This window comes from Notechis scutatus, chromosome 1, assembly GCF_049901735.1.
Source record: "Notechis scutatus isolate UNSWTSFEM ecotype Mainland chromosome 1, rNotScu1.2, whole genome shotgun sequence".
Lineage (NCBI taxonomy): Eukaryota > Metazoa > Chordata > Lepidosauria > Squamata > Elapidae > Notechis > Notechis scutatus.
In genome coordinates this window covers 253,266,276-253,338,364 of record NC_142009.1, presented here as the reverse complement: position 1 = coordinate 253,338,364, position 72,089 = coordinate 253,266,276, and the positions used below count along the sequence as shown (strand labels likewise).

At 38.2% G+C, this 72,089-nt stretch overlaps 1 protein-coding gene across 2 annotated transcripts; it reads right to left on the bottom strand.

The window, feature by feature from the left end:
* Positions 1 to 11,747: 11,747 nt before the first annotated feature.
* BDNF (brain derived neurotrophic factor) lies at positions 11,748 to 64,323 on the bottom strand. 2 transcript variants are annotated; one of them, XM_087951077.1, is made up of 2 exons: positions 64,186 to 64,323; positions 11,748 to 12,684 (listed from the first exon to the last, which is right to left on the bottom strand). In XM_087951077.1, exon 2 carries the CDS (start codon positions 12,661 to 12,663, stop codon positions 11,923 to 11,925), a length of 741 nt encoding a protein of 246 aa, XP_087807203.1. In that variant the 5' UTR covers positions 12,664 to 12,684; positions 64,186 to 64,323; the 3' UTR covers positions 11,748 to 11,922. The 2 variants fall into 2 exon arrangements, with proteins under 2 accessions (XP_087807203.1, XP_026520411.1); XM_026664626.2 differs by lacking the exon at positions 64,186 to 64,323 and adding an exon at positions 63,840 to 63,980.
* Positions 64,324 to 72,089: the final 7,766 nt, after the last annotated feature.

Here is a 72,089-nt window from a genome sequence, read left to right as displayed (position 1 = left end):
AATGATGCAAGATGAAGCATTGACTAGACATTAATTCATCAAAGCCCAAAACAATTATATTGGAGAGGAAATGTGGAGCAAATAATTGTAAGTTGAAAACAAATGCTGAATTTGAGGAAAGAGACGTATGTGAGATGAAGCAGAAATACCATAGGGCTGTTGACTGCAGTAGGAAGATTAATCAAACGTTCTTAAAATACGTGTCAAAAAAGAAAAAAGAAAAGAAAAAAAAATCAATGAGGTGGTACTTCCCTATTCAAGACTGGGAATCAATTTGAGGGATGTACAGTATTGTATTGCATTGCAAGTGGCAATTGAAGTGAAAAAGGTCTTTTTATTTACTGCACTACTTTTGCCCATTTCTGGAGTCTAGTCATATCATGAGTGAACTACTACAATATGCTCTATATGGAACTGCCCTTGAAGACACTCAAAATCTACAACTGGTCTAGATAGAATATGTGGTTCAGACAGTAATGGGCATGCTTTGGTAAGCTTACATATCACTACTGATACATGTTGTTGGTTATCACCTATAAAGTTCTTCATAGCATCTGCCAATTTTTGATAGTTTCTGCCTATCCTGTAAGAATGGGAGCACTTAAAGTGCCTTTAATTATTAATATAATCTATCAGCATGTGTTTTTTGTGTTTTTATGGGACCCCACATTCCCCTAAAGGTTCGTGTGTCTGCACCCTGGTGGTATTAACACTGAAAACCTGGCTCTTCCCCTAAACTTTGGGTTAAGATGGGTACCAAGCACAGTTGAAATTCTGATCCTTTTTCATGATGCACATGGTCTCTGTTTTTGATGCTCTAAGCTGTCCAGAGTCTTATGTTTGATTGAAGAAATATAGATAGCTCAGGCTGAACTATGGAGTCCTTGATGTCCTATGGTTGTTTGCTTGCATATGTTTCATTGCCCAACTATGTAACATCATCATTGTAAGTATGAGGTTGGCTACTGTATACAGTAGCTTGACTACCAGTGTTGGTGGAGGTGTGGTTTTCCTTGATAGCTCCTTGATTAGGGTATTCTTTTCCTCTTTTGTTTGTCTGGTGTTAAAAACTTCCCTATGTGGTTCAGCATGAATATGGTGTTCATGAATGATGGGAACTGTATACACCATAACAGTTATAATAGAGCTTATTCTATACTTTGTGAGAGCATAATGAGAAACTGGTGGCCTCTATGCACTGAGTACCATCTTGACTTGAAATAAACTTGAGAAAGGAACCTGTAGGTTTACTAGAGAAAAAGATCAACGAGTACAATCCTGCCATCATAAACATATGTAAATATGACTGCTTTTAATTATACACACGTTTCTTTCAAATCAGTGGAGTTTAAATAAACTCATTTCAGACATGTTTCTACCCACAATAAACAGAGCTTATTGTAAAGTCCATTCTCTGTTCTTTCAGAGTTTCTCACCATTGTCAGTGTAGGGTTCTTCCCGTGTTGCAATTGTAATATAAGGCAACTCTTGGAAAACAGACAACTTTTAAATGTATGTTTTTTGGATGTTAAAAAATTAATGCTGTTAATATTATATGTACTTAACATCACTTGGTCATTTCTCTATGTTTTTCAGAGATTGATAACCAGACTCCAATGATGGCACTGAGAATTTGGAAGTAGCTTTAACAAATCAGTTTATAACTTAGAATTTCATCCAAAAGCACGAGGTATTATTAAACATAAAAAACAATTAATAAATTTAGTAGCGATGCTTCCTTAGCAATGGCTTTCTAAAATAATAATTACTAGGAACTTTTGATCCTCCAAGGTAAGTTGAGTCATATAAACAGAAAGGATCTAGCAAGAAATTCTCTTTACATTCCCGCAGAGTTCAAACGCAGTGCATGGATGATAGTGCTGAGAGAGTATTTCTGAACAATGTTAGGACATCTAATCAGATACAAGAAGAATACACCTCTCTCTCTCCCCCTCCCTCCCTCCCTCCCTCTCTTTCTCTCCCCCTTTCCCTCTCCCTCCCTCTCCCTCTCCTTCTCCTTCTCCTTCTCTCTCTCCCTCTCCCAGTCCCAATACTGAATCTCACATAGTGCTGGTACATTTTAATATTCCCATAATTTTTGATATAAGCTATTGCCAGGATGCTTATCTCTTACATAAACAGTGAAAACCCACCATTCCTTGTAAAACAAAATTCATTACTTTGGCTTGTCATGCAATGTATTTATTAGAGTCCTTTTCAAGCTAAGTTATAGGCCAGGTTTTATACCATCTATTTGTTGAGATATTATCTAAATATTTCCATTGTTTAGTAATGACTAACTTGGCTGGCTGAAGTAAAAATTTAATGAGTTTTATTTTTTTCTTTTACTTTCTAATTCCTTTTTCTGGCCATCAAGTATGTGTAGCAAATCTAACTTGGGGAGGGGGGGGGATCAGCCCTTTGTTTAGTTATATAGGACATTTCATAAAACTCATTCTTCCAAAAATCTGATATTTTATTGCATTCCCACCAAAGATGAAAGAATGTTCATTTCAATTTACAGCCTTTCCAGGTTCTGACCGAATACCTAGAAAACACTATACAGGTAGTCCTTGACTTATGATCATAATAGAGCCTTCCAATTAGGGTCACATATTGCCATGGTCCTTAAGTGAAGCATCTCATTTAGCAACCCTCCATCCCTGTTCTCCCCAATGAAATTGTTAAATGTGCCGGTTGTTAAGTGGATCATTTTTAAGTGGTCTTAGGGGTGGGGAAGGCCTAGCATAGACACAGGCCCATCTGTCCCAGGGAGGAAGGAAGGAAGGAAGGATTTCCTATACTCATTACCAGCTTTTTACAGGGAAATTCATTGGGAAAGCTGGAAGGAAGTGGATGTTGCTCTCAGGATTTCCTGCTGCTTCTTTGCCCACCAATGGTCATTCAGTTTCTGTTTTAGGTAATGAAATACCTCTGAAATGATGATCCAGTGGGTCACAGGTTGTCTAGTAGGAATTAATTTTGAGAGGGCCATCCATTATAACTTACTACTGAAAATCTCCCTCATTTTTCTCTTAGGTAGAATTTATATCCTGGCATTAATTTAGGGAAAACTGTAATCTAAGAAGAACTGGCAATTAATTAGATGGCTAAGCTAATTTATAATTGTTAACTTTCATTTGGCAGTACTTAACTGAAAAACTACACTCATTGACTGCTGTAAGAACTGAAATGTTGCTGTGAACTCCACCATAAAATAATGCATGGATCAGGGATTTTTATTTCTAGAGCTGTGAGGGAATATCTGGATTCACTATTTATAGCCCAACAAAGCTAGAAACCCTTGGGTGATTAAATAAAGAGCTGCTTCTAAAAATAACAGCCCTCTCTATTTGGTGCCTGCATAATTTTCCAAAAGCAAGAGAGCAACAGAAGCTACAGATTTCAGCCAAGCTAACTGTCCTTTAGTTTAAGAATTTGAGGGCTTAGAATAGGCCATAAGAAACATTCTTCTGTCTGCTAATAAGACATGCATTCAGACAGCCAATTACTGTTGGGCCAAGTTTTAGTACTGATATCCAGTTATCACTCAGGGTGATATGAAGATCTCAGGAATGACAAACCATCTCTTGGATCACTGAATTGTGATTTCTTCTCTGGAGAACTGAAAGAGGAACCAGATTACTCAGACATACCAATCTCTGGAGAAAATGACTCCACTTTGATGGGAATTGCCCTTTATAAGAAGACAGGAGGAGATAGACTGCTATATTCAATTGCTCCTTTAAAATTGTATAAGGCAATTCACTTTAGTAATATGGGTTGACCAACACTTTGCCATTTTAGCAATTACTGAGGAATTTCTGCCTGTGGGCTAAATATGTGTATGATTCAGTGTTTTTCCATCATGTGACATTTCTGTCTCGGTGAAGTGATGATTATCACATCTATTTTTAATGGATACAAAGACCAATTCTCAATTTAAAAAATATACTGGAAATACCAGAGGTATAAAAGGATAGAAAAACATCCTGGAAGAAGATAATGGCAAAGTATTTCCATATCATTGTCTAGAAAAATAAATATGTGTAAGTGTCATCGTAAGAATCAGTTACTGAATGATGAGACCCATTATTCCATGGAAATGAAATTTTGGAAAGTCATTGACACTTCAGAGCTGCCACACTGCTGCTGCTTGAATGCCACCACACTAATTCTAGGATCCACATCTGAAGAAGGAGTCAGATAAACTAGAACTGAATCAGAGAAGTGTGAGAAGAATAACCAGAGGACTCCCTTTATCCAAAAGGATGACACACTAAAAAAAAAGTCAAAAGTTACTTTTCAATGCTGCATGTGGCAGAACACAGAATAGTTGACTAAAGTTATTGGAAGACAAATTCCATTTGAATGCAATTACAAAATAACCTAATTGTAAGGGTTGATCAACTGTAGAACTCAAATTAGTTGCAGGGCATTCATTTCTTCAGTAATCTACCAGGGTTGAACTGATGCCCATAATGAAAATGTTATTGTCCGATCATTTTTCAAATTTAAATACCTCATCATAAAGTACATTACTTAGTTCTCTTATGTGGTCTGTAAACAGCTCATGAAAGACCCAATGGAAGACAGTGATGTGGGTTTTAGGTTTTGATTTTAAATATGTTGGGCTAGTAAAATCCTTCTTTAAATGTAGTTGGAAGATACAATGGCATAGAAACACACCCTTCACCTTCATCAGGGGTACCATTTTTCTTCTTGAAGTTTCCAAGTACAGGGTGGGAGTAAAACATTTTGTCGCCTGGGAGCAAAATGCATCTCAATTCATGCATAGGATTTCAGTTCTGATGAGAAAACGTATTTCATCCCAACTGAAGGTAACAGTCTAATTTATTGGATGCAGGACAACCTAGGGCACAATCTGCTCTGCCTCCAATTTCTCAACACTGCATCTCCCCTTCGGTGTGTGTAATCTAAAGTGACTGCCCATTCAGCCTAATGGTAAAGCCAGCCTTGTCCAAGCATCTATATAAAGCATTCACATATTAATCATGAGAAAGCAATCATGGTAGCATGATTTCTCACAAAAGTAGGACATATCTAGCCTTATATAATATAGAATGATATGCTTTGCTTCCTCCGAGAATGAAACTGCATGGCTTGTTACAGAGCTGAAGTGGTGACTGCTATTTTTGGTTCTAATTGGTGTTAAGTTTGTGAGTGCTACTTGGAAATGTTTGTTAGTATGTACTAAATGTTTGTTAGTATGTACTTAATCCCCTGCACCCTGGAGTTAATTTCAGTGTTAAAATTGCTTGGAATTGCTGTATAATTTCTCCCAGAGTTTTAAAGTGGTGCTTACAAGCTGGAGAAAATTCTAGGAAATTGAAATGGCTGTTCAACTCCAGCAACCTATTTAAGCATTATTGCTGAAGTAGTATGCATGCCACACTGATGAGGAACTGTTCTGCCATAAAATAGAAGGGGGGGGCACTACAGGGTGACTGAGATGCAAGCTCTCCCCGCCCCCATTCTGAACCAGCCCTTGTAACTTTAGTTGATGTGCTGTTGTACACTCAGTCTCAATTAAATTGACAAAGTACATACAGAATTTATTCTGGACAAAATTAATTGTACACTTTGGAGATGTGTTTTGTTCTACATCTGAAAGGTTTTATTTAATAATGTGGAGTACTTTAAATCAACTAAATTAGAAGGAAAATAAGATGTCTTACATGGGTCTGGATAAAAGTGTTGCGCCTGAGAGTGCCATCTTTTAAAATATTGAGTTGCCTACTGAGACGCACACAACATGTTTTCTTTTTTAAAAACTGAATCCCCTCACCATGTCTTTTAAGATAAATAGTTCACTTTTAATAGAACTACCATTTCTTGGAACTGTTGAAGAATTTACTAGCATTTATGTAGGTGAGTCAAGTTTTATTTTTAATTTCCTAAAATTTAGTTTCGGTATGTTTTCATCAAGATGACTATAAGAAAATGGTATTCATAAGTATACAAAGGCTTGGCAGTTGTAGGAAAGGCAAATTTGTTTAACAATATGTCAGATATAGTGGAATCCACTAAGAGGATGTCCTTATACAGCCATGGATTGTTTTTATTGCAGTAATAGTAATGACTGAATAATAAATTGATTTAATATTTCCATTTTTATCCAGTACTTCTTAGTGAAGCATATGACTATATGACCATTCGAGTACAGCCTAAGTATATCAATTATGTATCTCCCATCCTTAAAAAAAAGAAAAAAGAAAACATAACCAAATTACGCATACTTTAAATCAGGGGTGTCCAACCTTGGCAACTTTAAGACTTGTGGACTTCAACTCCCAGAATTCCTCAGCCAGCAAAGTCTTAAACAACAAGTCTTAAAGTTGCCAAGGTTGGACACCCCTGCTTTAAATCTTTAAGATTGTACCACTTCAGACTGTTGGTTGGCAAATTGCTTGTGTACAAATCAGCAGCCTCACATCTGGCGGAGGGAAATTTGGAACTACTGGGCTTGATCAAGTCCTGTTGGCTGGGGAATTCTGGGAACTGAATTCTTATGGTTGCCAAGGTCAAGAATCACTATCATAAAGTAATCTCTCTAAAATATATGGCACACAGTCACGATTCCCATGGATTCCACAGATCAATTTCAGACCTCTGCACATTTCTCCAAGATTGTCATAGCTTCCTTTTGTAACACTAAGGAGGACAGACTTTATATCATTTTAAGGATGATGAAGTGATACCATGCAAATACAGTAAAATGCTAGTAGGGATATGGCTTAAATCTAGATCCATGTCATTGTTTCTAACATATTACCTTTTTTTATAGAGAGTTTCAGATGTAGGAGAAACTTTCAAAGAGAGGATTCTGCATTCTGAAATGATGAGCTTCAAAAGAAATTTATGTATTTTTCTGTAATGACCCATTCTGATAAAACAAGTTTCTGATCTGTCTGCCAATTATTGTCCCTTTTGCTTAAGTTGTAGGCACTGCTTTGTGCAATAAAGAATGGATTTAGACATACGAGTTAGAATCACCCTTAATTGTACGAAGTAGCATGTGTGCGTTCAGGACATTGCATGTGTGCTGCACACATGAAATTAGGGCATCCACGCAAAATTCATTTGTGCTGTGTTTCAATTATTTTATCTGAAAATTATAAATGTATGTTTAGCCATTATTTTAAAAGTGAATAAAAGCTACTGGGCCCAGTTCAAAGTTGCTTAGTCTTTATTGTTTCAGCTAAATAAAAAGGCCTAATTCTGGGAATTAGTCTTTTCTTTGCTTTCCTTTCCTTTCGACCACTTGAAATACCCTCCCCATTTGCCAATTTGTCCAAATATGAAACAGCTGCCTAACTGCCTTACCAAGAAGATTTTATTGTTAAAATAAAAGTAGATTTTGTTTCGGGAAAAAAGAACACACATATTCTTTGTAAAACTCATGTTTGGTTTACAATTAGAGAAAAGTCACATGGTCCCAAAAAGCCAAGGGTATTTTTGTCTACATATATATCTATGTATATGTGTATATATATGTATGTGTGTATGTACACACACACACACACACACACACATACATATATATATATATATATACATATATATATGTGATATTTAAAAACATAAACATCTATATTTAAACATATATTATATGTTAATCAGTACATTTAAATATAGCTTAATTATATTTACAATGTGATGCAGATCTTGTAAGATTTAATGCCAGATTCATTTTTTCCAAAAAAGTCCCATAAAATTATATAAATATACAATAAATATCTGTTATACATGGAGAATAAGAGAGAACAAGGCCACAAACATTAAGTTACATTTCCAATTTTTTTTTCAAAACAAAACAATAGGGCCAATGACAATGAAATATTTCCGCCACAGACAAAACACAGCAAAACGTCAACTGACTGACATTTTTGAAATCTCAGTTCCACTAAAACTGCCAAGCCTGTTGTAGTGTATTTTGCAATAGTAGGACTGGCCTAGCATAACCATGGGTGTTAAAAAATAGTGATGGGTCTGGGAGGGGAGGAAGAGCTTAAAAATAATTGCAATGTTTTGGAAACTTAATTCATGAAATGCCAGTTTTTTTTGCATAGCAAATTCTTTAATGTTTCTGTACTCTACTAAAAGTCTGTGGCTATTTGCACATTTCCAAATGCAGCTATTAGTCTGTGTTTACTGCTAGTAGTTATATGAACTACACCTTCATATTAAATTCCCATTTTGTGGTCTTCAAGCCTCATCCTCATCCTCCTTGTTGGATAAAATGGTAACCCTGCGGCAATGTGAGGAAGTTAGAGTTAAATTTGAAAGATTTGTAAGTCTATATAATTATGGGTCTCATTGTCTATTCTCTAATGTCTTGGGAGGCATCTTATACTAAGAAAAAGTTGCTGCTATTGTTTTTATTATTATTTTATAACTATTAGGGAGGTAATAGTTCATTATTATAAACAAGGATAGAATCATCCTCTTCTTATTAAATAGATATTTCTTTAATGCAAACTAATTCTAGATATTACTAATTCCATCTTAGTCAATTCTTTTCACTGTTAAAAATTAAACACTTTTAATTCAGAGTAAGATTATGCCTATCCAAAATCACCGTGGATAGCAAGATGGGTAGCATATAAATTTAATAAATAAATAGAATAAATATATTCTAGATTTCCCCCTCACAGGTCACACTAGCAGAGCATATTTGATACACAATTTTGATTATGTTTAACTCTTTCAGACTGCAGACTACAATTGTTGCTCATCATTTAAGGGTATTTGGGTGGCTTATTGTAATTCCTAATTATTCATATGTCAGGGTTGGAGGGTAATAATTTTTGTGTGTGAATATGATTATTTGAATCTGTGTACTGTAATACAAGAGGATTATGCAACATTAGCATACAGAAAGAAAATTTAAGCTAATAGACTAAGAAAATCAGGCTATGGAACTATCTCGGACATTACAAGACTTTCTATTTCTGCTCTCAGTTGTGTGAAAAACAACTTCTTACGTGGAATGGTTTTATACAATCTTTTTATTTATGTAATAGGGATTGTTGTAACAGAGATGCTTTTCCATTTCATAATGATATGGTATTATCATAGGTCTAAAGAAAAGTTAAAGAAAGGGATGGTCATAGGCTGGAAAATGTAATCCAGCTCCATCTTCCTTTACAAAGGATGATGTTCTGCCTATTTTGCTTTACAACCATTTGATTGCCTGACTTTAGGCAGAGGTGGTTGAATAATGAAATAGTATCTACTGCTTAGTGTCATTGATCAATAGCATTGGTTTACTTTAATACTAAATTAATGTCTAAGGAGAGCATGTACGGTTTAATCAGAACCAATCTTTCAAATATTAGAAACCAGTAAAAAACTTTGCTATTTTAGTTTCTTTTAAAAAAAAAAAAGATTTTACTTAGATTTTGTCAGTGTCCACATTTTCTTTTTGGTAACTATACTTGCATGTTAATGATATGGGATGACTGGTTTCCATGATTAAAGTAACAATTCCAATAGCTGGAATTTAGCTGCTACCTAAGTTACTGTTGCTTTAAGTAAGACATATTCTAAGATCTTAATTAAAAAAAACTTGCAGAATTTGGTCAAGAAATAAAATGTTATCTTAGTATTGCTAGCCTCATTCATCCAAACACTTAAAAAAAACCAACCCAAATCTATGCCTAAACTGTATTAGAGACTGAATTAGGCTTCTCTATCTCATCCTCACAGGAAAACAACTATTCAAATAGTAGGGCTTTTGCTTAGCCTTCTTGTTGACTTTCTAAGCAGGTTATTCTTCAGGAATGTGTGTGTGGGGGGGGAAGGTATTCAATCATCAGTCTGAAGTGATACAGTCCAAACTTCACCTATTTATATGTTTCTCATATCAAAGATTTATGTGTAGCAAAACAAATTCATCCTGGAAAGCATGCCTTGTTGCTGTGAAATAATGCTAGATACTAAATGACATAGTGTGCATTCTAATATATGGATCATATGAAGACAGGCTGTTAGGGGAAAAAAAATCTTCAAACTTCTTGCAAGAATAAGAATACTTGTATATATTAGATTAATGGACTATTTGTGTTCTGGGTTGTGTTGGATTTGTTTATCATTATCCATGGCCTAAGGCTTTAATTCTGTGGTCAGCTCCTTGCATGTGCATCCCACTGAAATCAGCTATAATTAAAGTGCATACAACCGATGCCAGGTTTATATCCCATCGTTTAGGGATTTTAAATCAAAGCTCCCTGTAGGAGTTAAGGCTATTTTGTGCTACCTTTTAGAAAGACATAGATGCATATAGCCATATTTAAAAGCAACAGGTAGTTAGGTTTTGAGGTAGAAGGCTCTGTCTGATTCCAGAGCCACTCCTTCCAGCCTGAATGGTTTCAGAGTACAGAAAGCCGATACTTGAAAATGAAAATATTCTCGATATTACTTTTATTTTAAGATCAGGCTGTACTATGTGTATATCTCATGGATCTCCTTTATTGTTTCACTGAGTTTCCATGCATGCTATTCAATTGACATTACTACACCTGCCATTGTGTACAGAAGCCAATTAGCTATAAACCCTCAGTAAGTGCTGTATAGTGCTGTAATTACAACAATAATGGCATACTAGCCATTTTTGCACAAATGTGATCAGATGCTCAGTTTATTTTTCCTTGTTGGGATTTACTACGGTCCTTTAACAATACTGGCGTTCCAATCACAATAAATTAGTTGTCCTGATACAACTCTGGCTGCATGGCCAGTGACTCTCCTATGGGGATACGATTCTCCATCCCCATCAATAGATGCATCTGTTAAAGCTTGATACTATCTAGCATCAAGAATAGTGGATGCATATCAATGTATGTGTGGTTCTCGCATGTTTGACTGAAATATGATGTTTGTTCTCAACACCTTGGGAGTGGAAAAAAAAATTACATCTGAAAGAGACTATGATACTTTTGCTTCCTAAGATAAGAAAGCCCTATATGCAATCCGAACATGAAACAGTGTCTTAGAAGCCAGCACGTATCAACCTGGTGACCTCCAGATGTGCTGGCAATGCAGCTTTAAGTGGGGATTCTAGGAGATGCAGTCTCCATATAGCTGAAGGATGGATAAGGCTGTTACAAGCAAAATTCAAGGAATCCCCATGGTCTGTAACCAAAATGGAAGGATAGCTTGTAGTGTAGACTAGAAAAGAGCACTGGGCTGAAGATCAACATTGACTTTTTTTTAGTTGCCTCTTCTTTATTTTTATTTTTCCAGTAGTCTGATTTGATATTGCAAACATCTTCACAACATACAAAAACAAAATCAAAAAAACCCCAAATTTGTTTTTCCAGAACATATATGTCAATGGCAGGGAGAAGGGTCTCTCCTCTTTTAAAAGCATGTGGGAATTTTAAACTTAAAAAAAGGTCAACAGGAAAACTATGACAACAGCACCTTGACATTATTTTAATTCCAACACTACCAGAATTTAAAAGCAGTTAACAGATATAATACTAACAGGAATAAAGATACTTACTGTCTAAAATGTAAACGGAATGTTTTGGTTCAATTTTTTTTTCTCGAAAAGAGGACAGTTTATCATCAATTCACAATTGAAGCAGCATGCAATTTTATTTTTTTAATTTTTTTTAAAGTTTTCAATTCTTGGCAACGGCAACAAATCACAATGTTAGAGGAATGTAATGCAATTTTGTTTGTTGTGCGCAAATGAATTTTTTTTTCCTTTTGTTCCCTTTTAGGTCATGGACATGTTCAATAAATAGATTGTGGAACCACGGTACTGTATAAACTTCCTTTATACATGCAGTCCATAAAATTATTTTCTTTCTTACTGAATAATTTACCCTGTTATGTATATATACAAATAGATAATTTTTGTCTCAATATAATCTATCCAACATGAATCCACTATCTTCCCCTTTTTATGGTCAGTGTACAAACACAGGAAGTGTCTATTCTTATAAAGCGCCATCCAACTCTCTTTTTGTTATCCATGGTGAGAGCGCGGACGTAAGACTGAGTAGTTCGGCACTGGGAATTCCAGTACCTCTTGTCTATGCCCCTACAGCCTTCTTTTGCATAACCCTTCGTGCTGCACTTGGTCTCATAAAAATATTGCTTCAGTTGGCCTTTGGGCACTGGGACTTTTTCCAGGACTGTAACCGTTGCTCCGGACATGTCTACTGCAGTCTTTTTTTCAGCTGCTGTCACCCACTCGCTAGTACTGTCACACACACTCAGCTCCCCACGGCGAGCAGGGTCAGAATGGCGCCGGACCCTCATGGACATGTTTGCAGCATCCAAGTAGTTTTTATACTCCTCGAGCAGGAAAAGCAGAGGAGGCTCCAAAGGCACTTGACTGCTTAGCATCACCCGTGATGAGTACAAGTCTGCATCCTTATTTTCCTTGCTGGATTGAATGACCTGCTGCTCGTCCAGGAGCTCCTCAATGACATGTTCAAAAGTGTCTGCCAAAGATGTTAATCCTCTGGTGGCATCATTGGGCCCACTGAGGGTCTCCAGATTTCCCTTTGTCCGAAGACCAGGATAAGCCAAGCTGCCTTGTCCTCTGATACTAACTTCCTTCATGGGGGCAGCTTTCATGCAACTCAAGTATGAAATAACCATAGTAAGGAAAAGGATGGTCATCACTCTTTTCACTTGGTGGAACTGTTCAAGAGAAGAAAAGAAATGGAAAATAAATTGAAAACAAATACATTTTTTTTTTAAAAAAAGCATAAGCGACAAAAATATACATAAGTTTACTTTTCATAACAGTTGGAAAAAGCTAGACATCATCTTTCTACGATCTGGTCCCTTCAAGATGGATTGGGATTGCACCTCTCAGAATTCCAACTCAGCACAGAATGCTCACAGGCAAAATTTCCATGCGTTGCAATCAAACACAATTAGGAGGGCATCACATTGGGGAGAATACATAATAAATTCATCTACTATCAGAACATGGATAACACAACCTGAAGTTTTATACAGGATCTGGTTCCCATAAGTGGTTTTCGACACCGAGTGCCAAAATGGGACCGTGCATGTGCCGAAAGGGCACTAAGTACTGAAACACGCATCGGAAGCTGGAAGAGCAGCTCCCGGTGCGCACATGTGCACTGGTCACCTGGTCTTCCGGTTTATAACACACATACACACACAAAGACCTGCTGGCCATCGCGCATCTGCACACCAGAACCCAGAAGAGCAACGGGCGATGGCTGGCATGCCTGGAGAGATGGCTCTGTGTGCCACTTTCGGCACGTGTGCCATAGGTTCGCCTTCATGGCCATAGGACTACATGAGCAAGGAGGATCCTCAGGGTCTTTCAATACTAGGAATTCATATTTGGTCACAGAAGTTGGAAACTCTGGATCGACACAGATAATAGAACCACAGCCTGGTTTAGAAACTAGATTGCCCCATGATTTGTTTAACAATGGTGTGTTGAATAAATCAGTTATTTGGATTCAACATACTTAAGACATAAGCCATGCTTCACAAACCACAAAGACAGGGTTCGAAACCAAACAAACTGCATCATGGCTTCTTGCAGTGTTTGAAATCCACCCAAGTACTACTCTCTTCTAATTACAGTACAAGAGTGTTTCCCTGTTTTATTTTTTTATATCACATATCAAATGCTGTCATTTAAAATAGCTGTCTACAGCAGATGCTCTTGATTGGAGTATCCTGCTAGGAACAAGTTAAAAATGTTTGCCTAGAAGTCCCAAGGCCTTTGTGGAGAAAATGTCACACTTTAGGCATGATAATTAATTATTCTCTATTTGTATGACAAGTGTTAACAGTATGTTTGGAAAGGTTACCAAGCATCTGTGATACGCTTGCAGTAATTGGAAAAAAATCAGAAAATTATTGTCTTGCAGGAAAATCTCAGTTCAGAGTTTGAAATTATATGCACTAATTCTGCAGAAATAAAAGCAATATTTAAATGAAAAAATATATTATAAATAGACAACCCAATAATCTATAGTACACCTGACAAAAGCATTGAAGGACATTAGCTGCCTATAGATTCTACCTGTAAGTCAATCAGATTCTAGAAAATTTTCAAGCATTATCTTCAGACCTTTTTTTTTTTTTACAATGACCACTTTTACGCAATTACCCAATAATAAAAGAAAGTAGATCATGTCATTATAAATCAAAGGTTCTGTTAACCAACCCTGCATTTTAGTAATTTCTTGGAATCTCATAAAGTTGCACCTCTTCAAATTGTGAAGGGCAAGAAGTTCCATCATAAAGGTCTCCATCCCCCTTAACCCATGGCATCAAAACTATTAAGAGATTCCCCTTAGGAGTTTTGCATAAACTAAGTTTATATGGGATGAGAAAACTGCCCTGCAGGTACAGTATGCCTAGGTAGAACTCAGTGTAACATGTAAATAAACCATAGCTTGTATAAACCATGATTTGCATTATGTGTGCAGATCGGTCATTGAGACTTGTCCAGCCAACTATGCCTGAAACAGATCAAGATTGAGCATAATGAATCTTATTATTTGTTGTTCATGGAATTACTGTGCAGTGACACAATGTTTTTTGTAATTTTTTTAAAATATAATTCTTTGTTTAAATTTTCCCTTTCTAATTATAGAATACTCAAAGTTGCTAATAATCTCTAGTTATATACCAGAGTTAAGACACCTCTGGTCAGATTGCTTGTTCCAGAATATCTTGGGTGAATGGAAACTGATACTACTTTTAGATTATTCAAATTAACACAACTCCTTTGTACTAATTTGAATGTATGCTTACTACTTCTGAACAGTTGTTTACAGATTCAAAGTAAATGGATATGACAAATGTAGATGTTTGGGTATTCTTTAGGTCAATACTCTGTAACACTTCTTTTGGCAGAGATAATAACTTCCAATATTTTTTTTTTACAGCCATCCCAAGATATTTTTACTTTTAGAAATTTTCCCTACTGTTCCTTGCAGAACAATTCTAGCTCAGAAATATTCTTAGATCTCCTCATATGCATTGAATGCCCCCACATGATTTTCAAGTTTATAAACTATGAAAGCTATTCCAAAACCTTTTTTGTTTTTTCTAGAAGTACTTCAAGATGGATTTTGTTGAAATAGCTAACCACTTACTAGGTTTAATTTTTTCACTGATTATGGAATAGCTTGAAAACCAAGAAAAATCTCTGGTAGAATTACCACAAACTGAAAATACTTGCAAAACAGAACCTACACATTACTATAAGCACTGTCCTGAAAACTTTACCTGACACTGGAGTAGGTATCCCTAGGTCCACACAACAGTGTTGCTTATACAATGATCTTCATGAGAGAGTTGTCAGAAGGAAACCTCACTACAAAAACCATTCTCTAAATTGTGCAAAGAAAAGCACAAGAAACCTGAACTATTTGGGATCAAAATACTTCAGAAAAACGAAACAAAAACTGTTGGGCCACAACTACATAGGATACATCTGATGAAACAAGGTCAAAGTACTAAAGAAAATAACATTTTGCCAACCGTTAAGCATAGGGGATGGCTGTAATATACTTTGGGGTTGTGTGGCAATCAAATCTTCCTCTGATGAGTTTAGCAAAGAAAGGTGGACCAGTATTCAGAATAAATGTAGAAAGACTCTTACCTGATTAAAGAAAACACTTGGAAGCTATTAATTCTCTCAAAAAGATCTTATAAAATTCTAACTGGAAAAAGTTTACAAACTTTGATACCTGCCAAATCCACTGTTTTCTTGTTTTGATAAACAACAGCACATAGGGCTCACGTACACAGCCTAGGAGGGTACATGCAGATAAAAATACCCCATTTAATATTTTCTGAAGATCTGTCTTCTCAACAGAGCTATGTTGAGAAGATAGCCTACTACCAAAGTAAGCAAATAGCCTACTACTAAAGTAAGCAGAAGCCAGTCAAGCATGGTCCAGCATGAAAGCATCTGGAAAAATGGAAGATCTCCCATCTGGATAACCCATGGTGCATTGAAGAGAAGACATGGTGAAAGGTGATGACCTGCTCCAATTGGCCTAGAAGATCAGCAATCTGGTTTATGGGTTCAGTGCCTGCTCTACAATATTGTTTTAGCTGATGAACAGAATGGAGCCCTGGCTCCCCCAGAGTAGTTGGCTTATTGTTAACCCTGTAATTGGCCTGTCCAAGCCAGTTTAATTGTAATTGAAAGGACTCAGCTCTTCTACTACTGTTGCCTATGCAGTGGGGGAATTCTTGTTCCTGGTTATCATTCTTGGGGAAGCCCTACATTTTGCTTTCTCTTTTCACTCCATTTAGAATATCATCTAGTACAGACCTGGCTTCAACATAAAGTCATTTATTTTTCTTCTCCTATCATTTTGGATATGCTTTATGTACACTGAATTGACTCATGAATCAGTAAAGTGATTTCTTAGACATCAGTTTTTATACAATACTTATTCAATGTCTATATTTTGGCTGCAAGGTCTGGATGACCACCATTTGGCAGCCAAGAGGAACAAAAAAAAAAAAAAAAAAAAAAAAAACCCCAGCATTTAACTATCTACTAGTGGTTGATAGGCCAACTAATCAATAATCATTGGAAAAATTATGCAGAAATGTTTTATTTTCTCGAACTCCACCACCAAGAACATTTATGTAGCACCTGCATTAATCCAGGGAATTACTACATAGTAGTTATGACAGATGAATTCTTTGCACTGATCTAGTGGTGGTCTGGCTGATAGGTTGACTGTTATTTGAAAGAAACACAAATATATACTGGGTGTGGTGGCTGAACCCTGGCACATTCTGTGCTGTAATTGGAGGTAGATTTTCTTATGGTTGGTGATTTTCAGATTTTAGTCAAGGACAATTGCCAATTGTTGCCATTACAATGTGTGTGAAAGATCTGTGTGAGCATGGCCCTATTCCTGATACTTACTTACTTACTTACTTACTTATTAAAAGTATGTGATCTCCCATTGTAAGCAAATCATTTGGAGTGGCTTATTAAAGACCTGTTGTCTTGATAGACAGCTTAGTCTATCTCCGTGTGATTTTCAGCTCTGAAATGGGAAGAAACCATGGCACAGGTTCCGTTCACTTTCATGTTCAGTGAAACTCTACTGCCACCCTGCCTAGCATCTCAGAGAACTCTTTCACAAGAAAGTATTGACCTAACCCATGCATAACATTAACATCTTTCTCATCAACCAGATAGACAATGGAGGGCATGGTTGAATGCTGTAATCAATTCAAGTATGGAAGGCACATTCTGTGACTTGCCAGCTTGGTAGTGAGCTTTAACAGAATAATAGAGTTGGAATGGACCTTGGAGGTCTTCTAGTCCAACCTGCTATAAACCCTATTACATTTCAGACAAATGGTTGTGCAATCTCCCCTTAAAAATCTCCAATGTTGGAGCACCCACAACTTATGGAGGCAAGTAGTTCAATTGATTAATTGTTTTGTCAGGAAATTTCTCCTTAGTTCTAGGTTGGTTTTTGCCTTGATTAATTTCAATTCATTGCTTCTTGCTCTGCCTTCAGGTTCTTTAAGAATAGGTTGACCATCCCCACCCCCACCCTACTCGTATTAGAGCACCTTATACTTTTCAGCCACTCTACACCTTTACCTTATTTCCTTGGAAAAATAACTGCAGAGTGTAAGACTACTAATTCAGTAAGAATTGACTTTTTGATTTCATACTAGATTAACATGGCTAGGATAATATGAACTATCAAAATATACAGAATGCAAATGATCTTTCCCTGTCACTGAATTCACTGAATTTCTGGCTTGCTCAGCTAGATGGGCTTAGGAAAAAATGAACTTAAGCAAACTGTAAACATAATCTCTTTGAATCTTATTCACAAGTCTATGTACTTGGACTTCCCTAAACTTGTACTGCATGTTCCTGCCCCTGTTAATTACCTCTTTGCCTTGCCTTCTTCCCCAAGCAAAGAGACAAACAAGTACATATACTGCTGTGTGCCCTCTTTTATAATGTTTTCAAAATGATGCCAGAATTTCTAATGATTCCAAATTTTCAGATGAAGATAAAACATGGGGGATCATCACAATAAACAATATGTTGCCCAATTATTTGGATAATTCCAGTTGCTTATGTCAGTGATTCATCTGAGACTTCTAAAAGATCGTTGAAACTTTTCATAAAATTAATTTGAATTGATCCAATATGGCAGTGTCCAATGCCAGATATTGGCATGTGGATTCAATAAATGTGTGGCAACATAGCAAGTGAGCAAATGGAATATGGTAAAGTACATTTCCCCCCACCTCAATACCTTCTTCACCACCCACCAACCACCTGGATTCCCATCTTTCCCTCTATTTAATGAATTTTCATAGCAGATAATTGGCATTGGAAGACTGCAGAATGAGTTCTGGAGTTAGTTCATTACCAGCAGTGGCCCACATAAGAGGGCAGAGAAATATTCCTTCAGAGAATAGCTGGAAAGCAGAAATGCTGAGCATAATCTAGGGGTCTCGGTTAGAACCTCAGATCTTTGAATTATTCATTTTTATCCCTTGCAGTTATCAACTGCGACCAATTTGAAATTCAAGAAGTATATTGTTTTAAAAATATTATTAATATGTTCTAAGCTTCCAAAGTAGCTTTGAATATAGTTAGTAAAAGAAAAACACTTTAAAGCCACTTCGAATTTTATTAGGAGTCATTAATGGAACTCCAGAGAAAGTGGGTTCCACATTATGTAGGGTGTCTGATTTGGCTGTTTTCTCTGGTAATGAGGGAGCAGATTAAATGCTCTTGGGACCTGTATGAAAACTTTGATAAAAAATGCCATATCTGCTGTTGGACTGCTGACTAATCATCTGGCATTGTGGAAAATGGGAGGGTTCTTCAGACAGCATGGGGAACAGCAAATGCTTCAAGATGGTAACAAAAATATGACCTACATATTTGTGTGGTAGAATGGATGTTGTATTCTGTTGAATGTTCAATTGAGGTATTGTCCTAGGAATAGGCAGTTAAAGATACAGGGAAGTTCTTATCCTGAAACAATTAAACACACTACTGTTTAATTCCATGTAATCAAGAAGTGCATGCAATTATGGACATCCGGTCTGCAGCGCTTCGGGGCAGGCAGGAATCCGCGACTGTGCGCGGTTTCTGCCTGTGCTTGCTGCCCGAGTGCCCTGAGCCACCCGGCTTCAGGGCTAACCACTTCCGTAGAAGGTGGCGAAGACAGGGGGGACCTGGCAGGGTCGAGAGATATCGCACCTCTCTTCCCTAGCCGGCTAAACCCTCTCTTCCGAAGGCAGCTGAGCGGCGGTCAGAAATGGCCGCCACATAGAAGCACTCAGCCGGGAAAAGAAAGTGCAGGAGGAGCTGTGAAGAAGTGAAACTGTTTTTTGCTGACTGGGATAAAGCAACAGTGAAAGTACCCTGGAACTTAAAATTTGCCAAAGATACATCGTTTCCAGAGATTTACAAGCGGCGAATGGAAGTTTAAAAGGGAAAGTTTTTCTTTCGTTTCACTCTCCTTCCTAACGTGACAGCGAATAGAACTGCAAGAGAAATAGGAAAACCCACATTGGAGGTAATTAAATGCTAAAGGGATAAGGATTTCTGAACATTTAAAAAAAACAAAAAACCTTTTTTTGCTGTAAGTGGGAAGGGAGAGGAAAAAAAAATTGGAGCAGAATTTGAAAGTAAGGAGGAGATTGCCTAGAATTTTAAAGAGTCATTAAATATTAACAAGACTTCTAAATGATACATTTGAACTGGAACTTTGTGACTAAACAGTAACCCCAGAAAGAGAAAGAGAAGAAGAAAATACTAAAAGAAACAGCTTATTTGGATTGTTTTTTGATTTTGGAACATTTGGGAACAATCTTTGATTAAAAGCACTTGGGTGGTTGTTTTGGAAAAACTTTTTCTCTCTACAATGGCATCACTTGTGGATGAATTGAAAATTGAATACCAAAAATACAAAAAAGAAGAACAAGAAGGGAAAGATTCTCTTGGCACTCTTTTTCAATTTTTAGAAATGGCAGTTTGCACTTATGAAAAACTGACTGCGCAACAGGATGACTGGGATAAAGAAGAAGCCATCTTTGATGAACAAGTGACTCTATTTGGGGAAGGAAAGGAGAAAGAGGAAAAGAAAAGGGGGACTTTAAGATTTGAAAAAACAACCAAAAAAGAGAAAAATAAGGTGAAAAGCAGATACAGTGTTAAAAAACAACAGAAAGGGGGAAAGCAGAAGAAGAAAAGGGAGGTGGAAAGACAAGGGGGTAAAAAGGGCAAGGAGAAGAATAAGCAAGGGAGAAAGGAAGGGATGAGAAGCCTTAATGGTGGGGAGCAAGATGCAAAGAAACAAAAGTTTTTTAGAGATAATGGGTAAATTTTATTGAAAAAGGGATTCTAGAAAGGTACATAAGATTGTATTTTTATATTTGTATTCAGAAATAATGTTAGAAAATTGGAAACAACATGTAATCAAAAATGGGATAAAATATTTAGTGTAATTTAGTGAAATTTTTGTGAAGAAAAAGAAGGCAATGAAATAAATGAGAGAATTGAAATAGGAGAAATGGGAACATTTTAATGAAATAATGATTTAAAATATGTGATGTGGGGGGGAAATAACTATGGAAAGTATAAGTGTTCCCATAAAAGTATGATATTTAATTGAAAAGTAACGTGTAAAATGTTTAAGATATAAATGAATATTAATATTAATGATTAGATTTGTATTGGTATTGATAGTTGTTTTAATTATATCATATACCTATAAAAAAAATTTCTATAAAATACATTGTGTAATTTTAGAATGTACTAAACAGAATCCCAATGCAAGTTATGTATTATATTAAGTATTATAAATTTAGGGGAAAGAGTTAAAGGCGTCATACTCCAATCAGTGTACAGGAGAAGTTTTGCTTAAAGAGAAAAGATAAATGGATAGCTGGAAACAGAACAGACAAAAAATAATAAGTATTATGATTTGAACTGAGATGAGATAAATAAAATAAAACTAAGAAAGTTAAAAGAGGTGAGAAGTTATATAGAAAATTGAAAATGGTAATAAGATATGGAATGGTATATAAAATGAATATGAATTTGAATTTGTGTCTGTACGAAGAGTTGTAACCCGGGATCAAGCAGCTTTCAGAAAAGACGTTCTATGTTTTTATATTTTATGTTTTTCTTGTTTGTGTATTGTCTTTGAAAATCAGTAAAATTGTGTTTTTTTTAAAAAAGAAAAAAAAAGAAGTGCATGCAATTAGGATTGATTTAGTTCTCATCTAATATACCCATGTGTTTTAACCCCCACTGTAACAGTCCATACTTTGTCTAAAGTGCTTCAGGAACACTTTAAGAACAAGTGTGTTACTATGTGTAACATCACATTATTCATCTGGTGAAGTAGGTTGGGCTGTTGCCAAGGAACATTTCTTCCATAGATACCCAAGACATTATGCCTTTCTATGCTATTGCCAGCACTTAGGTCTGTCATTCCTTACATGCAAGAACATAGTTATCTGCAAGTATCTTCATGTTGCAAAGACAAGCATTAACAACATTTGTAAATACTTAATATTTGTTTTGCTGGAGTGAAAAAAATACTATGTTTCAACAGGCTCTTCCACTATTTTGTCTATGCTATCAATTAAGGACCCCACTTTACCTCCCCTCGTGTTTTTTATCACATATCATACTATTATAAGTCAAGCATTTTTTTTTTTTTTTTTTTTTTTTTTGGGGGGGTGGTGTTTTTTTTTTTTTTTTTTATTTTTTTTTTTTTTTTTTTTTTTTGTTTTGTGTTTGTTTTTGGTTTTTTTTTTTTTTTTTTTTTTTTTTTTTTTTTTTGTTTTTTTTTTTTTTTTTTTTTTTGTTTTTTTTTTTTTTTTTTTTTTGGGGGGTGTGTTTTTTGTGTGTTTTTTTTTTTTTTTTTGGTTTTTTTTTTTTGGGTTTTTTTTTTTTTTTTTTTTTTTTTTTTTTTTTTTTTTTTTGTTTTTTGGGGGGGGGGGGGGGGGGGGGGGGGTGTTTTTTGGGGGGGGGGGGGGGGGGGGGGGGGGGGGTTTTTTTTTTTGTTTTTTTTTTTTTTTTTTTTTTTTTTTTTTTTTTTTTTTTTTTTTTTTGGGGGTGTTTTGTTTGGTTTTTTTTTTTTTTTTTTTTTTTTTGTGACATACATAATGGCTGTCAGATGTTTAATACCCACCCACCTTGTTTTGCAAATATTTATTAGTATTTGCACTTTATTAATTGTGTTGAGAAACATGGCGGGAGGGAGTCAACAGAAGGCGAATACACTTAAACAACCCTCAAATCCTTATACCATATTATACCACAGAAGAATGTGAGGTGTTTTTTTTTAGCAAAAAAGAAGAGGCAGTACAGGATGGCTACACAGAACTAAAAGTCATCTATCAGTTAGCAGTACACATTTTAATACTATCATGTTGGATTAAATAATGTAACAGTATTCGGACAATTTATTTGCTTATTACTTACTTTATCGATCTCATATTTTTTCTCTTAATGAAATGGCCAAGGCAGTTTGCTCTATGTAAGCAATAAATGAAAGCATCCTAAAATTAATAATATCCTGATACATTATCACATGCAAGATTCTTGGGAAGAACTTGATGTGGATGGAGAACTGAAGCTGTGATTTCACATTTTTGTGTATACAATAATACCAGTAATCAAACTAGGGTCCGATGACAGTAAGAAAAATGAAACTAGGGCCAGCTCAGTTGCCTAGCTATCTGTTATCTCTCCCTTTCTTCAAACAGAGGCAAACATTCATCTTAATATTACTTCTGAGTTCTGTAACACAGGAGAACACCTTAAACTATAATGGAAGATGCAGCCATAGCTTCCAACAATTCTGTTCTGAATAAGGTGCCTGCTGTTAATACTTAATAAGCAATGCAGTCAATAGTTTATTATTATGTTAAGTAGTAGCATTTTTCTTCAACATTCAGCCTGTGATCAAGGCACCAGCCTAGAAACTGTGAGAACATGAGTTCTAGTCCCACCTTAGGCATAAGCCAGCAGAATAACCCCCCTCTCTCTTAGCCTTAGGAAGATGGTGTCGATGGCAAACCACTTCCAAAAAACCTGGCCAAGAAAAGTGCAATGATTAGTCCAGACAGTTACCAGGAATCAATGCTAACCCAAAGAAATTGGGTTGGGGGGGGGGGGAGTCTTTGAGATGCATTTATATTTAAGTATAAGTATGATCTGAGTATCCTAATATAGATTGCAATTATGTGCTGGTAAGTATTAAGGGTTGACTCTGCCAGCTTCGTTACTGCCCCCAAACTAGCTATGGAAGAGCTCTCCAGGCCACTAGGAATAGTGGCTTACCCTACTTTCAATAGGCTTTAAAAATTCCAGATAATATACTATTGGCTGTTTCAAGCTAATGGAATCTGGTTCCAGCATACCAATGCAGATTTATCTGTACAGGTTCCTTTGAAATCAACTATAAACATTGACACTGATTGACTGGCCAGCAGTTTGAAAGAAGTCTGGCTTAAGGGGAAAATGTTTGGTGCTTGCTTGTCTGTAGACCTTTATTGAACATCTTGGATGTTGCCACAGAGGAAGACATTCACTAGTACTGCTTCTCTAGCCAGGCTGAAATCCTGACAACTGTATGAAGTATTCCGTGCTCTGATATAGCAATATGGGCTTGTGTTTGTCAAACAGTAGCCCCTCACCCATCAATTTCCCATAGCAAGCTGAAGATACTTTCAAAAACAGATGGCAGTCTGCAGATCTAAGAAAAGGAAATGTTTTAAAAATCTATCAAGCATGTCAAAACCCTTGGGCATATGTAAAGTTTAGTTTGGGAATTCTAGCTCCTGAATGTTAAATGTATAATCCAAATCATGTAGTAGGGTTAGTAGTAGTTTTATTCATTGTGCACCATATTCCAAACATTAATATGCATATTCTATGCACCAAACCAGGAGTATTTCTGTTTAAAATTCACTATATGTATATATATAATGGGTATGCAAATTCCAAATATAACATTCATTGTGGTCTGCATGCCTTCCTTTAAAAACATTCTTGGAGGAAAAGCAAATGATCCACACAAATGCTGGATTATATCCATTTGTGCTGATTGGCATGACTGCAATTTCATTCATTTTTGTGGTTGAGAAGGGTGAGACCAATATCAGACCTCAGACCTGTGCTCCCTTTTTAAAAATCCATTCCTCTCCAGGTCAAATGTATTTTTCAGCCTTTCTGATGTTTTCAAAATATTTAAGTTCAAAGATGAGCAAGGAAGCATTTGTCAATAACAATAATAAAACACTGAAACATCCAAGACTACATTGGCGGAGTCACATAATTGAAATGTTTAGAGCTATCATCTAGATATGTCTTCCCTATTTTTATTAATAAAAATTGACCAAGGAATATAGAAGAAGGACCTGCTGCTTAAGGTACTTCCACAACAGTTTAGATCAAACTGTAGGCTGAGAACCCAAATATATTGAAACAATAATCCCTTACAAAATGTTCCTATAATCCCTTACAAAATGGCTTGGCTCATAAATCAAGTGATCGGGAGCAATTTAATTTGCAAAGGGTACTAGATTTGTGCGGCATAAATCCCAATAAGTTCTAGATGGCATCAAAGTGGTACAAGAAAATACTGCATTGTCCCTGAAACAGTTGTTGGTAACCCTAGGATTACTAGATCTGCAAAAATCAGAATGATTATCATGCCAAATTCGTTTAAAATACATTTGTATATTTCTTTCCTGTTACCTAGTGCTCTAGTTTTGCAGCCTACAGTAGATCTGGTAGGCCTATCTAAATGCGGAGATTGTGTACTCCAGATGGGGAATATATTGGGAAGGAGCTGTATAAAATATAGCTTAAACCATAATTTATTGAAAATTCAGATGACTGCTAGCGGGAAGAAAAGAGATACAGAAAATTAACTCCTGCTGCCATCTAAAGGTCATCTGGAATTTTACAATACATATCCAGCAATTTTAGTTTTAAAAAGATTGTGTAAATAGCTTCTTTATAGCCTGGAATATCTGAAATGTACGCATAAAGGGTTCTTCCTCACCACTATATTATTATATTTTCCTCCAATCCATAATCCAAAGGATACCTTTGCCCAGGGGTGGGATTCAACCAGTGTTACTACCGGTTCAGTGACTACTTTTTGTTTTTGTACCTATGATTATGTACCTATGAAGTAAATATGATTGAGCCAATGAGCTTTATTTCCAAGATTATGTAATAGTTATTTTACATGAAAGCAACCAAATTCAACAGAGCTTACTTTTGAGAAGATATGTATAAGATGATAACATATAACTCTTGTATTTCTAAAGCATAAAAGAAATAAAATTAATAACCCATGCTATATGCTACATGGAGGTAAGCATGCAATGGGGTACTCCCAAGGCTCTGTTTTAGGCCGAGTATTCTTCAAGATCTTCATCAATGATTTGGATGAAGGAATAAATGGGGAACTCATCAAATATGCAGATGACACCAAAGCCAATACAGCATTAGGCTGCATTAACAGAAGGATAGAATCACAATCACGTGAAGAGTTAATACCACTTTATAATGCCTTGGTAAGGCCACACTTGGAATACTGCATTCAGTTTTGGTCGCCACGATGTAAAAAAGATGTTGAGACTCTAGAAAGAGTGCAGAGAAGAGCAACAAAGATGATTAAGGGGCTGGAGGCTAAAACATATAAAGAACTGTTGCTGGAATTGGGTATGTCTACTTTAATGAAAAGAAGGACTAGGAGTGACATGATAGCAGTCTTCCAATATCTCAGGGATTGCCACAAAGAGGGAGTCAAGTTATTCTCCAAATCACCAGAGGGCAGGACAAGAAGCAATGGATAGAAACTAATCAAGGAGACAAGCAACCTAGAACTAAGAAGAAATTTCCTGACAGTTAGAACAATTAATCAGTGGAACAATTTGCCTCAGTGGAAGTTTTTAAGGTGAGATTGGACAACCATTTGTCTGAAATGGTAGAAGGTTTCCTGAATAGGGGGTTGGAGTAGACCTCCAAGGTCCCTTTCAACTCTCATATTTTATTCACTTCTATTCTATATTAAAGTTACTTTTTTAAATTTATCAAAAGGAAATGGCAATCTGATGTACACTGATTATTTCTGAGAAACAAATATACAAATATGTTTATAATAAATAAATCGCTGTATCAGCAGGGGGAATAAGTTTAGAAAACTAGAATTTTATTTTTGTGCCTCTGCATGCATGATTTCATTGCTTCATTTCCTACTTTTAAAAATCTTTTCATAGGTGCGTAAACAGATACTGAAATGGATTGCATGTTAGCACATGATTTGCAAGAACTGAATCTATGAAGAGTAAGAAGGATTAGAGTCAGATGCATGTGCCACTGGCTGTTCAGCACACACAAGTTATCCTTGAGGATACATATTCACCCAACTGTATAATTATTTTTTTAATTACTGAAAACACCCCATACATGCACCCTAACCACATACTAATGACTTCAAGTACTCCTAAAATAGTGATGCTAGAAGTACTCCCCTTGTTTGCCTGTTTAGTGGTTTATAATTTGCCCGAATAACACAGTGAGCCAACTACATTATAGTACAACAGATAATGGCAATCAGTATTAAATACAGTCATTGAGACTTCAAAACAAACAAGAGATTATGTGGAAACCAAGCTATGAAGTTGCAACATGAAAAACTATTTTGTTCTGTTTAAGAATGTAATAGCTTTTGAATCAATCATGAAACTATTTGAACATTAGATAAGACATTGATTTAATAACTCTATTGACCAACAGTTCATGAAGATAAAGATGATCTAATATTCATGTAGAAATGGAATGCCCATTCTTTATCTTTCTCTGCATTTTAGATATTTTCCCCTTTGATATTCTGAGATCATTTTTTTTTAATTACCACCCATCCTTGAGATAGGAAACATTATTTTGCATCAAAGGAAGAACATTTTAATCCTGCATTGTGTTACCATGATGGCAAACTATGTGAAACAACCACAAGAAGTAAAAGTGCATATTCTACCTGTCATATTAGGGCTAATAGAAACCTAGCATTATGATAGTTCGAGAGTTTCTTCATCTTTGGTAGTTTAATCTACATTAAAGTTATCAGATCTGGACTGTAAACATCTGGATGATCAATAGATGTCAGCAAAAAGATTCAGAAAATTGTGTCTTCTGCCATCCAGTGTTCATTCAGATGTTTGCCGCTTAGGGCTAAATCGCCTGCACTATCTGAATCTTTTTTAAAATTTTGCTACCAAATGAGTCCCATAATTTAACAATGGAAAGTGTAAAGTATTTCTGTGTCAAATACATTCTTCTGACAACTTTCTTCATTTTAGGCAGAAATGTATTTTTTCATCACGTCCTCTATTATTCATTTCAAACCACTATGTAACCTTGATTGATAGAGAATTTCCTTCTGTGGCTTCACTATTTGTTGGTCATTGCTCACGTTCAGACCATTGTTTCTATAGCCTACATTAGATCCCAGTGTGTTTCATCCTAGAAATATAGTTAAGGAGGGACTTCAGGTTCCCATGCTCAGGGGCAGGAACTTTCAGACCATTCCAGACAAATGGCTGTCCAATTCCTGTTTGAAATCTCTTTTATTTGTTTTGTTTTATTTTATTACTTTAAATGTCATGGCTTCTGCCTGTGTCAAATTCTATAAACTGCAATTTGAAAAGAATGTTGAGACTTTTTTGTTAGAAATCTTTGAACCTTCTCAGAATTACAGATTTCTGGAGAGGAAAGGGAGATGGTTAAACCAGTGTGCACCTTGAGGTAAATATCTTGAAAGTGATCTACACTTTAATCTGATTCAAACTTTGTGGTAGGTATCTTCCAATACACAGTGCCTCTAATCAGTGTTATTTGAAGTACATCACACACAAGATCTGTTGGCAGAAATACAATATTTTCCTCAGTGTGACAGACTTTTTCTATGCCAATTTCAGTTTAAATTATTGACTGAAATACCTTAATTCAGGGCTGGACCTTTGACCCTCAGGATGAAGTTAGATGAAATATGGGTTGGTTTAACTGATGTCATTTGAAGAGTGCCTAAGCAACCTAGAAGATTTTTGAGAGCTCTCATACCTTCATGGTGATGAAAATGCTGTTTAGTAATTATAAGCGATCATTAAACAGATTACACAAACAATGGGATCTAATTGAGCTTCGTTTTGTTTTTAAACATATACCACCCACTTTGTCATATTTTTTCTGAGTCAAATTCAGTGTGCTTGTTCTAACATATAAATCCCGTCACAGTTCAGGACCTGCCTGTCTAACTCTCCTTTTATATTATTACTTGGCAATTTCACTCATCTATTGACCATCCTTTGAAAGATCTAGTAAGGAGGGAAGCCTAGCTGGAACACATTCAGGCTAGGACTTTCTCTGCTGTGGCTTGAGTGCTGTGAATTTCCCTCCCCATTGTCTTAACTTCTTGGGTTACTTTTTAAGTTATCTGAAAACCTGATTTTAGAAACTGGCATTTCTTTACTGAAACTCATTTATGCTTATACAAATGCTACTTTTAATTGTGATGTAATTGGTTTTTATCATTTATTGATGGGTGTATTTATTTTCATGAGCATATTACTGTTTCATGTAAACTGACTTTGCCAGGAGCATGTGAGTATATATTTAAAACATAAAGAAATAAATAATGCATTTATTATAATATACATAGATGTATATAAAAACTTTTTTCCTCAGAGGCCAAGATTGATTTAGGAGTAAGCAGTCCTGAAAAAATGGTTGCAAAATTCAAATGGCAATCAAAGCTAACCAGTGTTATTCAGTGAAGATGCAATAATCATATTAATTTTACCAAAATCTTATTTTTCCTTTTTCTACAATGTTCTCATTAGTCTTAATTGGTTATCAACAATGAAAGATAGCTATGTAGTCTATGTGTATCACTATTGAATGTTTCTTTAAAAAATACTTCTAGTACAAACAAATTAAACCAGGTGATGTCTTGAGAGCCAATTCAGAGGTTTACAGCTTTTTATGAAAATATTTTGCTTTTGATTATGCTCAGTCTGTGACTAAACTTGGACATCGATAGTGTTTATCAGATACTGAAGAATCAATAAGATGCACTGTGAAAAATATGATACACATTCTCTGAATTTTGAATAATGGTTGATGATCATCTTAAATTGGACAGCTCTTATTATTAGAGCCCGTTTTTAAAAGCTTAATAACATGTGGATTAAAAATACAAATCTATGCTATGAAAACAGGAAAAAGCATTGCGCAACATATGGAAAGTTCCAAATTAAGCAGATGAGATGTAGATAAGTTTTAAATTGCTAGCATTTAAAAAGAAAAGATCCAGTCTTTCTACCATTTTTAAGGATTCCCTTCAATTACTGCTTTAGAGAGCTTCACAGAGATAGTTTAGTCCATTCTCTATTCATGTCCTATTTCATGTCTCCTTTGTTTAGATGCTTCTGTCATGTTGCTATGTAGCATAATGCCTTGCTGAAAAGCACAGCTCCAATTCCAGGTTTGCATCATTTTAAATACCCTGATCAATGCCTCCAGGTCCACCTATATTCAATTTTTTTAACAAGTAGGAAGGGTTGAGTGAACCCTAAATGGATCACTACTGGTTTTAGAATGTTGTGGCCAATTTGGCCACCCCCCCCCCCACACCCACCGCCTCCCTTAAGGAACAGAAATTATTAAGGAACTTCATATGTTTCCCTGCTTCATATTTGAGGAAAGATCCTGGACTAGATCTGGCTTCTCAGATGTAGCCTCATTTCTCAATTGCTACGTCAGATGCCAAAGCATATGATCTGAAGAAATATGAGAATGTGAATAGAAGGCAATCTAACATTCTGCTGAGATGGATATTTCATGACAACAAATTATATTCATTCTCTAGGAACACTGTGGCCAGTGCAAGCAACAAGTCAGGCAACCCTTCCTTTGCCACCATGGCCATTCATTGCCAACCATCCAAAGGGGCATGCAGAATTAATATTTGTAGCATTCTGTTAGTAAATGCCTGAAAAGTCTTATGCAGGAAAGAAATGTTAATAAGAAATGCAAGATTCCAGGATACAGTGGATAGTTCTGATAGGGAACACCTGGCCAAATGTTTGATAGAAGAAGTGTAAATAGGAGCAGGAGGATCAGTGGCTGCTCAGTTTTATTTTCTAAATACACTACCTACCTTTGCTCAACTTCTGATGCTGGGTAGCCTTGGTTAAAGTAGCAAAGAGAAGACAAGTCAATGTGCTGTTAGCCATAGCTGGTGGTTGGAATGGAAAGGTCTGAAAGCATGCACTGCCAAACTGGAAATGCCAGTTAGCATAGCTCCAATGGGCATTAGCAATAGTGAGCTTTGTTATTTTGCTTGTAGCTATTTGTATTTGTTGGTGAAGGTGTCAATCATGTTCGAGCTAGCCATTCCACAATCTCTGTGATTTTTTTTTAACTCTTCCTAGCACATGCCCAGTCTACTTACTCAATCAAGCTTGCATTCTCAGCTGGGTGGCCTAAGGAAGAAAGTTAAAAGCAGAAAGCTAAAATCCCACCACAACATAAAAGGACAATATGTAGGACTTGCCATAATGAGCCATTTAGTTAACAGCTGGGTTTAAGGAGGCCTTCTTCTCAATCATTACACTGAAGCTCAGGCAGCAGGAAAATGTTTGTAACAAGAATAGCAGGCAAAACTTATGCATCTGTCTTAATGCTTTAATGAAAACTGTGCAGGCAGTCATGGTTGATTCTTGCCCTGACTAGTACGTTTTGAACATTCACTGCTATCTCTGTTTAATTACATGGTTTTGTTGCCACAATACCAGAATTGCCCTGAAAATCTTTGGCTGTAGGATACACTTGAAATGAATGGTTTTGTTCCCCAATTATGAATATTTACACAAACACATATACACTGACTGTTATTTAAGTGAGTAACAAGTGTTCAAACATTGTAATTAATAACAGAACACAATGCACCAGTAGTATATAATCACTGGGTAGGAACTCTGCTGAAGGATTTACTACAACCTCTTCATGCCCCCCAAATGTATATAAATACACTCTGACAAAAATAATATAAAGTGATTTATACATTTATCAGATTTGTAACTGTATACACACATATGCATTTATATAAATTATTTATACAAAGCTAAATGGGGCTTTAGACTATATTTCTCTTTCCACAGATAGGAAAGGATGTTGCCCCCTTGCTGGAGAAACTGAACCTTTCACTCCTAATTTATGTATTTTGAACTTTCCATTTTAAACCATCTGACACAAGGAAAAGCCTGGTGTATTTCAGGCTTGTCTTTTGATTTAGAGCTGGTTGTGGTTGTTTCTGACATTCCTTCCATTAAAAGTAATACCTTATTACTGTTACAAATCTTTAAAAAACTACTACTTCATGGCTTTTGAATTGAGAAATCTTACAACTTATTATGGATCATAATCTCGCATCATCATTAAACACATAGTTATATTTTAATCACAACAGCAAGAGGAAAGAGAGTGAGGGGAAGGAAGGAAGGAAGGAAAAATCTATAGAAATTTCCTATGCATAAGTAATCTGGGTTTGTACGAGGGTGATATCACCATATTTTCACTTTCTGCAGTATAAAATGTACATAAAACGTAGAATGTGCGTGAAATGATCTGATGGACTGAATGAAGACTATCAAGAAAAAAGCATGCATGTTATGTTCTTTTGTGCAGGTTTCTCTCTAGCTATGTCGTTTTGCAAAGCTGCTTTGGCAGAAAAAAAATAAGTATTTTCAAAGACCATATATCAGACATCTGTAACAAATATTTAGTGTACGAATTAATGACACTAGCCATAAATATTTATTTTTCCTCAAAATGTAAATATGTAAGTGCCTTTATGCTGAAGTCTTTAAGAAAGTTACATTGGGTGGAACAATCAGTATTTTAAAATACCATAAATCAGTTTTCTAGTCTAAACTTGCACACAATAAATCAATGACACTGGCCATAAATGTTTTTCCACATTGAATGTAAATACAGGAACTCTTTATTATTCACTAAATCACTTCTGCAACAATCCATGCAGGTCAGCAAAGCCCAATTTATTTTAATTTTCTCTAACATAATTGGCATTTCCTGTAGACATTATAGGAGATGTTAAAAACTGATTGTGATCCACCTTAAGTATACCCAATCTAGGCTGCAAAAATCCAAATACAGGAAAGAAAGATACACCAAAGCAACTTTTATCTGGCTAGAATAATACAGTAGTCCTTGACTTACAGCAGTTCATTTAGTGACCATTCAAAGTTACAAGTTACCGAAAAGTGACTTATGACCATTTTTCACATTTATGACCACTGCAGCATCCCCATGGTCACATGATTTATATTCATGTGGCAAATATGGCAAGAAAACTCATAAAAATGGACAAAAACTCAACAAATTTCTTACTTAGCAACATAAATTTTGGGGTCAATTGTGGACCTAAGTTGAGGACTACCTGTATTGAAAGAGTACCACATAGATAGTTCATTTTTCAGCTATATGTGGTGTTCACTGCAAAATTCAAGTCTTTGGATCAGTCAGTCTTCCTGAAGCATTATTTCAGTTAAACCAAATATATTATGCATGGTAACAAAACGTTACCATATATGAACAAGACATTCATATTCTTTCTGGGTTGTCAATCTCATCTGGAAACTTCAAATATGAATTTAAATAATATTCCCAGGACTTCTTCTCTCTTTTCCTTTGATAATGTCCTCTGGAACATGGTTCGCCAACCTTTTGGACCTCAGAGACCACCAAACTCATAGTTTTAAATCCCGGGGACCACTAATATGAATTATGAATTTTGACTGATGGTGGCTTGCTGACGTTGGTGGTGTGGGGTGGGGGGGTGGGGGGAGAGAGAGAGAGAGAGATCTGATCTAACTTCTCTTTTTCTCCCTCTCTCTCTCCCCCCCCTCTCTCTCTCACACACACACAGCGGCAGGGGTGGGATTCAAATTTCTTAACAACCAGTTCTGTGGGCGTGGCTAATTTGTGGGTGTGGCTTGGTGGTCATGTGACTGGCTGGACATGGCTTGTATGTCAATATTATAAATATTTATGTAAATATTACTTTTTTATTAAAAAAAGAGCAACTTTTACCCCAAATGAGGCAAAGCAGGCAGGTAGATTGAGTTGCTTACAGAATCAGATTCATTCAGAGATCTGTGAGATTGGCTACCTGGGCCCGTCACATAAAATTTGCTTGCAAGCAAACTCACAAAATTAACTTACAACATACCATGTATGTAAATATTGAATTTTTTATTTAAAAAAGAGCAACTTTTACCCAATATCAGGTAGAGCAGGCAGGCAGATTGAGTTGCTCACAGAATTACAGATTCATTCAGAGATCTATCTTTCTACCATCAGCTAGCTGAGTCTGCACTACTTCAGTCCTAAGGACGGTTCGGCTCTGCAGAGCTGAAGATCTAAAGATTAGCTAGAAAGCAAGAAATCCAACGATTTCCTGCTTTCTAGCTAATCTAAATCTCCCAGCACAGCAGAACCACTGATGGTCGGAGAAAGGAAAAATAGCAATTTAACAGGTAAGGAGTGAGTGGGCAGGGAAGGTTCCCACAGGCCATGTGGGCGGGGCGGCGCAGCCTTGTGTTCCTGCACAGCCTGGATTAATTGCTTTGGAGGGTGGTATGAGAAGCATGCTATTCTCAACGAGTGATAAACCTGCATTCCATGAATTTATCCAATTTTCTTCTAAAGCCATCCAAGATAGGATCCATTACCATAGTTGAGTATTCATAAAGAATATATGAAATAGGACATTTTATTTCTTTTAAATCTTCTTTCAATTCAATTAGATGGCTTCGGTCCTACTGTACTGAGAGAAGTGAAAATTCCTATTTTATTCATGTCATACATGAATTTATATATCTGAGTTATGATCCTCTTTTCTTATAAGGGTTTTTTTCAACATCCCTGATAATTGTTATTGTAATTTTTTCCAGTTCTATTATATTTTCCCAAGTACACAATATTGTAGGTGGTTATAGCGTGGATTTTTACAACAGCATTTCAGTATTGGCAAGTTTATTTTCAGTCTCTTTCTCAATGGTACCTAGGATGGAATATCTCTTTTTCATAACTATTGTGTCAGCCCTTGCTTATCAAGTGGCCAGTTTTAAGTTTCTGGGTGTTACCATAAAAGAGGACCTGATCTGGGGTGCTCACATTGCAGCACTGGTCACAAGGGCCCAGCAGAGATTATACTACCTGAGACTTCTCAGAAAACGACAACGGAATGAAAAACTGCTGGTGAACTTCTACCGCTGCACCATAGAGAGTATCTTAACTTACTGCACCTGTGTATGGTTTGCCAATTGCACAGTGGCAGATAGGAAAGAACTCCAGAGGGTTAACATCATTGCCCAGAAGATCATTGGTTGCCCTCTCCCCTCTTTGGAAGAGCTTTATAGCTCCCGCTACCTTAAGAAAGTTCAAAACATTCTCAAAGATCCATCTCATCTTGGGCATCTTTTTTTTTGAACTGGCAGATGGTACAGGATAATAAAAACAAGGACAAATAGGCTGAAAAACAGCTTCTATCCCAGGGCAGTAACTCTATTGAATTCTACTGTATAGTGCAATATTAATGCAATATCAAGGGTTTTCAATTCAATGTGTAGAATGTGAAGGATGTGTGTTTGTGTTTATTTTCATAGTCATAATGTACCCTGAAGATAATATACCATAATGAGCCCAATATATTTTTGTCCTGGTTAGTTACAGAAAGTGTTAGTTTTACTCAGTATTGTATATGGCTTTTTGCTCCAATGCGTATCACGTTAGATGTACTTAAACGGAACTTCATTTGCATTCCATTGATCAGTCTTTCAATTTAAGGAATCTTTTTTATGTGCCCCCCCCTTGAAGAGTTTGATATCATCTACAGACTTAGACAGTTGAATGCTTGCTTATTCATAAATCAAGATAATTTATGAACAAATTAAAAAGTACCAGTTTTTAGAAATATCCCTAAAGGAACTGAGTTGTTATTCTTTATTTATTCCAATTCCTCTATATGCTTAGTATTTTTTTTACAATTATATCCACAATTTCCCCCAAACAGATGTGTGCACCCTATACCTTCCGAGATTTCCTGTAGATTCACTTTTTAAAAATGGTATCATGTTGGTTACCTTCCATCCCTTTGGCACTGAACCTGATAGGGAGAGCAAGTTACTAGTTTTACATGTGAAGTGTGTTAAGTTGAGCTGAGTGGATGACATCAGGAACTACTGATATATTCTGTCAAGATGTTCTAGAGTATTGTTGCTCATTATCTGAGTGGCTGAGAAAGTCAGCTTGGCCTCAGCTATATCTTCTCTAAGAAAGAGAGATGTAAATAATTCAGTCAATTCCTGAGCAATCTTCATATCCTCCTTGACAATCACTTTCACTCTTTTTTTCATTCAAGCCAGATACTTCCTGGCTGTTTTCTGCTTCAAATATAAGTATTCAAATAACTTCTTATTGTCTCCCTTTTATCGCCAGAGACTTTTTAACTTGATGATGATGATTTCTTGTTACTTTTTCTGTCAAAAATGTGTGCTGCTTTTTGTTCTCCCTGGAACTTTCTTGTTATGGCCAGCTCCTTTTCCACTGTTGTTGGCTCCAAGATATAACACAACGATTGTTTAATCTCCAGCACAATATTTTATAGCGCCTGGTGTCTGCAACTTTTCCACTATGCAAGCAAGCCATTATGAAGCCTCTATACCAGCCACAAACTCATCTCTTTATGTTTCTAATCTTTCCATTGCTTACAATCAAAAAGCCTTCTTCCTCATCCCTTCTTAACATCTAAGGAATGGATTCTTCCTACATCATAATAATCTTCATCTTTTAAATAATATCCTCTCATCTGAGATCTTCTTATCTGAGAACATCTCTAACTCCATCACCTTGGTTTCAAAGGACCAGACTTTCTCCGTGAGAAAGGAACTTGCTATATCCAGGCGTAAGCTCATGGGTTGTGCCAAGTGGGCAAACAGCACTTTTGCTCTTTCTGGCTTTCTATTTTCATACAAGAGATGCTATTGGTTTTCTTCTTCTTTTGCAATTGTCTGACCTAACATATAACCTTGTCTTCCTCACAAAGTTGCTAAATTTGTTTTATGCTTATTTTGGGGGAAGTAGGAGTATGTGTTGAGGCACATGCAGACCTCTGAAGCAGACTTCTTCACTTGCAGCTTCAAGGCTGACATACTGTCATGTCTGTCCTAAATATATTCGTTATTCAGCAAAACATATCTCCGCATGAAACAAAGATTTTTTTTAAAAAAAAATCATGTTATGTCCAATAAGAAGGAAAGGAAGGACTCGCAGAAAGTTCTTTTTATAGATCATTCAGCTGAGACTTCAGAAGAAAAGTTTTATTACTGCAGCAGTTTCAACGTACTAGTGTTAATTTCAGAAAACATATTAACAAAGAAGGGCACCTGTAAGAAACCTGAACCAAAAGATCAAGCGAGGCATCAAAAACCAGGTGAATGTCACATCTTCAAGGTTAAGACTTACATGTTATCCAGCCATGCAGGGAAAAGCAAAAAGAGCAACATGGAAAGAGACAACTAGAGATCTATAAATAACTTATGCAGCCATCTATTTCATAAATCCAAAGTAAAAAGATGGTCACACCGTAGTGGCCAAATAAAGATGTAGCGGCATAATCTCCTTTTATAAACTTTCAGACCTATAGAGCTAATTGGGGGCAATGGCTGGTTTCTTTAGGCAACCCATTTTTCCCTCTAGCCAAATAGGTGGATTTTTGTGACTTACCTATATCTGTGCAGCAACACACCAGCCATACTCCTGAAAAAGAGCCCTGTGCTTTAACAATTACAAGGCAATGATTTCCCACAGGTATCTTACTGATAGTTTCACATTGGCTTTTTTTAATGGTTATACTTGGGCTTCTAACCTAGAAGTAGGCAAGGCTGCTAAAATTTTAGAGGTTTTTTTTCCCTTTATACATATGTTAGCTCATTCCCATCTGTGCTGTTAATTAGTTCCTGACTGTAGGTTAAATGTAGGACATGTTGTCAGGAGCCTAAGGTGGAATGGCCAGACCTCCTGCTATTGCAATATGGCCCATTTTTAACTCTTCCCTTCCAATTCAAGTTCATAATTTATAGGCACGCAAGCAAAACCACTATATTAGCTTTGGAACAAGAGGAGGGCTGTTTATTCAGTTTCATTTCTACTGCCAAAGGGATACATAGTCTTTCTAAATGCAGGTTTCCTGCTCCATACACACACACACACACACACACACACACACACACAGAGAGAGAGAGAGAGAGAGAGAGAGAGAGAGAGAGAGAGAGATTTAAAATGCAGGTTCACTCACTCACTCCTTGCTTCCCTCCTAGTTACATCATATACTGCAAAATTATTAAGGACAGGAAATTACTGTGTGCATGAGGACAAACTATTGTATGCATAAATGTTTCTGGAGGACATAAAACATGCTTTCCCATAATTGTGCCAGCAGCTTGACAAGAGTTTGAGGGTCACCTTCAGCTTAAAATGAAGAGGTGACAGTGCTTGTAATAATGCCCAAATAAGAATTGTGCGCTTAATAAAAAAAAGCCATTGTATTATGGATAAATATATAGAGTATATTGGTCATTCTCAAAAATTTCAAATTCTTATACAAGAAATGGCAAGTTTGTCTTCTACCAATACTATAACTTTGAATGTGTTTTACATACAAGGCAGATGACTGAGTATTTATGGACATAATACGGTGGGCTGGGAAACAATTTAACAAACCCCCTGAAATTTTTCATTCCCCATAGAAGTCCATTTACAGGAAAGAAGCAAGTGGTTGGATTTGCTTAAATATTTTTGGATATAATATGAAACATTATATAAAATAAGTTCTATATTGTAAAAAATGTTACATTACAAGCCTAAGTTAACTCATGGGGGGAGGGGAACTAAGCAATTCAATAGTAATAGCAATAGCACTTAGACTTATATATTGCTTCACAATGCTTTACGGCCCTCTCTAAGAGGTTTACAGAGTCAGCATTTGCCCCCAACAATCTGGCTCCTCATTTTACCCATCTTGGAAGGATGGAAGGCTGAGTCAACCTTGAGCCTAGTGAGATTCAAACTGCCAAATTGCAGACAGCCAGCCGGCAGTCAGCAGAAGTAGCCTGCAGTACTGCACTCTAACCACTGTGCCACTGTGGCTCTTTCACTGGGTCTTTTGAGTGAATATATAGTTTATTGCTTGGCTATGAAATCCAGCATGTATTTTTGCTATATTGTACAGTATATAATTCTGATAAAAGACAATTAATAGATTTTTGAAACAAGTTGATTTGCATACTTTATAAGCCTTATTTTTCAACACAAATGGATTTGTTCTTATTAGATACATACATCGATTTTGATTTCTAGATTAATAAAAGTGTATTTCAACTACTCCTTTGCAAAGATTGTAGTATCCTTCACTATGGGCCTCTATAATTTATGTAGAAATCCCTTACTGAATTTGTTCTGCATTGACCTTCTAGCAGAATTTTGTGGTGTGGACTCAAGAAATGGACTTTAGCTTCAAAGCCCACTCTTACAAAAAAAAATGAGGCTACATCCTTACTTCACTTTTTTCTCTTCTGATAGTGACATAAAGCATGATCAGCATTAGGACATTAACAAAAAGACTTGACTAAGAATGCCAAGAATGACATATTTGGTCTTTGAAAGTTAGATTATGCATATTTTATCGCTAACATTGTGTTTCCAACTTTAGGCGATTCAAATAATACAGATCATCATAATCATTGTAATAGAACCTAAATATGACTCATTGCATATTTAAAGAGCAAAATTACACTATCACAAAATACATAAAAAGTAGATAAAAAGACAATTATGTTTCATACACAGTTTTTTTTTAATAAAGCAAGAAATGTATGCAGAAATAATTTGCAGAAGAACACAAGAAGAGGGTAGGATACTGATGGTAACAGCTTTTGCTACATTTTACAACTCTGTTTAATAATTGGGTTCAAACTAGTAGGATTTGTTTCAGAGTAGTTCGGTTTATCTTGTTTTTGAAAGAAACGATGGCAAGTTGAATCAATTAACAATTAGGATTATCTTTTCAATCAATTTACCAATTTAAAATCCCACAGGAATAGAAAAAAATATTCATTGATTTTCCCCCACCTGCATCCACTGGTACGTAGCACAATCAATTCCAGAGCCTCAAAGTGAATGAATTCTCATACAATTTGGATCCCATGGAACTGGATAACAAACCACATTACACCCTCTGCAACATGATTCTTATAAAATAATATTCTGATATTCCATTTTTGCCCCAGAAAGCACTGATTCAACTGTTCCATTTCTTAGAAGCAATTACTCCAATAAAAATAAATGGTCATTAAATAATCTCTATGTCTGCCCTTCTTTCATTATTCTTGGATATCATCTATTTATTAGAGTTGTACTAAAAAATTCCCCTATTGCATTAAAACATGCTACAGTATCCACTTTGAACTTTTTGTAGCAGAAAGCAGGAGACAGGAAATAAACTGAATGAACTGAAAAGAGATAGGCAACAGAGAGGAAGGCTTAAAAACAAACAAAATAAAAAATAAAAAATGCATAAAATTACTGACAGAGAGAAAGGAAATTGAGATAGCTTGTATAGAATGTAGAAGTAAGATGGCATTCTTCCTTTAAACTTAAAAAGGTAGGAGGAGTAAGAGGCATGCTCTAATTATATGATGCTCTACACTAATACAAAAAGCATAACTGGAGTATTAAATATCCTCCCTCGACAATTATGGCAATTATATTTTGCAGTTTAGTGCAACAATCACCAGGTAAACTTCTGTTTATGAGTTATATATTAAAGAGTTAAAAAGTCAGTTCAAGAATCTTTTCAAGCTGTTGCCTTCAGAAGAGCCTGCATTAATTCAATTTTCTAGAAGTCTTATCTTTTGGAATGAATCTTCTTCAAGGATTAAGATACATAAAGGACAAATCTAACAATGATAACTAGAGGAAAAAAACTGAAGAATCCTGGGAATTTTAATATCATGTAACACTTTTTATGTCACAACTATTATGCTGGAAAAAAGGAGATTTGGGAAAGAAAAGAAAAATGTTCTGCATAAAAAGATAGAAGTAGAGTCCATCACCTGGACTGGAGATATGCTACCTCCAAGATATAGATTTTGCATTTGCTTGCCTCCGAACCCTATAAACTTGTGTACCCCAAAAGCAGATTTTCTCTCCAAGTTTCTGCAATTCAGGTTTATGTCTTTAGGTCTTTTGTTGAGATTATTTGCAAGCAACCTGCAGGCAAACCTAGTCAGGTATTAGGATAGTAATTTAGCAAAGAAGAGTTCCATAACTTGGCAAGGAAACAGAAGGAAGGCTTCTGAATCTATTGGAGAATCAATTCTAGTGAATCAGATTATACTCTGGGATTGGCAAGATCTGAAAGTTAGGATCTTATTTTCAGTCTGTCTGTTGGAATGAGAATGAGGGCAAGTTATGGCAAATGTCTATTAGGAAATAGGTGGGCACATAATCCTGAAAAGACTTAAAACATCTAAAATTATATTCATTTAACAGGTAGTTGATGCATCACTTCAACTACCAAAGTCCAAAATCAAGCTTTGATTTGGCAATAAACTCAAGCTCTCTGTGTGTCCATATTTCTCCTGTTAATACCATGCCAGAAGGTAGAATATTTATATTCTTGGATTCCCTTATGGAAATCATACGTACAAAAGTGACAGTTTTAATGAATTTCTTTTCTAACTAGGAGAACAGCTGATGCAGGAGAGGAGATAGTGGGTGTGGAGTAGAGAATTCTTGGAAAGATAAGGACTCTACATATTTCTGATTCCAGATTGTAAACACTTTTAAAGCTATTTCCAAATTACCACTTGATTCTGCTCCTGAGAGAAGTGTTATTCATGCATTATTGCATAATATACACAGTATTCAAGAGATAAAAAATTATTCAGTTTGTAAGAGACAGAGATAATAAACAGGCTTCTCTGATTTAGGCACTCTTTTTATTTTAATAATACAAAACCTTTTCAGCAGCCATGGGCAATGGAATAAAGGGTCTTCAGTTTGGGGAGATGTTTACTAAATACCTCATTTCTGGTCCACCTTTTTATTTGTGAACTCCTAATAGCCTACAGTACATGAGGATTTTCTCTCATATAATCCTCATAACAACCACCTCTTGAGAAGGTTGAGTTGAAAACATGACATTGTTTGTTAAACTTATGATTTAAACGCCTAAGCTCACCCACTGAACTCCATGGTTGAATGGGAAGTTGAATCTGTTCTCAAAAAATCGAAGGCTTTTATGGTAAACAAGCCTCTCCTAAAACTAAGTTTCTTTCTTATTTGTCTTAGCCCGAAATTGGTGGAAAATTATGCCTCTATTCATTGGTAGCTCAGGGAAGTATTCTAATCATACAATTTCAAAGACACCTGACAGCTAGAGAAGAGGTTGCTTGGTTGCACTACACAATCTGAAAAATTCTTGTAGTAAGGTTATCCATCTTTTTATATTGCAAGGTTTTTTTCTGTAGGGGCAGCATTTATATTCTTAGCTTTAGCTGTTTTAGGTAAGAGATTTACTTTTAAAAACTTTGCTCCAAAAATCTGTGGTTTACTAATGAAATCTTGGTTTATTACATCAATAACTGGTATGTTGAAATTTGTCAGTCAGATTATGTTCATTCAATGGGGTTACAATAGTATAGTTGACGGTAGGATGTATAATATATATTTGTGTGTCAAGGCTATCACCATCATCTGGAATATTAACCTTATTTACTAGGCCCGTGATGGCAAACGTATAGCATGTGTGCCAGAAGTGGCACACAGAGCCATCTCTTCAGGCATGCCAGCCGTCACCCATTGCTCTTTTGGGTTCTGTGTGAGCTGGTCTTCATACGCGTGGGAGTGCTGGAAACTGGAAGAGCAGCTCCTTGGCGAGCACAAACATGCTGGGAAGCTGAGCTTCCAAGTGCACACATGCACCCTGGCCATCTGGTCTTCTTGCACGCATGTGAGCCAGAAACCAAAAGACCAGGTGGCCGGCACATATGCATGCACCGGACACTGGACGCTCAGCTTCCCGGCACACACGTGTGCTGAGGAGCTGCTCTTCTGGTTTTCGGCGCTCCTCCCCCACATGTATGCACGCTTCCGTTTCGGCACTCGGTGCCAAAAAGGTTCGCCAACACTGTACTAGGCTATACTATGCCACAATAGTTTCTGACCTCATTGTGAAGATTTTTTTTTCTTTTCATTATGTTAAACCTTTATTTTTCATGATAGAAAGTTCAAGACTAACTGGAGAAAATACAAATTAAATCTGGAATTCATATTGATATGCTATCAGCCTTCATGGTGCAGTACTTCAGTGGAAACAACAAGAGAGAAGAAGCAGAAACAAGAGTAAATAAAGAAACAATATGGGATTGTTTCATTGACAAGGCTTAGACTTAGTGATGAAAGAGCATGGGAATATCAAAGGGGATGGGATGAGCACAACTATATTTGTTTGGTGTTGCTTAGACTTTGTGACTGTAAAAGGTCTTTATACTGCTGTTCCACATAATAAGCATTTGTCCATTTGGAGAAAATATGTTTCCAAAATAAAAGATTTCCACTTGAGGCCAGGGTGAGGGGGAGCCGTACTCAGATGCTTCATGAAAACGGGCACTTTATCTCCATCCTTCTCTTTTCATACCCCCAGGAGTTTGAAAAACTAGTAAGCATATTTATAGACTAAATTGTAGTTAATAAAAATATAAAAAATAGATTTGGTATTATTGGTTTTGCAATGTCCTGTTCTAACCATGAAGAAAGACACTGGGAATTGGTTTATAAAGGCACACAAACCTTAGCTCTTTTTTAATCTTATTAATTTACTAAGCTTGGTTTTTAAGTTCTTATGTAAATGAGAAAGTGGCAACAAATTCTGGGGCAACAAAATTTGGGTGTAGAGTACAGAACTAAAAGCAGAATGACAGATCAAGCGTTTGAGAAGGATTAGAATGGAAACTCTGTATTTTCCACTGAGCAGAAGTTCTGGAGAATGTAAAATATGAGAGAAAATGAGGAGTGGTGCCTGGAAGTAAGACATGTATGAAACAACCATAAATATATCAGGAGCAATTCTGCTTTAACATCCTCCTAAGCTTCCTTTCCCATATTTCTTTTTAATTATTTAAATAGGAAGCAATGTCTTTAAAAGCTTTTGTACTGATAGTGCTTTCACCATGAAATCTAGGTCTTCAACACCCCAAAAATTTAATTTATAAATACTATCCCTTTGGGTGAAAGTAAAAAAATGTAAATAAGTGCTTCGTGAGCAATATTAGTCTTTGATGTTTGAATGTTAAGATTCTGCTGAAAGCATGGAAAGATCCTTGTATTACCAAGCAACAATAGAAAAATATAGCCATGCTGTGCTTTGTGATATAATTGCTCTGACATATTATTTTTGATGGGCTTGTCTAAAGCTCTTCTTTCTTTAAGAGGCAGCTTGAAAGATAAGAACAGATGCTAGTTCTAAATGTATTACTAGTAGCAAGCATGAAGATAAACCGGGAGGGAAAAGATGTGCTACTAAAGTAGTATCACAATCAAATCCCGATGTAACACTAATGGCAAATTGTCTAGAGACGTGTTAAGAAATCATATGTAGAGGATAACACAAAATGAGTGCTAATTGCTGCAGCAGTGGCTAACAGAATAAAAGACTTGGGCCTGAGATGGAAGCAGCATTAATTGCTCTATATCAGGCATTTTCAACCTGTGCCCAGGGTCACATGCAGCTCTGGACAGGTAGTAACACAGCCCCAATATACCGTAAACTTTTAAACATTATTATGGGATTTTACATTATTAAACTATGTATTTTATATGCAGCTCAAGACTATTTTTCTTCATTCAATATGGCCCAGGCAAGCCAAAAGGTTGAATGCCCATATTCTAGATATTTTGTGGGGCCTAAGTGAGAGGAGTGCACTTTTTGACCTTCAATATGAACAATCAAGATATTGATGCTTATGAGTTGAAGGCTGGGATCACTGGACTGCAGTGGTTCCATTCTTTCATAAGGGGCTGTTAATAGTCATAAATGAAAAGATTTTGCCCCAGATCTTTCGGGGCTTTCCCACATTTTTTTAAAAGGTATCCATGAAGTTTTTAGGAAATGTCTACTATTAGTTAGGTACAGTATGATCAGTACACTGGTAGTACCCAGTTGTACTCTATACCACATGGAACATGCTATTAATGTCTTGACCCAGTACATGGAAACTGTTATGTTGAATGGAGAAAAACAGGCTGAAGCTGAATCAAATCAAGATGGATTTGCTGTTTGTGTATCAATGTTCTCTGTCAAAGCCACTGTTTCTCTTGATGGCCAAACATGAAGGAACAAATATGACTCAGGGCTACTTCTAGCTGATCTGCTAGGTGAGGAGACCATTTGCCTAACTTTACCTAGTGTACCAGTTGCAGATTTATCTGGCATGAGCAGACCTTGCTACTCATACTTTTATCATGATTACCTTGGACTAGCAGCTATTAACCGAAACTTGGCACTGATAATATGTTACACCTCTGCTCCAAGCAATTCATTGGGTTCCAATAAGCTTCTGGGTGTAATTCAATGTACTGCATTTGACCTCTACTACGTGGCTTAGCACCTGAATACCAGCAGATCCACCTTCTTCTGTAGTACTTGTACCAGGGTATTCCAGTACACGTAACTCCACCTTCATGGAATGGCTGAGCTGCAGAGACACTGCTTTTCATTAGCAATGACTGCTCTTTAAAACAACCTCCTGATGAATACCAGAATGACACCCATCTTGATTTCCTTCAGGCAAATACTCAAAATGGTGTTCTTCCACACCGCATTTATAGACTGATTTGCAGTATCTGGTCTGAATGCATGAATTATTGAGGCATTATTATGGATCATTAGATTGAATTTGTAATCTTGTCTCTTAGCATGGACATTTTATGTATTTATTTGATGCTTTAGCATGGATGCTTTATGTCTTAAAGATTTGGGCTAGCTATTATTCAATTTTCAAACACAATTTTGACGGATAAAGCTAATTTGCAATAATATTTATCTCTTGGACAGTAACTCCCCCAGAGCCAACAATATACACTTCATTAGATATATCAGATTTGTCCTACAAATTGGCTTTGAATAGGACATTTAGTCCAATATAATTTTACACAAATAAAAAAATCTTCCTTCCCCCAATATTAAAAGGAAGGATAAAGACACAGAATTTTTTGCTCTGGCACTCTTCGCTATTTTGGGAAATAATTCAAACCCAGACATATTTGGCTTAGCTTCAGGTGAAACCTGACTGGTAGCTTTTGTTTTGGATATTATTTTTTTCTTTGACTGTGGATTCTTATATTTTCTCATTATAACAGATGGTTTATAATAAATTATTACATTCAGTATCATGAAAACACAGGCTTGATAAAAATATGCAAGTAAACAAACTACAATATAACTTCCAGTTCCACTTGGATCTTTACAATACGGTAATTAAATACTAAACTGATAAGGCATTGAATATTATACTGCCTAACAAAATTAAACAAATGATTTATGGACATTCTCAGTCAACCAAGTCATAGTTGTCCTGAAGGTGCTTTTTCCTTGAAGACATTTCGCTTCTCATCCAAGAAGAACCGAAGAAGCTTCTTGGATGAGAAGCGAAAATGTCTTCAAGGAAAAACAAAGAAAGTCCAGCTGCCTTTTGTAACAGCACCCTTGGGATAAATAAATGATCAGAAGAAAATCTTAGCTTTAAATGAAGCAAATACTATTTTTTGCTAAAGTAGATTTAGAAATCCCATTTTTATAACTATTTTAGTTACAATTAGTTATGTACTGTCTGCATTTAATGCTTTCTCCAGTTCCTTATATGATTAAATGTAAAACCCAATGTAATAAATCTTGTCTAGAGTCCTACTAATCGTAATAAACTTCTTTGGTTCTATTGAAATTAGTGGTCAAATTAGTTATGACTAACAATAAATGTGATAAAAGTATACTAACTTCCTCTAATTCCAACTCAGTAATTTGTAGCAATTAAAATTTATTGAAGCATTGAATTTCTTAGGAAAATCAAATAGTTCCAAAGACTGCTTTTATGGTACTATTTAACAACTTATATAAGTTGTTTTAGCTGCTTAGGAGAACATGCAACATTAAACTCTAGAATTTAAACTTCACTACTTTAAATGATTTGTGACTTAGCAGCTCCATTTTTTTAAAAAAAGTACATAAATTATCAGTTAAATAACTGTTGGTACTTAATTCATAGCTGAATTAAGCTCCTTTCGATGACAACAACTAGCTCTGCTTCTAAACAAGAGATTATCCTTTTCCGCCACACAGTCTGGTATGAAATATGTAAGCAATGGAAAAACAAGGCTGTTTTAGCAACAACAGTATTTCGTTTTTGTCATGACTGGTTTTAAAAGTAATCATACCCAGTATAATGATTTTTCTTGCTTTTTTTTTGTTAGTTCTTTATATGGCCAAAGATACATTTTGGCAACACTGAAACTAGACCATAAACTTTATATGCTTAGGTAGGAATGTTCCTGATTTAGTGCATGGTATCCCATTAGAGAATCCACCAACTACTTTGGTGACATGAAGCAGTCATTATTAATACTTATGTTACCATAAGTATATGTTAAGGGTCTTGTTATATATATAATAGCAAAGGCATGGTTAACTATTCATTGAGAATCTGAGCATGGTTCCATAGGGGGAAAAGCTGCAGTTTGTTTTTAGAATGATTGGATTTTTCAAAGTCCCCTCTTTGCAATTAATTCCAAAATGAATTAGATACTCCCATTTTCTTCCTGTTGATTTGATTCACTCCTCACAACAGGGCAACCATAGATGTCAGATGTTCTCTGTTAGATCAAGATTGAGTATCATCCCTGAGCCAAGAAACAGGATAAGGAGCTAATATTGCAAAGGCCTTAAAGTTGACTTAATTTTCCAACATTTTTGCTGTGCATCTTGACCAAAAGACAAAGGAGTACCAAATTGTTTCAGTATATCTCACTTGATGCAACAACATGCAGGTACATGTCACCATACAGGTAGTCCTTGATTTATGACCACAATTGAGCTACAAGTTTCCCTTGCTGAGCAAGACAGCTGTTATATGAGTTTTTCTCCATTTTACGACCTTTCTTGCCACAGTTAAGTGAACCTCAGCAGCTGTTAAATGAGTTGTTCGGTAAATCTGACTCCCCCCCCCCATTGATTCTGCTTGTCAGAAGGTTGCAAAAGGCGATCACATGACCATGGAGCATGCAGCCATCATAAATACGAACCAGTTGCCAAATGTCTGAATTTTGATCATGTGACCCTGGGGATGCTGCAATGGTTGTAAGCGTGAAAAATGGTCTGAAGTCACTTTTTTCAGTGCTGTTGTAGCTTCAAGAGTTATGAGCTTTAAGAGCCATGGTGGCACAGTGGTTAGAATGCAGTACTGCAGGCTACTTCTTCTGACTGCTGGCTGCCTACAGTTTGGCAGTTTGAATCTTACCAGGCTCAAGGTTGACTAAGACTTCCATCCTTCCGAGCTGGGTAAAATGAGAACCCAGATTGTTGGGGGCAATATGTTGACTCTGTAAACTGCTTAAAGAGGGCTGTAAAAGCACTGTGAAGCGGTATATAAGTCTGAGTGCCACTGCTATTGCTATTCAAACATTCACAAACAAATGGGTGTAAATCGAGGACCGTCTGCACTGTAGTACAATTCACCAGCAAAAGAAGCAGAAGACCATGTCCACTGGTGTGAATTGACAAAGACTTTCAAGCCTTTGCCTGCGGTGACTGGCTTTAACACCAGGAGTTAAAACTTATCTGTTTTATTATTCAGCATAATGGGCGTTGGTAAATTTACCTGAGAATGCCCTTTCTATAGATGCTGCTAAAGAGCCCAGAATGGGTTAGACTCTTCCTGATGACATCATAAAGCTGGGTCTGTCTTGTATAAAAAGGACTGCCTGTGGGAGTTTCCCCCCAGCTTTGGCGAAGGTACTTGACAGACTATAGGAAGTGTCTCTGAAAGCCAAACATCCTCTAATTGTGTCAGGGACAAATGGATCACTCGAAGCTCTAGCCAATTAATATTATGGGCCAAATTTGCCTGGGATCATGGTCCCTGGACCACCCTGGATTGAAGGTGGGCTCCCCAGCCATACAGACTGGTATCCGTGGTCAGCACTAACCTGTCTGGTTCCTTGAACAAGAGTCCCATGGAAAACGCTTCAGAAGACCCCCATTGAAAAGATTTAAGGACCAACAGAGTTAATCTGACCTGAAAGAGGAACAACTACCTGTCTTCTGATAAGGTAGAAGAAACCATTGGAGCGACCTGGCATGGAATCTAACCCATGGCACTATATTAATGCACGATATCATTTTCTCCAGGAGCTTGGAAAGCGTAGCCAGGGGCACTCTAGGGTTAGATTTTATATGGCCAATTAACTGATACTCTCCTGACGTTCTTGGGACAAGGACACCTTGCAGGAAAAAGTATCTAACACAGCTCCCAGATGGAGTAAGGAATTGGTGGGAGTAAAGTGGCTTTTTTGGCCTCTTTGACAGAGAAGCCGTGCTCTTGGAGAACTTGAATGGTGATAACCAAATCTTCTGCTGCCCTAGATGGGGAAGATGACTGGACCAGTATATCATCCAGGTAACACTGAACTCTTACTGGGATTGCCCTTATAACGGCTGGCAAGGTTGCCACCAGCTTAGTAAATGATCTAGGGGATGAAGAAAGTCCAAGGGGCAAGGTCCTGTATTGGTAGTGTCCCCCATTATAACAGAACCTGAGGAGCTGCCGATGGGTCGTAAGTTCAATGGAAGAGAGGAGATAGCCCTCCCGAACACTCTCTAGAATAGAATGCAGCATCTGCATTTTAAGGCGCCTGAATGGGATAAACGCATTCAGAAATGTTAGGTTGAGAATAACTCGCCACTCCCCCCCCTCCCAGGCCAAGAATAAAACCTACGTCCCTGTTGGAGTTCAGGGAGTGGTTGAATGGTCGTTATGTCAACTAGGTGTTGAATGGCCAATTCCATAAGGGCCCTTGAATTCCATAAGGGCCCTTTTGAATTGTCCGGCAAGATGGGGCAGAGCAGGAAATTTCCTGGGGGTGATGATAGAAATTCTAGTTGTAACCCTGACCTTACTGTATGAGTACCCAGGCGTCCGTTGTTGACTCCTCCCATTTGGATGAGAAGAAGGCCAAAAGACCTCTGATGGGAAAAACGAGGGATTATTTAGAGCAACGGAATGAGAGACCCCTTCCCCCACGAAAGGGCCGTTTACCCGCAGTTTGTTGTTGTCTGCCTGGTATGTCAGGGCGTTGCTCTTGGTGCTGGGAATACGCTCTCTGCGGCCTAGAGAAGCGAGAAGTAATTTTGGGCCTAAATGGAGGTGGCAGGTAAGGGGCAGGATGGAAGTCTGCCCTCCAGCCTGGCGAGGAAGGAACTTTTCCTTTGACACTCATTTTGATGATGAATGGATTGAGAGCATCATCGAACAGCTTCTCACTGGTGCTGGGGCCCGAAGCCAGCTTCCACTTGTGCCAAGGCTTTGCTGCCAAATTTGTAAACATAGCAGTCTCCTCCCTGCCACAGACAAAGCCATGGCCCTGGAGGAGAACTGGTGAAAGTTAGGGTGGTGTCCCCGTGAATTCTGCTGCTGCTATAATCTTATTGAGATCTTGATGCAATCTCAAGTCTGATGGAGATATGCGGTCTTGTAGCTGGTGCAGCCAGCGGATAGAGGACCTGTGAAAAACGATGCAGCAGTCGAGGCCCAGAGGGTTGAAGCAGAGGCCTAGTGGTTACATTTTAATGTCTGCTCGGCACGTTTGTCCCCTGCCTAAAGTACATCCTCGGGCTCAATTGAAGTGCCCAAGGAGAAGGAAGCCATGACTGGAGCGTCTACAGAGGGAACTGTAAGAGCGGCAGCGAGTGAAGGGCCCACACTGTAGAACCACCTGTCATATGAACATGGGTAGGGGCCTGCGGCAGGAGAGGCGAATTAATTCTGATCAGATTCAGAAAAACTGGGTGATGGAAGGACCTTCGAGTGGACTGTGTTTTTGGAGAAGAGGGAATCCCTGGACCCCGACTGTACCACCTGAGGTTCAGGGGCAGCCTCCTCTGGGGACACTGGGCAGTAACCAGTGCCTTGTGGAGGAGAGGCTTGAATAAAGCCAGTTTGTGGCTGATGGGGGTTGATCGGGTAACAGATCTTCCTCTTCCTCAGAGAGGTTGGGGTCCCAGATTTCTCCCTCCTCCCATTCAGAAGCAGGAGAGTGGCTACTTCCGATGGTTCTGTATAGTCCCCCTGCTCTAGCGCCCCCCCATTCTGATTGAGCAGAAGGGGCCTTGGGCTCCTGTGGGTGAAGCAGTCTCCTCTGGGGGATCTGGCTTGTAGTAGGCCAGCAAAGGAGGGCTGGGCCCTGTTTGAGGGTCGAAAAATTCATAGCAGCCCTTCTGCTAGGCCCTGTCTGATGGCAAAGGAGACTACATCTTGGATGTAGTGGGGTCCGCCACCAAATGATGGATCTGAGGGGCGAAGGCCTGTAGCGGGGGTGAAGGAAGCCTCGAGTTTAAGACAAGACATAAGAATTTATTTGTCATTACACTCGCAAGCGGGTGCAACGAAATGAGGTGCTCTTCCACAAGTAAAACTAGACAAACACCACTAAAAAAGAAAAAGAAAAAAATTAAACTAAACACAACCAACCATACAATAATCTCTATACAATTTAAAAATGTAAATACCCCACTACTCTCAGCCATTAAACTCCACAAAAATCTTATGACCCCGCATTCAAACTCAAAACTGCACTTGGATAAAAACTGTTCTTAAATCTGGTCGTCCTTGTTCTTAATACCCTAAATCTCCTTCTCGATGGTAATAGTTCAAAGAGCTGATGTCCCGGATGAGAGGAGTCATTCAATATGTTAAGTATCTTCCTCCTACATCTATTCCTATACAGTTCTTCCAAAGAGGGGAATGAGCAGCCAATGATGTTTTGGGCTGTCTTGATCACCCTCTGAATTGCCTTTTTCTCTGCCACTGTGCAGCTCGAGAACCATACACAGAGACAGTAGGATAATATACTCTCAATTGAACTCCGATAGAAGGTAGTCAATAGATGCTCAGCCAGTTGTTGTTTCCTAAGAATCCTTAGTAAATACAACTGTTGTTGTGCCTTCTTAAAGCAGCGGTGTTTGCCCTCCAGGTCAGGTCATTTGTAATGATGGTCCCGAGAAACTTACATTCAACCACCTGTTCCACACAAACTCCCTCTATATACAGTGGCTGAATGTCTGCTCTTTTTTTTCTATAGTCCACTATAACCTCCTTAGTCTTCTTAATATTAAATAGAAGATTATTATTTTTGCACCAGTGGGATAGCTGTAATACCTCATCCCGATATGCAGACTCATCATCCCCAGAAATGAGTCCTACAAGCGTAGTATCGTCTGCAAATTTCATTATCCTATTGTTGGGATGTTTATTTGTGCAATCAGATGAATAGATGGAGAACAGTAGTGGACTAAGGACACAACCTTGTGGAGTGCCAATGCTAAGTGTCTTGACAGTAGAAGTATAATCATTCAGTTTAACTCTTTGTAGACGATTTGTTAAAAAATCCAATATCCATAAACAAATAGAATCTGGAAAATCTAGATCTTTGAGCTTGGCTATTAATCTGTGCGGTATGATGGTATTGAAAGCAGAACTAAAGTCTGCGAACAATATTTTTACATAATTCCCCGGTGTTTCCAAATGGGATAAGGCCATGTGAAGCACAGTAATAATTGCATCCTCGGTTGATCTGTTTTCTTTGTAAGCAAACTGAAGCCCATCAAAGGAATCGGGAAGGCAGGAGATAATATAATTTCGAACTAGCTGCTCAAAGCACTTCATTAAGATGGAAGTTAGTGCCACCGGCCTATAGTCACTCGGACCATTTGTGGGCATCTTTTTAGGCAGTGGAACGATGGTGGAAGCCTTGAGACACACAGGAACCACACATTGTGTCAAGGATCGATTAAAAATTTCGGTCCATACCCCAGCTAACTGATCAGCACAATCTTTTACCACCCGACCAGGAATTGAGTCGGGCCCAGCTGCCTTTCTGGAATTAACCACCTTCATTGTCTGCCTCACATCCTGCTCATTCACAATGAAGGGGAGGCTCTGCTGAGTAAATGATGGCAAAGGGACAGTTTCAGTTTGATGGATCTCAAATTGAGCAAAAAAGTTGTTCAACTCCTCAACCACCGCCACACTACCATCCGAAGAAACCTTTTTTGCTTTATAGTTCGTTAGTTGTTGAACCCCCTGCCAAACTTGCCTCATGTTATTACTGAGAAAGCAATCTTCAATTCTCCTCTTATATTCGGCCTTAGCTTGATTAATGCCTCTCCTTAAGTTCGTTCTTGCAGCACTATAATCTAGATCATTCCCAGACTTAAAAGCCTTATTTCTTGCGTACAGCAAACGTCTAACCTTCCCGGTCATCCAAGGTTTTTGATTAGGATAAACCCGGATTCGTTTATCCACCGTGACAGTATCAATACAGTGTGCCATATACCCTAACACCGCAGCCGTGTGATCGTCGAGATCAGGATGATCAAAAACTTCCCAGTTTGTCTGTTCGAAGCAGTCCTTTAGCTGCTCCATAGCTCCCTCTGGCCAGCTTTTCACCGTCTTGACTACCGACCCTGCCTGTTTTCTCAGAGGAATATACTCCAGGGCTAAAAGCAGGGACAAGTGATCCGACTGGCCCAGATGTGGTAATTGTAATACCCTTGGGCCATGGAGGGCCAAGCTGAAGAGAGGTCCCAAGAGGCCTGTTTAAAAATTGGGGCCTGATCTGCTTAACAACTAGAGGATTGGCTGGTTGGGAAGCCTGTTGTAGTTGACCCCTCATTTGCTCAATAGTTTTATTGAACTGCCTTTCTAAGGCTGCATGCCTTCGTTTCTCTGCCTTTAATTTGGCCTGGGATATTTTCTTAGGGTCCAAAGCTTTGGCCATAATCTTGGCCGCCACCTCCCTTTGAACAGACTGGAAGCATTGTCTCCTTCTCTTTCTTTTGCCAGCTTGTGGGCCTTGAGAGATCAGGCCTGAAGGCTCTGTGTGGGCCTTGTCTTGATCCATAATATGCATAAACACACACAAAGGTGCTGGAAGCGATCCTCACTATGTGTTGTCTATGCAGTAGCCTGAATAGGAGCTTATGAATAGTAGAAGCTGGCCTTTGGGGGATGATGCCACCTAAAATGGCCGCTCGCTACTTTCTTTAGAAGCAGCTTTCAAAATGGCCACTCACCACGTGCGGTTGAAGAAGAAGCCTCCAAATTGGCTGCTCGCAAGAGCTACAGGCTCCTTAGGCTGTAAACAGCCCCGAACGGCAAAATTGGCAATAAAGTGAAAATTTACGATCAGCTGAGAGGCGCTGTTATCGCCTGATGCGACCTTTACATCGTGGAAGCCAAAATCACTGAGGGAAGACTGTGGGGGAGGATCAAGGGTTACTCCCTATTTACAGTTTTCCTCGGTTGAAGAAAACGTTGAATCCTCATTGCAGGAGAGTGGATGCCAATGATGAAGATAGCTTTTGCTTTTGCTAACTAAACTGTTTTCAGAGACACCAGCTTATGGTCATCGAAAGAAGCTGAGTCAAAGCTGGGGGGAAACTCCCACAGGCAGTCCTTTTTATACAAGACAGACCCAGCTTGATGATGTCATCAGGAGGAATCTAACCCATCCTGGGCTCTCGCAGCAGCATTTAGGAGGAAAAAACCCTCTTTTGGAAGCATTTTCAAAAGACTTTCAAAGACTTATTAATAAAGGGCAAACTACACATTACATGTTGTTTCACCATTCAAAAGCTAACTTTCATACAAAAAAATAATACTAAAACTGGCATACTACATTGCCTTACTGCATTAGTGAGTATTGTATAGTTTGTCCCAAGGGCAAAATGCAAAGGGCATATTATTTCAGTACCCCTTGTCTCAGGGACATACAAAGGGAATTTGTTCATCCTAAGCCAGAGCTCAGTTATTCAGAACAAAACACTCCAAGAAAGAGTTCAGTCTTGAGAAAGGCAGAGTGTGCCAGCATATGAACCTCTCTTAGCAAGGAAAGTTGTTCCATTAAACTACAGCTCAGCAGTGAGGAACGGGGCTGAATGCTCATAACAGTTATATGAAAAACAAGTCAAAGCAGGTTAGTAATTAACCTATTAAAAAGGATATATCCGCTTAAATAGCAATCATCATACTGCATAGTACACAAAGCACATTTTCAATGCAACCATAAATCAAAGGATAGAAACAACATCTGTAGATATTAAAGAGGCATTCACTTTAAACAACAATCGGCTTTACAATTACTAAAGATAGTTTTTACTTCTGTTCTAATAACATCTGGTTCAGCTCTGGAACTTGACCGAATAATGATAATTGTTCTAAGATATAGTTTCCTCGCTTCAATTTTAGTTCCTGGCACTGAAGCAAGAGGTTGCTTCTAGTCATGGAGCTAACTGTATGTGTCATCAGCAAATTCTCCCTTTTCAACTACTGAAACGTTTTACCATTTTTCTTTGTAAGATACTGGTTTTGATAGCAAACACAAATGAGCAGAACAAGGAAGACCTACAACATGATCTTAGCATGCCAACCTCTAGGTAAACACAAAACACAACTGTGTTTTCTCAGTCTTCCTTTTGTAAAGGCCTAGTACAGTATTGCAATCTTAAATCTAAAACACTGATTATTAAATTAAGTGACTACTAAAATTGTAAGTGATCTCATTTTCAGATTTTTTTTAAAAAAAATTGTCATATCAAACTACCATTAAACATACTTTTAACGTATACAACATTAAACATATACAACAACTGACTTGTTCCATTCCACCAGCCTTTTGTCTTCTATTAAGTAATCCGGTATAGAATAAAATGTTTAAATCTTTTGACTTGTTATGCCATTCACAATTTACAGCTTCTGAATGATGACATCCTCCTGGTTAACAAGAAAAATAGGGCTCTAACAGCAAGTGCAATTTTTTTTAAATGGGCTTTCCAGCTGTGATTCAGTGAAGTTGAACACTAAGTGGCAGTACTACAGAGGGAAAATTGTTCCATGTTGTTGAGTTTCAAAGGAAGGTCTTTCTTTTTATCTCTTTTCATTAAATAAACAATAGCGAACAGCTCTTTTTCAATTGCCTCATATTGGAAGTTAAGTAGTGGGTTTCATCTGCGATCCTGAGTAAAACAGAATGCTTGAGAGAATTGTATTTTTTCCTGTTTTCTGGATTAGGCCTTATCAGGAACAGCTATAATGTAAGATGCAGGTAGGTTTAGAGCAAAGGAAGTGGGCAAATACAAAACAGAATAGGTGTTCTGTACATTTTGATATTTTTTGGACAATGGGGAGCTCTTAAATAAGTATTTTTTTTCAGATGTACATGACAAAATTGTATTTCATATACCTGTAGAATCATTACAGAAGTGGAATGGCAATCCTTAAAATTCCCATTCCACTACAAAGTTCACTGGGTTATCCTCTATTTGTCTCCCTCTGCCCAAATCTACCTTGGAAGTTATTCTCATTGAAACAGAAAGTCTCCGTGTGCTAGGATAAGTGAGATAATTATGTTTATGTAGATAAAACTGTTATTACATTCCAAGCACTGAAATTCCATCCTTCATACACATGAGGATGACTAAGTGACTGGACATTCTTCAACATACCGATAATAGTTGTCTCAGCAACAGTCAATAGGAATAAATGAGAGTTAGTACTTGTGGACCAATCTTCTATACATCTTTCAAGGATTCCTTTGGGGGGGTGTGTGTCAATATACTTGTTTTATGACTGATGGATATCAGTTGTCATAATTGGTTTGTCATATATGGAGAAAGGATAGAAGTAGTTACCTCCTTTCTGGAAACTGCACTGAATTTACAAAAATCCCTGAAATACAAGTAACACATGGCAGGCTAAGATAGGTAAAGAGTAATTCAGGATTGTTCATGTCACAGGGTTAGGTATTTGCTCCTCTCCTATGACTTCATCCTTGATCATTTAAATCAGAATATATAGATAATGTGGAGAGATCCATAATATGGCTGCTTCCCATTTAACTCCCTCTCTTTTTCTGTCATACACAGATATAGACACATAACAGGTACAATAGTAAAAACACTCAATTACTGTTACGTGATTTTTCTCTGTTCTGAAGTAGAATAGGTTTCTAAGTACTATTATAGAATGTAGCTAATATGTTCCAGTGTTTTATAAATGGAAACAATGGTGAAAATCCTGAATGCACATTTCTTACACATTAATTTTATCATCTCAAAATTTAAAGTATCTTTAATGCTTTTTTCTAAGGCATAACATAGCATAATGTGGCAATATTTTCTATTACCCTTGTACTGAATATGACAAGATCTATGTATGAGGAAAAAACCCAAAACAAATTATGACAACAGGATTGACAGACTTCATTTGTTGGATAAGGGAATGGATGAAAATTGGTCTCCTGGCCATCAATATGGCTCACAGTCTGTAGTGCAACAACGAATCAAAGAACACTCCAAAATTCAAACAATGAGTGAACAAGAGCCAGATGCTTCTACACTTTTCTCTAGAATGTAAGTTCTTTCCTTGGTTGTTGTAGATGATCCAGATGATGAACTCTACAACACCACCAGTCACTCCATCGTAAATTATTCCCAGCATAGTTTAAAGGCATCACACATTTTCCCCACCATATTTTCATCCATATGCTCTGTAAACTCTGGAACACATGGAAGGCGCCTTCGGACAAACATTGTTTAACCTACGTCAGCCTGTCAGAGTGTACCATTTTTGCTTCAGACTTGCAAATCTGTGAGTTTAACATACCTTCAAGAATTCCCAGCATGTTATGAATTAGTAGACTTCCTTCACAGAAAGAGAAACCAACTTTCTCTCTTCTCACTTCTTCTGTGTCTGCCACGGGTATTTGTGTGCATTGCTTGATAGCTTGTAAACATTCCTTCTCATGAATCAGAATGGAATGTATGCAAAAGGAGTGATTGTTTTTTTTTTTAAATTAACAAATGCCTATACAGTAAGAAGCCTACAAAGCTTTCTTTTCACAGCACCAGAGGAGTAGTAAGTTTCAAGGCTTTCCCTTGAGTTAGAGAAGTAACTGAAACAGATTTGGAAGTTATGGTGTGATAGGCAGTTTCTCCAAGGAAGGAACAACTACAGGGCAAATCAAATTTCATCTGTGGTCCAATTGAGGAAGACCCCCCCCCCCTACACAATTTTGCAGGAGTGGTTAGAAATCAGGCCTTTTAGGAGACTAAACGAGATTAGTGATGATCTGTTGTTAAAATTGTATGATACATAAAGCAGCCAAGGCACAAAACAATCTTTATATTACATTACATTAGATACCATTACATGGTAGGATTGCTAGTGCCAAATTGATATACCCTAGTATATTTTCAATTATCCCCCTATCATTCCTTTTATCATATTGCATACATATGGGATTTGGATTACACTGAGTTTTATAGTAGTAAAGGGTTCATTCATTCATTCATTCATTCATTCATCCAATTTATATAGCTGCCCATCCCATAAAAAGTGCTTCTGGAGATATACACACACTATAAACAGTATATACAGTTTATTCGCTTATTTAGCGAATGGCAAGCATATACAATGCGTGTAGGATTGAATGATACATATATGTGTACTTCTATACACTGTATGATATATGTCTTGGAATAAACCAAGGCACTAGCAATCTTTTAACAGTCTCTTTTTGTCAAGGCGAAGCTGAATTATCAATTGCAAGCCTAATCATAGCAGAAACATGAATTTAAAATTGAATTGTCAAAACTGTCAATCAAACATCTTATTCTAAAAAAACCAAACAGAAATCAACATCACATCTAAGGTACAGTAAATATATTATCACCCTTAGCATTTGAAGTCTAGAAAGATAATCTTTATTTTAGGAAATGAGCTACATTTAAAAACAAACATCAAATTAAAAATAAACAATATTTCAGATTCATACAGGTCATCCCTACCCTTTTAAATTGGGCTTAAAAAAAAGACTTTGATATAATTACCATAGTGGAACAGCTTAAGGCAAATGTTTGCTGCCTTGAACTTACAGGCAGAATGTATTGAAAGGTTCTCAGTGATGCTGCTATACAATAACTCAATGAGTTTCACTTCATTGGATGGCTTATATGAATAATCGTCATTCATAAGGGTGCTTCTTCTTCTCTTTCATTATCATCATCTTTTAGTCAGGCCATATAGCTGAGCCTGGTGTGTGCATGGATTTATAAATATCACACTAGTTCAATTTCTAAATATTTTTATCAACCCATAAATTAAACACCAGTACTTCCTACTTGCTATCTATCAGGATAGCTTCTCTGCATACATTAAAACTCAGTTACTAGAAGTATAAATAAGTAATAGTTATTGATCCCAAAATGGCAATAACCTAAAAAAATGTATATCAAACAAAATTTAAAAAATACTTTCGGAAAAAAAACTGTTAATGTTCAAGATGCTAATGGCAATTCTGGGAAAAAAGGATATACATGGTTGTAACACATTGATCTTTTAATCTTATAAAAAATTGAAGAAATAGAGCAATCAATAGTGTACAACAAAGTTGCCAAACATTTCATTCGTAATTTGGACATCCAGAAACAATCACTAAGTAATGTTTTTGAAAGCTTTGCATTTAGGTTATTTATACCAGATTCCAAAATAAACCTACTTGGAAGTAAGATCCAATGGCTTTCATTGAAATTCAGAAGAACCTACGTATTGTGAACAATATCTACAACGATAGTCCTAAACCTAAGGCATCTTATTACTGGATAAGTAATCTCCATGCAACATGAGACTTACTTGAGTCGAAGTCCTTAGCGCTAGTATTACTAACTTGTTAAAGCTCAATGTCAACCATTAATTTAACAAAAGTTAAGCAAACCAGAGTTAACAAGTCTCTACTGAAACACTGACAGACGAAGAAAACAACGCCAAGGAATCTTACACTGCAGTTGTAAACATTCCGAGATACAGCCAATATATGATTGTCTTATAAGTCTATGGCTTATTCCAGGGGTGTCAAACTCACCCTAAAGCAGGTGTGGGGGCGTGGTCAGTGCATGACACATCTGGACCACGTGCCGGGAATTTGACAGCCCTGACTTATACCATCACACACTGTATTCATAAAGCAAGGAAAAGCTATAAAAGCTTAAAACAATGCACACATTCTCCCATTTTTAAATATTTATTTTGGTCATACCTAAAGTACAGGTACAAGGTAGTCCTCAATTTACGACCACAGCGGAGGCCAACATTTATGTGGCTGAGTGAGAAATTTGTTGAGTGAGTTTTGCCTCATTTTACGACTTTTCTTGCCACATTTGTTAAAAGAATTATTGAAGTTGTTTAGTTAGTAATGTGGTTGTTAAATGAACCTGGATTCCCCCCATTGACTTTGCTTGTCAGAAGTTTGCAAAAGGGGATGACGTGACCTCCCAGGACACAGCAACCATCATAAATATGGACCGCTTGTCAAGTATCCGAATGTAAATCGAATGATCATGCAACCATTGTTAAGTGTGAAAAAACGATCATAGGATCACTTTTTTCGGTGCCATTCTAACTTTGAACGGTCTACTAAATGAATTGTTATAAGTCAATGACTATCTGTAGTTCTCAACTTACGACCACAATGAAGCTCAAAATTTCTGTCGCTAAGCAAGACAGTTGTTCAGGGACAGTTGCCCCAATTTACAACTCGGTCTTGCCAAAGTGAATCACTGCAGTTATTAAGCTAGTAACACGGTTGCTAAAAGAATCTGGCTTCCCCATTGACTTTGCTTATCAGAAAATCACAAGAGGGGATCAGATACAACTCTCATAAATATAAGTCACTTGCCACGTCTCTGGATTTTGATCACATGACCATGGGGATGCTGCAATGGTCATAAGCGTGGAAAACGGTCATAAGTCACTTTTTTTTTCCTCAGTGCCCTTGTAACTTTGAATGGTCATTAAACGAACTGTTGTAAATTGAGGATATACCGGTAGTATATTTGAAATTTGCCTACTGTAAGCACACTGAGGGTCACGCGTGTTCTGGCCAGCGGTGGGATTCAAATATTCTTGCCACCGGTTTGGTGGGTGTGGCTTGGTGGGTGCACTTTGCATAGGTGCAGAGGCGTTTGCAGAGGCGCAGAGGCGTTCTAACTCACCTCCTGCAAGCCTGCACAATCATGGACGCTTCAGCAGCTGCCGCGCAGCACTATTCTGTGCCGCGCAAAGCAGCTGCGCTTCAAATTCAGTGGATAAAAAGTGAGTATGGGAGCCCGGGCAGGCGGGTGGGCCCAACAGCAGAGTGACGGAGAGAGCGAACCAGAACTGGGCAGAACCGGTCGAATACCACCACTGGTTCTGGCCCTATTTCCCCCCCCCAAAAAATATTCTGAACTGATACCGCATAACTGTATTTTGAGATCACAGTTCCATGTTTTTTTCTTTTCTGTAGCATCTTGCTTATACTTCCTTAGTTACAAAGCAGTACGTCGTCAGAACCTGATGATTCACTGCTACCAGTCCTTAATCAAACAAACATGAATCTAGGCTGCATTTACAAATATTACCATCCACTTTTACACAGAGTGCTTTAGTACCCAGGTACAAGAAGCATGTGGCTGTGATTAAGAAATTGGTTATGCAACAAGCAATTTACTCTATATGAGAAAGCTTAACTTCAGCCAATGGATGTATATTCTGTTTTCAGGATAGCCTAGTTGAGCAACCTGATTCTTAAGTAGCTAGAATGGCACAATCTTTCAATGGGATTAAAATTATATTATGGGGAAAAAGGAATGCAGATCTAACTTGTAATAGTAAGTGCCCATTAGTAAGAACCCACAAATGAAATGAGTCAGATGCACACACATTCCAAAAAGGATTGAAATAACTCCACGCTGTTTTGAAGTTCTACTTTCTCATAGCAAAAAGAGACTTATCCATGGTCATCCCTTCTTTTTCATGCACAATTCCTGAAGAGGAATTGAAGGGACTGTTGGAGATTTACAGCGACCACCAAGGAAGACCCTGTACACCAAGTGGATTCTGATAAAACACAATGAATATTTGCTCTTATCTTGAGTGGAAGCAGTAAACAACTAAACATCAAAGATAAGGCAGTGGATGTTTTTATCATCACACCCTCCATGAGCACTTAATAATTTGCTGAAAGCATTTTCACATACTCTTCCATCTAGCAAAGTGGACAAAAATGACAAATAACTTTATGGCCCTGGAATTTCAGCTATGGTAACTGGCGTGCCTGAAATTCCAGGAAAGGTTACGTTTCAACAAGTGTATCTTTCCATTTACTTACTGAGCCTCACTGGGTAGAGTAGATGCATAATTCTACACTGTAGCCAAAAAAATTGTTTCCTATTACATTCCATTTATAACCTTTGGCAGTGTATCATACCTATGTGGTTAGCCATGCCTATTGCTGCTACTAAACAACCCTCTTCTCACTCCATAAGGATTTCACATTGTCCAAGTCCATTAAAAAAAAAACACACACACAGAGAAAAATGAAACTTTTTTCACGGAGTGCTGTGTTTGTACTATATCTGTATACTTCAGGTTCTGAATCCATGTTGGAAACCAGCTCTGAAGAAAAGATAAATCACCTCTGGAAATGGCTTTGTTTTCAAGCAAAGTTCACCAACTCCCAGTTTTGGGCCAGCAAAAAGTGCCCAACCTACCCAAAGTCTTTGGAAGTTCAGAAGCAAGCCACAATTGGTGGCAGACTTCCCAGGTATCTTTGCAAATAGCTGGTGCTCAAAGATATATTGTTTCTATGCACGGAGGTTCCCTTAAATAGTTATCATGAATGGAATATAACTTTTAAAAAGTTTAGCATAGTAAGTCTACTTTTCTTCCCCAAATATCACCAGGAAAACCTATCACCATGTGAAAGTATCCAGCAGACTTTTTCAACTCACTTTCTCCATAACCCTCTCCAATTGGCTTTGTTAAATGGGAATGGCAGGATTTGTTACCCAAGCATGCCAAAGGCTCCAAGCTAGGGATGGCTTTGGGTTCAAGACCACAGTACCTCTAAGGCAGGGGTCTTCAAACTTGTCAATTTTAAGACTTGTGGACTTCAACTCCCAGATTTCCTCCTCCAGTCATGCTAGCTTAGGAATTCTGGGAGTTGAAGTCCACAAGTCTTAAATTTGCCAAGTTTGAAGACCCTTGCTCTAAGGCTTCATCAGCACACCTTCCCACCCTAACTTATCATAGGCCAGCCCTTGGGTGAATGTCCCAAACATCTGAATTCATTCCTTGCTCACTTCAAGCCCAATTTCTATTCAATCTGTGTTAAACACATTATTGGCAAACATGCATTTCAGCACAGGAGAGGCTTGAACTTGCATCTGTTGTTCAGATAAATGGAGATGTCTTCTACTAATGTAAAGGGGTTGTCTAATTGCTTTCGGAAAAACAGACTGGGATAAAAGCCTGCCTGCTTTTTTTCATCTGGCCCTGATGTGTATGGGATTTTGTTTTGAGGGGTCACAGTAAAGTGTGAACTGGGTCCAGGCTGATCTTTCACAGCCCAGAAATCCTCTTTCATTGCACGTAAAAACCAGCAGATCATACTAAAACGAAGCAGGGATTTCTATTCTGGATCTGAAGCCGGCTTAATCATCTATCTGAAAGCAAACAGGTCGGGGGCACCAGGAAGTTAATTTACTCAAACTCGAGGCAGAAGTGGCTTCCTTGCGCCTCCACTCTGGGCCAGCAGAGGGCCTCCTTTCCCACCGAAAACAAAGTCGCATCACAAAAACTTCGGCTATCGATCCGGCGTTTACGGTTCTGGCCGGCGGTGGGATTCGTAAGGCTGAGGCTCTCCTGGGCCGCCCCAAGTACGTAGCACCAGGGTTGCCGCGGCCCGAAACCTCCCGCTTGCGGCAACTCCCAAGCAAGAGCGGGAAAGCCCAGCCAGGTAGTCGCCAGCCAGCCAGCCACGACACCCGCTTCCTGAAAGCTCTTCCCACGCTGCAACCTCCGTGCGCTTCTCTCCTCGTCAGAGAGCGTTCCTCAGACAAGGTGCCCGCCCCCACCCACAACACCTTCCTTTGCTCGGCATCCAAGCTTAAGGGGAAACCGCCTCTGGGCGCCGGGGGAGGGGGGGAGGGGAAAGCGCGCGGGAAGGAAGCGAGAGATCCGGCTGAAAAAGTTGAAGAGGACGAGCGGAGCAAGAGGGTGAGGAGAGCACAACAGGCTGGGCAAAGGCGGCAGAGCGAGCGAGGCTGCCAAGCGTAAGGGGCGCCTGCCAAGGCACGAGCCGAGCAGGTGCCTGGTGCCCAGACACGAGTGTCTGGCGGGGTAGAAAAAAAAAAAGAAAAGAAAAAAAAGGCGGCGACCGAGTCGCCCACCCACCCTGCCGTCCGCCTCCGGAGTACGGACCGGGGCGGGGCTTCCCTCAGCGCCCTTACCTGGAAGTGCAGCTCTCCGAAGTCAACCAGCTCCCGCCAGGGCCTGATCCAGCTGTCGGGAGGGGATCGCCCCGCACCCTGGCCAGCCTATGCCAACCGAATCTCGGGCGGACCGCCCTGCTGGGGCTCAGCCTGCACCGACTGAGAAGTTCTTTCTTCCCGGCGGGGCGGCGGGGGCGACCTGCCTTTCTCCTCCTTCCCCCTCCCTCCCCCCGGCACTCCTTGGGCCTCTCGGGCAGCCGCGCCGTCCCAGCCCTTCCAGGGCTGCTGGGCTGGCTCCCCGGAAGGCTCCGGCAGGGCTGTTGGGAGTCAACTTCTCCGCGCCTCGCCTCTCGCTTGCCCCTACCTTGCCGTCCACACAAAGCCTTGCTGCGGTCCCCTCCGGAGAGTCACATCGTCTCCCAGCCGTCCAGTCCCTCCAGCCGCCTCCTGCAGCTCCAGAAACACCGGAGGAGGCAAGCGGCTCAAATGTCTCATCAAAGCTTTATGAAGGGTGGGAGGCAACAGAGTTGTTGGGAGCCTCTGATCTCTCTCTCTCTCCCTCCCTTCCTTTCTCTCTCTCCCCCCCCACCCCGGGACGGGCCGGCTGTCGTAGGAGCCTGGCTGTGCCCCCACACCACCGCCCCCTCCCTCCCTCCTTGTGTTTGGCTTCCTCTCACTCTGGAATTATTTAGATCTCCGTTTGGGTTGCTATTGGTCAAGAGGTTTCCAAACGGGCACCAGCAACCGGGTCGCCCCCGTTTAAAGGAACCGCACTGCTTGCTCCGCCCGCTCTCTGCACCCCCCGCCAAGTGCGCGGAAAACTCCGGCGTTTGCGGCAACCCCTTTCACTTCTTGGAAACTTGGGTTTTTCGTTCGCTCCCGGCCTACATCGGCCCAACCTCTCCCAAGGGAGGCCTCTCAAGACGCCGACAAAGAGCTCCGACTTTGGGTCCGCATCCACTTTCCTCCATCCTCGGTGCCCCCTTTCCCCTACGAAGCAGGAAGCAAGAAATTACATTTACTGCGGGGATCGGAGTGGGGTGGAGAGGCAGAAAGACACCCGCACTAAGTTCTTTTTGCGTTCTGCCCCCTCCCCCATCCCGTCTTCCCCAGATTTCAGAGTGCTGAGAAGGCAGCGAGATCTAGTGCAAGTCCTGCCCGGACGTCATTTGTCGTTTTCGCGGAACAAGGTTGGGTGCTAGCGGATAAATGGGAGCAGGAAAAGCAAGGAAGCCCGAAAGAAAGGGTAGTTTTTTTTTTTTTTTGCTTGTGGTTTCCTAAGTTGCGGACTCTGGATCCCGGACGGGGGGCAGTGGGCAGGGGTCTTGGTGGCGACTTGAAATGCTAAGCAATCTCTTAAAGCCGGAGCAGATTAGTTTTCTACTTGTTGGTACATTAAACAAACCAGATCCATTTAAATATAGCTCCCTGACTGACCTCTTCATAGTCTGCCTATTAAGAATGCAATCAAGATAATAACAAGCATGACTTATTAATGAAGGGTCCGGATAACGTTACGAGTCACTTTCGAAGAGAGAACACGCAGCGGGCAAACGTGCGCCGTCTCCCGCCAGTCGGCGGATTTTCTCGCAGACATAACAAAAACAGTCGGAGAATCAACCCTCAAACTCACCTTGCGCTCGCTAGCTCGCTCGCTCGCTCTTTTCCCCCCTTCTTTTAGGCGCCTAGCCGCGAAAGGCAGCGCCGACAGCTGGCATGGGAGATGCCTGGATGGCAACCTCCGGCTTTGGTGGTGGAGTTGGTTGGAAAAGTAAAACAGCATTTAAAACGCCAAAGAATGGGTTTAAAATCAAAACTCCCCACCTTCTTGTCCAAACCTTTTTCGGGAGGCGTCCTCATCCCCTTTCCTCCCCGCCCCCCCACCGCCGTGTTCCGCTTACGCCGCAAATGCCGATTTAAATTATTGATAGTGGAAACTGCGTGGCGGCGGTGGAAGTCATAGCGGCGTCTCCCCGGTGGAGTAGCTCCGTTTGATCGCGCTCGAGAGGGAGAAATTGCACGCTCGCTCGCTAGAGTGAGCTACGCTCGCATCCACAACTCTCCAGCCGTGAATGGAGGCTGTACGGGAATCCACACGAGTGCTCCGCTTTGACGTGGATGTCAGATGATTTCCACACACACACACACACACCCCGCCTGCCTATAAACGAAACACCCCTGTGTAGCTCACGAGAAATCAGATTCCCTCCACGCCACCGATCTCTTTCTAGCAAAAAAGAAGGAAAGGAAGACAAAGTAAAGCGGCGGCGGCAGCAGCCCGAGTTCCCCGCCCTTGCACGTGTCTTCTACCGCGGTTCTCGCTTCGCTTGTTTGGGCTTCCCCCTAAACGCCGGGAGAAGCGGGTTTCCCTGTCTCGCAGAAGTTTTTACGTTTTTAAAAGAACTTCGAGGCATGAACTTGATTTGGGAAGCTTTTGCTTGGATCTTTCTTTTCTTTTTCTTTTTTTAAAAGTTGCTAAAGATTTATTTTAGACTGTGAAATTTGGGGGCGAGGGGAGGATTAGACATAGACATAGAATAACAGAGTTGGAAGGGACCTTGGGAGATCATCTAGTCCAACCCCCTGCTTGAGCAGGAGAGTCTATTCCAAATATTAGCCTCTACCTCCTAGCCAGTGCTTTTCGTCCTTGGCAAGGTGTGGGCTTCAGATCCCAGAATTTCCCAGCCACCATGGTGGCTGGAGAATTCTGGGAGTTGGTCCACACATTTTCAAGTGGTCTTAGAAAAAGCTTCCAAACCGTATTGTCTGTTGTACCGAAACATGTCTTATTAGTTTGGGCTAAGGAGGAGATGGATGTGTGTGTGTGTGTGTGTGTGTGTGTGTGTGTCTCCTTAGCCCAAACTAATAAGACATGTTTCGGTACAACATAACGTGCAACCACAAAAACTAGTACACACATAAAAAATGGGTACACACAAATGCGCCCCCTAAAACCTTTGTCCAGCAACCCAACTTTATAGAAATGAGGACAAAAGGATGTCTTTTAGACTTAAGGAGGGCGAAAGACAATTATGGGTGTCTGACAGATTTTTCCCCTTCACTTCCCCACTTTTTTCCCCCTGGAAAAATAAAAAAAATGTGGCTGGAAATATGATGGTGGGATTTGAGGCTAAGTAGCATATTCACAGCTGAAACCACAGGATATCTGGAATGGCATGAGAAGGCTCCCCTAGAAAATAGAATGGAACTTGAATTAATTTATGTGGGAAGATCTGAACAAGCAAGCACACATGATTTTTCTTAATTTTTTTTCTGTCATAAGGAAATTCAGGAATTGTTGGGCAACTTTTTAGTACATGGCTAATACTTGCATGGCACCTTGAATTACAAGCTAGCTGTTTAGCATGTCCAAGCATAGGGGGTTTGTTCCTAAGCTAACATGTTCTGCAAACGTAGAAAATGAGGGTGACGGAGCAAACAAAATTGATCAGCCAGCACTGTGCCAAAGAGATAATGCTGGATTAACTAGAATGCTAATGATTAGTATGTCATTACCAACTATTGACTGAACAGATTGACTTCAAGCTTAGACATCTTGATAGGAGTTAAAGAGAGTCATCCAACATTGCAACTCATCCTCCTGCAGCTTGATGCTATAAGCATATACTTACAGCTTCCTGTTATAAGCTTATATTTATAGCTTCCTGCTATAAAGTATTTTACTATTCTTATAGCAAAATCTCTCTCTCTCTCTCTCTCTCTCTCTCTCTCTCTCTCTCTGTGGGCATGTGTGCATGTGTATAGATTGACACATTGAGTCATATGACTTTTCCTTTCAGATGAAATGTTGTATTAAAATATAATCTATTTGTTTTCCGTGTGTATGACTATAGCCCATCCAACTTAATTTACATCCTTTTCCAACTTGACTGCTTCTAGATTGATGGGGCTATATTTTTCTTCCAGGCCAATGGAGAGCAATTTGGAGGCTGGACAGAGAATTCTGGAGTCTTTATACCAGAATTCTTCCAAGCCTTGTTTTCAGTACTCCTTTTAATTGGAAAGCAGAAGGAGAAGATATGGGGTTATTTTATATGTTAAATGTATTACACTTTGAGGGATAATCCTTTCTTGCTGTAGTCCATCATAAACGTCCCCCCTTTTCACTTTTTGTCCACCTCCAGTGATTTTAAAGGTATATAATTTTAAGAAAAAGCTACTATGAGTTAAAATTAATTCCCCACGCATCATTACTTTTTATGTACATAGAGAATGCTATTTGGAATTATTACTTTTTTTTAGAAAAAAGAAAAGACAAAATAACAAACTTTTTCTCACTAGCTTTCTAACCATCTGCTTAGTTAATGTGATTTGATCCCAGCCTGATTTTCTGAGAAGGTCAAGGAAAAAAATGGGCTGTATTTCCATTTCTTCTTATTGTCAGGAAATCTAAATTAATCCTGATGATACAAATGGGAATGATGTCAATGAACTTGGATTTTGTGCAAGTGTATTTTATTCTATTAATATTTTTAATTGGCTGAGTTCAGTTCTAATATTATTTGCCACATTTTACATGTAATTACATATGTATATGTTTCCTAGCTACATGCCTTCAGCTAATGTTTTTCCCTCTGTCATTCCCTCCCCATCCCCAATAAAAGCTATAGGAAATTACTAATTCAGTTAACTGCAAAAACAAATAGCACATTAAAAAAACTATTCTGCCTTTTAAAATGACAATTTGCTAATAGTAGAAATGTAGTGCATATGCTCTGGGTGCAATCAACATTTTTGAAAATATGCAATATAATTTTACAATAAAGTAAACCAATCCTCTGATTCACTGTCTGGTTGTGTACAGCCAAATCAGTTCTCCTGCCATTGCAATTCAGTGAAACAATACAGCTAGAAAAATATAGAAGTGATCCCTGTGACACCCATTGGGCTTAATGTGAAGAGAAGAACAAATAACATTAGTTTGTACTAGGCTACAGTTTAGATTGTGTCATGCCAAAAGCAATCCCTTTGATTCTGAGATAGTATAATCTTTGAAACTTGTGTAAACCATGGTTTTGAAGTAACATGATTTGTGGATGTTTATAATATTGGTAAAATCCAGAAAGCTGAAAGTTAAAACAGATAAACACCACAGCCCCTGGTATCATCAGTTATTTCCAACAACTGATATTCAAGATGTTACCAAAAGAACAGTGTTTACTTGGATATATCTTCCTTGCAGAATGTTATCTGGTTGCATTTCTAGCATGTGTAAAATTAAATTACAACTGCATAAATTTTAGAAGATTGCACACAATTTGTTATATTAGTTAAAATATTTTTTAGCTCGGTGGGATTTCTAAGCAAACCTCCACAGGCTAAAGTGGCAACATTATTGAAATATTGAAAGTTCTGTTTTAATGGTTGAGGTGGATCTTATATACATTGTTTAAGAGTGCATCAACAATCTCTCTGCATGAAACCTAATAGCAATTTATTAGCGATCAGAAGTTAAGCAGTAAGGTAAAAGTATTTGCTATTTGGATGCATGCTGTCTCTGACAAAAATCATTAAAATTTTCCATTCAGGCATTTTGTTACCTGTACCAATAATAATTGCAGCACATGTATGTGTTTTGCAAACTAGCATATATGCATTAATTTGTTTCATTTCACAATTGTTTATTCTGGGAATTCCTGAGATTCAGTAGGTGGTGTGAAACCAGACTTCTGAGATTTTTCTTGGCATAGAGTACACATTTTCAAATATATATTTGTATCTGTAAGACTTTGCTTTCCTGAAATATAATATATTAGCAAACAGATTGATGCTTGCATTTTTTCCCCCAGATCTATTGTAACAAAAGAGCTTCTGGGAAAGCCAATTAATTAATATGCTATAGATCTTTGATTTCCTAAACATACTGGGGTGGTATTAAAAACCTCTGAAATGAAATGCAGTTGCAATAGATACAGATTTTCAAGTGAGAACTGAGAGGAAAGTTTATACAAGATTAATTTGCTCCAGGCAATAGTGACTCCCATAACATTAGGAATCTTCTCAGCTTCATCCATGTGTGGCAGAGTTACACCTCATGCCTTTGCACTCTTGCACTCATACCTCACAGGAATTGGAATTAATTTCACTGGTGTTACTAGATTACTTACAGGCACTTTGGGTGGCATTAAAAAGCAAAGTGTCTAGTAAGACAACAAAGTATCTGGTGTCCAGAACCTTTAAGAAGATTGCATCTTCTCACTTTGGAGACAGGATAGCAATGTTCCAATATTTGAGGGGCTGCCACAGAGAGAAGGGGGTCAACCTATTTTCCAGAGCACCTGAAGGCCAGACAAGGAATAATGGATGCAAACAGATGAAGGAGAGATTCAACCTAGAAATAAGGAGAACTTTTCTGACAGTGAGAACAATCAACCAACGGAACAGCTTGCGTTCAAAAATTGTGGGTGCTTCATCACTGGAAGCTGTCAAGAAGAGACTGGACAGCCATCTGTCAGAAATGATTGGGTAGGGAGTTGGACTAGATGACCTACAAGACCCCTTCTAACTCTGTTATTCTATTAAGTGGAAGGAGCAATTCTAATCATAGATTATAGTTGCAGAAGAAAGTAAGTATATTTTTTCCAGGAGAAAAGAACCAAATGCAGCTGAAGATGTGTAACAAAGGGGGTAAAATCACCTTTCCTTTTTAGACACTTTCCTTTCTAAATCTGAATCTAAAATTTGCTTGGTGGAAGAGTTATTGGATGAGTATATAGAATTATTGAGTGAATATACTGTATATAATTATAGAGTGAATCTTCTCCTGGGCTTCTCTGATTCAGTCAAGAAACATCCTGCTTTGAGAGGTGAAAAGAGCAATTGCCTTCCTAATATTTCCATATGCCAGTTTCCTCTCATTTCTCTGGTGTGACACTCCATCTGTGTCATTCTCCCCCAATTAGGTCAATTTTCCACAAAGCTTTGCCTGAAGTTCCAAACATCCTCCCCAGCTTGCAACTCCTTCCCTCCCTGACCATTTCAATTGGGATTTCAGGGCCTTGAGACAAATAGGCAAGTAGGAAGATACACTAGAGCAAGGGTCTTCAAACTTGGCAAGTTTAAGACTTGTGGACATCAACTCCCATAATTCCTGAGCTAACATGACTGGAGGAGGAATTCTGGGAGTTGAAGTCCACAAGTCTTAGCTATCAAGTTTGAAGACACCTGCACTAGAGGTTCTTACATTTCCCTCACTCAGTACTTCTGAGTGTTGGAAGAACAATGAGTCTATATCTGGGTTTTTAGAATATGAGTATCAGAGCACTGCTAAAAATTAAATACCCAAATGGAAACTAATTCAAACCACATTACTCTTTTGAGCCAATACATAGGGCTTATGGTCAGAGGCATGCTTTTTGTTGCTACGTATATAACCAAGGGTTTCCTTGACTTGTATGCTATCATTCATTTCACTGATTACTTAACACAAGCAACTTAGTGTTAATTTATGTGCCTATCAGAAGGGGTCTTGGAGGTCTTGTAGTCCAAAACCCTGCCCAAGGAGGAGACTTTATAGCATTCTGGACAAATGGCTGTTCAGTCTCTTCTTAAAAAACCTTCAGTGTGGGAGCATCCACAACTTCTTGAAGGCAAACTGTTCCACTGATTAACTGTCAGTAAATTTCTCCTTAGTCCTGTGTTGGATCGTTCATTGATAAGTTTCTATCTTCTTCTTGTCTGCTTGCAGGTGCTTTGGAGAATAGGTTGTTTCCTTCTTTATGACAGCCTCTCAAATCTTGGAAGACTGCTATCAAGTCATCTCTAGCCCTCCCCTTCATTAGATTAGAGATACCCAGTTCTAACCATTCATCATATGTTTTAGCCTCTGGTCCCCTAATCATCTTTGTTGCTTTTCTCTGCACTCTTTCCAGAGTCTCTACATCTTTTTTGTATTGTGACCAGAAATGGACACAATATTTCAAGACAGTATATATAGGTATATGACCACAATTGAGCCCAAAATTTATGTTGCAAAGTGAAATGTTTGTTAAGTGAGGAGGCAAAGGTATCAGATATGTTTGCCACCTTGAGTTAAATAAAACAATAGCAACAATACAGGCAGTCCTCATTTAGTGTCCACAATTGGGACTGGGAACTTGGTACTTAAGTGAAGCAATCGCTAAGTGAAACTGTGATTGTGCTTATGATCATACTTCAGTTTTTGTTTGCTTGACAGACCTGCAAAAATTGTAAATGTGAGGATTGGTTGTAAAGTTACTTTTTCATTATTGTCATAACTGTGGTCAT

Excerpts from the sequence above, each read along its gene's own strand:
- BDNF (XM_087951077.1), bottom strand. The coding sequence starts at position 12,663 with ATGACCATCCTTTTCCTTACTATGGTTATTTCATACTTGAGTTGCATG.